The sequence below is a fragment of the Salvelinus fontinalis genome, chromosome 3 (genome assembly GCF_029448725.1).
Source record: "Salvelinus fontinalis isolate EN_2023a chromosome 3, ASM2944872v1, whole genome shotgun sequence".
Taxonomy (NCBI): Eukaryota; Metazoa; Chordata; class Actinopteri; order Salmoniformes; family Salmonidae; genus Salvelinus; species Salvelinus fontinalis.
The window spans coordinates 11132985-11196003 of record NC_074667.1 but is presented as its reverse complement, the minus strand read 5'-3'; the positions used below and the strand labels follow the sequence as shown (position 1 = coordinate 11196003).

The window sequence follows — 63019 nt, the reverse complement described above, 5'->3', positions numbered from 1 at the left end:
CGGGCCTTGATTTTAGGTGGCGAAAAGACGTGTCTTCAGAGTAGTGTTTATTATTAGTTACCGAATGGCTATCACGAGCTTGCCCCGCACTTAATATCTTGACACGAGCCAAATTCCTTAGACTTACTAATGAAAGATTAAAGCAGCGTCATCTTGAGTGCTGCATCTTCCATTCACATTGCACTATGTTGCATGCAAGTACTGCACCCTACTGTTTGGTATAAAAATAAACTGGGAAAAGAGGCAGAAAATGTCTCGGAAGCTGGGTTTGATTTCAAGCTAAAGGCCACTGGAAAACCATCGATGTAATAAGATACCCTTTATTTTACACAACACAAAATACCCATGGATGCGTGCATTCACACACACATTTCACCAGTAAACTAGATTCCCCTTCCCTCATAACATGTCACTGTTTCCTGGACAGTCCAAATTGAGCTCATGCAGAATGTGGCCAGTTGTGCCCGTCACTGCCAATTAAAAGTCCCATTTGTATTCCTCAGCCGAGCCACACATGGACCTCCGAAAGACTGCCATTCTCATGGAACCTGCTCATCTGTTTGTGATTTGAACTTTTAGCAAGTCCAGATTTATTTTTAAACAGCCCAACATGAAAGACCCAACTTCAAAAATGCCATTTTGGCCCCTCCAAATAATCTTGCCAAATGGCTGAACCCTACACAAATACAATTACGACCAATGTGTCGGGGGGAAATTATGGGGGGGCAAATTTCCCTTGATTTCAACAGGTCTTGTTTTTTTTGGGACAAGTGTGAAGTCGATTCCATTGCATGGTTCTTTTAGATGACGGATACAAGGAAAATGTACCTGAGACTATGAATAATGCATAGAAAGGTACCATAAATGCAGTTAACAGTTTGTTGGAACGTTTAAACATTTTGCATCTAAAAGCTTTCATTGAACATTCGACAAAGACCGTAGTTGTTAGTAAATCCCAGCAGTACTGACGGCCGTGGATAGATAACCTGTGGAAGAAGCGCCAACTGTTGCACCTTTATTCTCATGAAAGGAACCCGTACTCGATTTGAACCTCTGGTCGATCTTGAGGACCTTTTATACTGTAAGGAAAACCTCTGGGAGGCTTAGTAGCTCAGGTTACTGAAAATGCCCCCGTGTGAAAAGGGACAGCACAAGTTGGAATGAACTCCAGACATCCTACAGTTCCACTAACATAGGGGGGAAATCTGCCTCATTTGTACAGATGTCATAATCAATTTCTCTGAGGTGTGAATGACTAAACCAGAACTTCTAGACCAGAACCTATAGCTCAACCTGAAGCAAACTGTCGAGCAATAGAGAAAGTTAGTGTAGGTTGGCTTTGGAGAATATAGAAAGAGTTGTGAGTTGCTTGACAGGGTTGGGGTGGTCAATTATCATTTAAATGTGAAGTACAAATTGTTGATTGTAATGGAACTACACATCTTAGCCTTTGAGAAAAGTAGCTTGTCATTCTTGAATCGTGTGATGGAATTCCCTCCCAAAAGAGAATGTATAGCTTTCCAAAAACCCAACTCCCTTGGTGATAGATTCCCTGTTAATGAAAACCACTCTCTGACCGATCTCCCAGCGGAGCTTCATGTGGTTCTGATTACTCCGGGCTACTTAGTTCCACAAAATTTCATGCAGCCCACTAGTGTTTTCATGATTGTCAGTTTTCCAGCTCTTTTAATGAGGTTCGCTCGTAAGTAGCCTGTGCCCTATGCGTGTTCAAAAGCCATTTTCATCAAATTACCTGTATATTTGTTTGCTGTACAATAAAATAAGTTGTGTAATAAGAAATTACTGATTGAGCCTTCAAGGTTATTCACGTCGCATGGGAACCATGGTCGTTAATATCCAAAATGCTCATTTTGGATTAGCTGACTAAATTCAACTCCACAGTGAAGAAAGTTTCTGATGAACTCCAGCACCGTTGTTGAGCAGAGACCAGGTTTTGTGGGATTCAGCTCAGACTATATCGATTTGCCCAAGATCAATTATTTAACGCTTCCCTTGTACCTACGTTTGTCCTTTGTAGTTGCGTGCCTTTTTGTTTGCCTCAATCCATACTTTTTAAATGAACGTTAATCAAATACAACCACCGACTGTTTGCTAGTTTCTAGTTCTCGAAGATGGCAACAGTGCGAATGTGCATGTGCCAGTTGAATCTCCGATTACGCAGGTCTGTCTCCAAATACTCATAAAATCACAATCTACAGATGGTGTAAAATTGCCATCTTCGAGAAACAGCAACGAGCAAAGTCTGCTGATTACCTTTTAATAAAACAGTATGGATTTCAAAACATAGGTAGAAGGGAAGAGTTTCATAATTTTTTTATTTTTTATTTTTTTAAGTATTGACCTTGTGCGAATCAATATATTCTGAGCTGAATTCCACAAAGTCTGGTCTCTGCTCAACTCCGGTGGTGGAGTTGAGCTTAGTCAGCAAATGTTGTACCAAAAGTCTGTAGTTCCTTAACTATGCAGCGTTAAAGAAACCAAATACATTAATTACCATCTATCAAGAACAAACTTGGTCTCGGCATCCATCCTAATATTAATCCAGTGAGATAATAACACCGTGTATCAACATCCCATGTCAATAAGATTCGATTTTGCTCAAATGACTTGCAAGCTTTCAGGTTTCCCTGAGATGGGTGAACTGACTGATCAGTTGTTTCAGGCAAAGCAACAAAGAGTTATGTTACGAGGATGTGACTTGACAGAGATTACAGGATATCAAGACAGAGGACCCTAAAGTGAATATTCCCTCTCCTTCCTCGTGCCCGACCGTTGTCTGTCTGAGAGGGATATGGCCCCTGGCGGGATGCCCGGTACAATGTGCGGTAGGTCTGTCCCAAATGGTAGCTTACTCCCTATATACTGTACTACTGTTGACCAGAGCCCTCTGGGCCTTGGTCAAAAAGCAGTGCACTATATAGGGTGCCATTTGGGATGAAGGAAGCCTAGAAGTCTCAGTGTCCTGACTGATTGGGATGAGACTAATTAATAGAACACCGTGAGTTGGGGCAAAGAAGGGGTCATTGGGAGTTCAATGCAATTCTCAGCTAACGTAATTTCACCTGAAGCGAGTGTCAGGTGGCTGCAACAGGGAAACATTATCGGCAGTAAACACTTTCTAACACTTTTCACTTGTTCTAAGTGTCAGGTGGGCCATAAAACCACAAACTGTTCCCCTTTGGTGTGTCGTATAGGTGATATTACAAAACTCCTACCAGTTTTATTTAAAACATTTGCAATAGTGAACTGTGAAATATTATTTACATTTGGCAAGAGGGTCTAGTCAAATCCCTTTACAAACAGATACTTTAAAAAAAATGAAACAATAGCATTGTGAGTAAGTCCAGTAGGTAGGAGATTGGCATCTTGGTGCCACTGATTTGCAGCAACAATGCTGTGTACCCAGACTACCGGTACAGTTACACACCGGTCTGATGATAATGCGACTCTCCTTACATGTGCCCCAGCCCGGGTGGGTAGCAAGCCTCTCTATCAGACAGCTGCCAGCTTACTAATGAAGGGACCTGACGAGTCCATCCGGATGGGCTGACTGCATAGGCTGGGCTGCTGAGCAAGGTGCCTCGAATGAAACTGAAATGCACTGAGTGGTGTGTGTGTGCTGGGTTGAATGGTTTGCCAATCTTCATAGACTTAAAAGATGCCGTCCCGGATCTTAAGCACTTACAAATTCATAAAATTTCATACGAATTGCATTATTTTTTTTAAATGTTTAGCTCGTGAGCGAGCACTACCTTCAAAACTACTATGTGGAATTATACAAAAGCCCTGGAGCATCACTTTAACAGTAAGATTCCCTCAAGGTTTTGAGTGGTGTGTGTGTGTGTCTGCGCTGGATTGAAGGGTTTACCATAGACATTACATTAATATTCCTTTCTCTAATGTCTATGGTTTGTCCCATCAACATGGTGAGCAGAGCTTGCAGGCAGACCAATACAGCTCCTCGAATAACCGAGTGTAAAGGATCTATGTAATAAAGTGATACATGGTGTGGATGTGATTGAAGTGGGGCCAAATCCAAACGAGCGGACTGTTCAGTCAGGGCCAGATCCTGAGGCTCCCACGGTGCAAACTGATATTCGACTATGGCTGAAGGATTCATAAGATCCCAAGTTACAGGACGCTGAAAGGGTTCAGGTCTCTACTCACACGCTCTACCAGACTGCATGGTGTAGTCGAAGGCTAACCGCTTTCAAACCTTCCTAAAGCCCTGTTTATACCTGGTTCTAACAGGTATAATTAGTTATTTTCTTGTCAACATTCTGATTGTGCCCACATTTGTAGACAGGTGTAGACAACTAAGACACATTGTTATCAGATCATCCTGACCAACTCCGGAGGTAGTCGGGGACCCATTGTAGCTGGATATCAATCAAGTGTAAACAGATCTGAATGATGAAGCCATTGAAATCATCATTATACAGGTCTATAAATTAATTGTCTTAAAATTAATAGATTAACATTATTTTGAAAGAATACCTGTCAAAAAAATGTACATACAGGGTACATGTACATACCAGGATATCTGGTCACCGTGTGGACAGACAAGAGACATTTTACTTGCATGTGTAGATGCAACAGCTATGTGGGCACAATCAAAATGTGGATAAGATCAAGAAAGGATAGATGTTAGCACAAGGTATAAACGAGGCTTAAACCATGTGTGCATCTTAAACGGCACACCACTCACTATTTAGTTCCCCATGGGCCCTGGTCAAAAGTAGTGCACTATACAGGGAATAGGGTGCCATTTGGGACACAGCCCCATCTCTGTTGAAAGCACTACTCATTGCTATGTGTGCCGGTCCTAAAGGAACTCATTGTACTGTGTTGACTGTTGCATCATACTGGTTATTTTGTGCGTAGTGACAGTAGTTCTCTTACACTCAATTGTTGTATTCCACAAGAAGAAATTATGGTATGCTAAAGGAAGCAGGACATTCCATGACACAGAAACAAAAAGGACACTAGATGTCACTGCTGTACACAACATAGTATTGTCTGGAAAAGGGGGGGAATCCTTTTGCAACTTTAATATCTGTGTGCCATCTTTTGAGGCAGTTTCATTATTGTTTAAATGACAAACATATAAACAATGTAAAAACACAACAAAAAAAATGATAAAATATATAAAACATGATAGTTTTTCTGACTGAGCACAAGGCGACTCGTGTTTTATGTCAGAAAACTGCTCATGTTGTAATGCTATGTAATTTACACAACTGATATACAATATAATGAAAAAGCTTATTAGCCTATTCTGCAAACACAACTGATAACATACTCCCTGAAAAGAGGTTAGTTTATTTAAAATAAAGTTGATTTATTAACAGTTGTGTTAATACATTAATGTAAATAACATTTATATTACTACTATTAAAATCTCATTCAGGAATAGATTGACTGATGTAAATTGTGAGACAAAGGCACAGCAGCTCTAGCCTCGTACAACCATCCTGGACTAGCGAGCGTACGTTCTGTTTTGCTAAGAGATCATGATGGTAGTACGAGGCTACAACAACTCTATAGTAGGTTTACTTTCAAGAGATCTGTATGGTCAGTCTAGCACAAGTCAGCGTTTAGAGTAAGCCAACACTGTCCAACTATAACTCGGAATCTTCTTGTATATGTGCACTGTACCAGAAATCAGGTTGGAGCCCTTAGGTTGTGGGCCGTCTGCATCCGTTGCTGTCTCTTCTCCATGGCCTGCTGTTTCTTCAGTTCAATCTCCACCGCAGAACATTTCCCAGCTGCTTGGGTTGAAGCGAAAGCTGAAGAAAAAAAAAAGTGATAAGCAGATGAGTCAGAGGAGGGTTACGCCATCATTGACTCTCAGTGAAGTACAAGTCTAATGAATATTACTATTTTATCACAGCAATAGAAAGGTTCAGTATTCTGGGGCCAAATGAAAGTGAGCGAATGCTTTAATCCAACATCCACATTTCTTTTGTAATTTTAACCTTTATTTAACTAGGCAAGTCAGTTAAGAACAAATTCTTACTTATAATGACGGCCTAGGAACAGTGGGTTACCTGCCTTGTTCAGGGGCAGAACGACAGATTTTACCTTGTCAGCTCTGGGATTCGATCTAGCAACCTTTCGGTTACTGGCCCAATGCTCTAACCACTTGCTGCCCCAAATATCAAATAGCCCCAAATAGCATTAACCTCGTAAAATATGCATTGCTGTCAATACGCTTACACGTTTCAAGTTGAGATTCGTGCCTTTTTCATAGCTGCATAACACATTTCTTTGCCGTCTCAGACAACTCAAGGTAGCTTACCTTTGTTGGTCACAGGGATGACAGGGTTGGACGTGCAGCCAGACGGTCTCTTAAAGGTGAACCGAGTGGGGGTTTCAGTCACATTGACAGGTGACGGGAATGACGACAGCCGCGCTCCACTCCCAGTGCCTTGTTGATTAGATGTGCTCCCAGCTACACAAGTGCTTTTGACCCGAGTACTTTTGTATGGCCCTTCTCCTGCTGCAGGGTTCTGTGGCCTAAACGTGGAGTTAGCACTAGCATTTCCAGCTGAGGCATTGTAACTCGGTCTTTTACAACCAGAGACCACAGTAACAGGTACTTTGTTGTTATTGAGAGAGTGGGTGAAAGTGCTACCGTTCCCGGGGGCCGATTGTGAATAAACTGAAATGTTTGGATATTTGGATTGTGTGGTCTCGGTCGTTTGATTTACATTGTACCTGCTGCTATTCAAAGGTGTAGAGACAGGGACAAACGTCTGTCTTTCTGTCTGATTACTGGGCTGGGATTGGGTGCGTGTGATAACAGGGTCCTCCATGCTCTGTACCTGGCTTTCCAGGTTATCACATGCTTGGCACAATAGGTCATCGTCTTTGTCATCCCAGATGGAGTCAGAAGCAAAGAGAGAGTCCAAGTCGTCCTCTGGGATGACGCTGTGGCTAGCTGGGGCCTTGATGATACCTGTTCCCTTCATATTGTTGTTCTCTGTGGGCTTGTGGTAAGATCTATTATCAACCTGAAGGGGCCACGTTGAATAAGAGTTGGAGGTTTTTGTGCTTGAGCTGGTTGAGATTGATGTACTTTGAAAAAGAGGCACCTGCGGCCAAGCCTTTATTCCATTAGACTGGTGCTGCGTTTGCTGGCTAAGTTGGTAACTGGACTCCATAGACGGAGCTTTGTTGATTGGAAAGAGACTTGGTTGGTTTTGCTGTACGTTCCTATGTGATGCTGGTTTGACAGTGTCGTGGACATTCCCTGCTTTTGGTAATGCCTCTGAGAGGATACTTTTCGCTTGTACATTAGGATTTGCTTCAAGCGTGAAGGTTTTTCTGTTTTTCACAGTTTCATCCTGTCCTTTAGACACAGCTGGTTTTATGTCTCTACTTCCTTGAAGAGCATTTTTGGAAATGGCTGAGGAGTTGATGTTTCCATGTTTTGTTTCATTCGGCCCTCTTTGGGTCGAACAATGATTAGGAGCGGCAAAGAGGTCTGGGTTTTGGGTCATCTCAAAAACCAGAGAGTCATCCAGCAAATCGTCATTTTCCCAGTCGTCGTCAAAGTTATTATTTGCTGAGCTTCTTTTGACAGGATGCAATGAGGAGACGGTCGAAGTGTGGCCATGTATGGAATCTGGATATTTTCCAGGAATGACTTTGGAGGACACAGTGGGAGCAGTCTTCACCTCCAAAGACCGAGGCAATGAATTCTGACTTAAGTTACCACTTATGTGTTGAGTTGGTCCATCAAATAAAAAATCCATATCATCTTCCATCTCATGGTCAGGAGGTATCTGGTCTTTGGAGTTTCTCGTGCTGTTTGTTTTAAGGGCGGACTGTGTGCTTTCAGGTGTGACATTACTCAGTAAGGGCGGAGGCTGGTTCTCGTTGCCATCTAAATCCAATATGTCCTCCGAGTCTGACAGAAGCTCCAAACTCTGCTTGTGTATATCATTGACTCGTTCTTCGTCTTGCCTTAACAAGTTGAAATCAAACTGTTTCGCCAACTTTAAAAGGTCGTCCACTCCATTTGGCCTGTAAGGGGGGGGGGGGGGGGGGGGGGGGATGTAGATATTTGTAAGTGACAAGCTCTGTCCTAATAACTGTACAATGTAGGAGAGTATGTTATGTTGTCTTGGGGATTACCTTAGGGATTTCTTCTTGGCCCTGGGCTGCTGCATCTCTGGGGTGCAGGGAATAGCACTGTCTCCAATCCACTGGAGCAAGGATGACTCTGGAACTACAGGTCTCCCATGCTTAAATAAGATCAATTATACAAAATATTACTACAGAAAATATTTCAGAGCAACATAACATAGTATATGTGAGTATTGAACAGCACTATACTAAGAAAGGGCCCAAAGAAGAAGATTGGCTATATGATGAAGTATGAGGAAAAACCACATCACGGGGTCTAGTAATGAACATTGTTCTAGTTTGAACATTTTAAAACATTTCTTTGATGGCACACTTGTGGCTAGCTAGCCAGAGTGTTACCAACCTTGGGAGCTATCCTGTTGACGATTTCGGAAATGTCCACAATTCCAACATTTGCAGAGTACTTCTTGCCTCTTTTGTGAACTAAGGAACATGAAAAAAAAGTTACAACAGATAAGCTGAGGTAAACTTTAAAAATGTAACACTGCTTAGCCCGGCTACATGTATAGTTATATTGACATGTAAATATAATTACCTGTCCTAAGGGGTGAAGGGGAAGTGGCATCCCAAACGATATCCTGTTGAAGTTCTGATTCATTCATTGGTGACTCTCCTTTGTTGAATACATTGTTGTATCTTGATCTTGTCACACGAGTTGGCGTCTTGAAATCTGATGTTAGATATGTGAATGATTATGTAATTGTAATTGGCACACGTGGTAACAGTTAGCTAACTAACTAGCTAAACGTAGCTAGCTACATGCCATTAACTCCTAGCTAGTTAGCAAACTAAACTTCCTTCAACATGGAGTGGAGTTTACTCAGCTACTAGCTAGCTAACTTTGGGCACCATCTAGCTAGAACATAGCTAATGTTATATACGTTAACTAGCTAGCTAGCACAAGTAACGTTAGATCAACACTGTACATTAGGTAGGTACGGTACATTGCTAATACGCTGTTTTCATAGCTTACGGGCTACATGAATAGCTATTTAGATAACTACTTAGCTGAATCAGTGGCTGATCTTTTCAACACATCATTCGTTACTTGCAAGCTACTGACCTTGACAGGTTTTTGGAGAATCAATGAGAGATGGAGTTGCTTGCGTTTGTTTGGGGCTTCTTCTCAGTCTGTTTGTTTTCGGTTTCCCTCCACCTTGCTTGCTCTCGTCTGTCATATTGTTCGCAGGGATAGTAACTGGCATTTATAGTGAATCTTTATATAAAGATATGTAGGTACCAGGATGTATTTAAATACATCGTGTAATAGCGAAATGTAGACAAGTTGTTTTGGAACGTCATAGATTCAAACATTCCGCCATGTTGTTCCCATGATTCAGTTCGACTTCAGAACGTTTTTTTGTCCGAGGGCATCCAATTTGCGTTGTTGCTGCGCATCACATACAAGCATACATAGAGATACAACGATAACATACAACTAAAATAGCTACAGTTCCGAATTGGAAATGTTAGCTTTGTTATGAATTATTTTGTTACATTTGGTTAAATAAAGGATACATTAAATTAGTATTATTATTATTTATCTATATATTCAACAGCATAGTTCATGTGTATTTTGTGGTCTAGATCTTTATATGGCACAGCTTTCTCTGAAGCCATGGTGTCCGTTTATCATCAAGCCCATCTTCCCACCCGCCCCCTTTACTTACTACAGTTGGCCTACTGTTATTATGATATTTTTTTTATATATATATAACTTGAATGTAATGTAAATGGATAACGTATATTTTTTTACATTTCACCCAAGCAATGAATATCAGAATGGACATTTAACTTTTTTCCCTTTTTGTTCTTGAAAACAAAATCGCTTATGAGAAATTGTATGAATTGTATTTCCCTTTTGTCGGTGGTTCCTAAAATATATTTCATATGGGCCTCATCAGGCTCTTTCTCAGAAAAGACTGGAGGCAATGTCTGCTGCTGCTGCTGCTACAGCATGGTGAAAAGTCACAGTAACACCCTCTTTCACACCAAATGTGAACACTCCGCCCAAATGAAAGTGAGATGAAAGAGCAGGGGCCATAGGCCCGTCACTTCCAATTTAGGTATGAAGCGTCAAACACACAGCCAGGAGATGCCTTGGTGGCCTCTTTTGTTGGAAAATTCAAAACCAAAATGTCATTTGCCTTGGAGGGAATACCATAACGGTACAGAGCCCCACACCTCAACACATTGGTCGTACTTCATTTGTTTCTAGCCATATGGCACCTAATGGCGAAGCACTAATTGGTGAGTTCATTAGGGGAATGTCATTGGTGTGAATGAAGCATATTGCAGATCACAGTAACAGCTGTGGTAGTTTGGTGGAATTTCTGAGCGAACTCCAGCACTGTCTGCTCCTCTTGTGCCTGAGTGCTTTCCACTGGCAGTGTGGGGGTTCATCAGAAACCAGTGGGCATAAATTTGAACGGCAAGATATAAGCATACAGATAAATGTAATTCCTTGCAGGCTACAATGGGTAATAATCTGGACATATAGAATATGCCAAATATTTGCTGGCTCCTCTAGGCTACTTTTGTGTGTTTACACACTGTTGAACTTCCAATGAGGGTGGAGTTAGTTATGTATCCCTTGGTGATACCGGACTGTGACGAAACCCCTAGCATTCATCAACATCCCTTCACTTTGAAATGCCATACCACTGCAACTGGCTCCTGTCCAAGGACAGATATGCACGATATTTCATGGAGGGTGCCTCGGAATAGAATACCCTGCTGTGCTAAAGAAAACTTTGTGTTTCTATGCACTGAAAAATAATCCATCGCCGTGCTGTCAGAGGGAAAAAGGTACCTACCTGTTTTTTGCATTAGAGTGGGGTAGGCTTCTATGGGGCTAAATTACTTTTTCCCCAAAATATTTTAAATGTGAGCCGTGACAATGGCACAGGCTCTAATAAAAGAGCAGAGAGTATTCAGGTTAGTAGAGCTCTTTAGAGCCGTCTCAGATGATGTTTTGTAATCTCTACTCAATCAATGTCTACTTAGGCCTACACTCTTAGGAAAAATGGGTTCCAAAAGGGTTCTTTGCAGAGGGATAGGGTTCTACCAAGAACAGTTTTGATCAGAATAACCTTTTTTTGGAAGACAATGGTTCTTTGTAAGGCAAAGGGTTCTACCAAGAACCTTTATCATGCTAAGAACTGTTTTTGCAAGGAAGGGTTCTTTGGTGATTCTTTGGAAGGCAAGAATGGTTCTAGATAGAACCATATATAATATTTCCCAGCATGCTCTATTGCAGAGAGATTTTCCTAATTGTTTGTTTTACTGTAGTATCTGTGTTTTTGCATGTACATTGATTGGTTGATACATTTTATGCTACACAAAGATAAATAACATAGTTTTCTAAACAAATCCAATCAGTTGGATGTATTGCACACGTTACTGACATGGTTGTTCCAGTTTAGATGATTGAAGTAGTCTGTATTTAATCTTCCCTAACCTGGCAGTCATTCTGAATGCAGGTTGCGGGTGATTAAAAATTCCACTTGTTGGATATCCTAACTCTGGCTGGATTCCAATAGGAATTAAACATCACTTTGCAAGCCAGCATAATGTGACTTGCAGGCCTAGTGTGGCCTGTAAACCAGGAGATTCCTAACACCACTGTGTTAGGGTTTAACTAGGCCCCTCAAAGAAAGTCCTTATGATATATGTAATGTATTGTCATAAATAATCACATTTTAAAGGATAATAAAGCTTGTGGGAAACCGTTCATAGAGGGTTCTAGGAAGAACCCTCCAAAGATTAAAGGGTTCTTGGTAGAACCCTTCATAGACTGTTCTAGGAATAACCTTTAGATGATAAAACGGTTCTTTGTAGAACCCTTCATAGAGGGTTCTAGGTAGTACCATATGAATTCTTCGATGAACCCTGCATAGAGGGAAAAGCCCCCCTTTGAGCAAGGCCCCAACCACCCTATTGTTTAAAAAAAATAAAAATACAGACCATGAATGGTCTTGTTGCACTACATGTAATGAGGACATGAATACGGGGTCCTTGTGGTATAGTTGACCCTGCTCATTCCTTATTATATACTGAAGAAAAATATAAATGCAACATGCAACCATTTCAATGATTTTACTGAGTTACAGTTTATAAAGTAAATCAGTCAATTGAAATAAATTCATTAGGCCCTAATCTATGGATTTCACATGACTGGGCAGGGGCGCAGCCATGGGTGGGCCTTGGAGGTCATAGGCTCACCCACTTGGGAGCCAGGCCCAGTCAATTAGAATTAGTTTTTCCCTACAAAAGGGCTTTATTACAGACAGAAATATTCCTCAGTTTCATCAGCTGTCCAGGGGCTGGTCTCAGACGATCCCACAGGTGAAGAAGCCGGATGTGGAGGTCCTGGGCTGGCGTGGTTACACATGGACTGCAGTTGTGAGGCTGGTTGAACGTTCTGCCAAATTCTCTAAAACCGCGTTGGAGGAGGCTTATGGTAGAGAAATTAATATTACGTTCTCTGGCAACAGCTCAGGTGAACATTCCTGCAGTCAGCATACCAATTGCACGCTCCATAAAAACTCCAGTCATCTGTTTTGTGTTGCATTGTGTTGTATGACAAACCTGTACATTTTAGAGTGGTATTTTATTGTCCCCAGCACAAGGTGCACCTGTGTAATGATCATGCTGTTTAATCAACTTCTTGATATGCCACACCTGTCAGGTGTCAGGTGGATGGATTAATCTTGGCAAAGGAGAAATGCTCATTAACAGTGATGTAAACAAATTTGTGCATAGAATTTGAGAGAAATAAGCTTTTAGTGTGAGACATTTCTGGGATATTTTATTTCAGCTCATAAAACATGGGACCAACACTTTACATGTTGCGTTTATATTTTTGTTCAGTGTAATTTAGGGTTTTAGACAAATCTGACGGAGTTCACCAAATATCCGGCTACATCTTTTAGGAATCCAGGTTTTGATAGAAATATTCTTTAAAGTCACGGAGGGTTATTGCTAAAAACTATATAAGATAATTTGTCAGTTAATATCCATTATCATATCAAATCAAATCAAATTGTATTGGTCACATACACATGGTTAGCAGATTTTAATGCGAGTGTAGCGAAATGCTTGTGCTTCTAGTTCCGGCCGTGCAGTAATATCTAACAAGTAATCTAACAATTTCACAACAACTACCTTATACACACAAGTATAAAGGAATGAAAAAGAATATGTACATATAAATATATGGATGAGCGATGGCTGAACGGCATAGGCAAGATGCAGTAGATGGTGTAGAGTACAGTATATACAGTGGGGCAAAAAAGTATTTAGTCAGCCACCAATTGTGCAAGTTCTCCCACTTAAAAAGATGAGAGAGGCCTGTAATTTTCATCATAGGTACACTTCAACTATGACAGACAAAATGAGAAAAAAAAATCCAGAAAATCACATTGTAGGATTTTTAATGTATTTATTTGCAAATTATGGTGGAAAATAAGTATATTTCCTAATTCAAAACAGTGGAGTCATTGCTTTACTACTGAAAAACAAGGATATTTCTGGAAAGAATGTCACTTGAGAAAAGCATGAAGCACTTTTTAATAGAAAAACATTTAACTTAATGAAACATGGGGGTTGGCACTTGACTCAGAGAAGAAGCCAGATGAAGCTAAAAAAGAAAAACACAGAGCAGACACTATGTCACAACCGCATTGAATGTCTTCCTTTGACTCACTTTTAATCACTTTTAATAGTGGGAGATGTGCAGCTAAACCCTTGGCCACGCTTGAAACGGAACTTCATCGGTAAACACATTTGTTAAGTCTCCCCGAGCGTCGGCGTACCGTTTACCCACGCTGCACTTGAAATATAATGTTTCGAGAGCCCCCTTAGATTTCCACTTCAACACACACTTTAATGTTTGCAAATGACTCTCGACTACAGTTTCATTACCGGACCATAAATTATATAATAAGTGGTTCAGTCAGATCCAACTGAAAGCCCTCCAAAAAGTTACCCCTGAAAGTGCCCACTTATTCGCTTCATTGTCAAATATGCGTGTGTTTAGGTTGAGTTTAATACAGCATTTATTGCCACTGACTGGTCTGAGCTATTGTAATGTAATGCAATGCATGTCATATGGCTTTGAGTTCCTAGTATTGTGAGAAGTATGAATGGGAGACACAGAGGACAGCTCAATAAAGCTGTGTGTCCTGAGGGAAAAGGGGAGCATTTGTCAGTCATGTCAAGAGGTGCCAGTGAGATCTCCAGCCATCCTTAAACGATGCTTAAAGCAACAAACACTGCATGCACAGTGATTGCCTTATTGTGTTTGAGTTTGGCTAAAGCACTACTCCTCCACTGCAACCAGGAAGTGTCCAAACTTGACTCTTAACGGAGCACATAGGTCCTACGTGGGATGGATGATTGAGAACGTGGTTCGTTTAGGCTTTGTTTCATTTCCTAACATGGAAATCCTAGGATACGTTAAAGTACAGCAGCAGAACCCATTTCCATCAAATTAGCTTGTTAGGGCATACTTAAAAACAACACTGCAATAGCAAGGGTCTGCACTAAAGCATGTTCATGAAGCACCGTTATTATTCTACCTCCAGGCCACCTGTCGTGCGATGATCTTACACCTACCTGTATTCATAAAGCGTTTCAGAAAAGGAGTGCCTATCTAGCACCAGTTTTGCCTTTTAGATCATAATGTATGACATTACAGGGGAGACCTGAGTGTAGAACAGCACTCCTACTCTGCGTTGCTTTATTAATACAGACTCAGGTCTACTCTGAGAGGTTCCACTGAGCACTGTGTCTGTACAACAGCATAACTTGTTTCCCAGACTCATTTCATATCTGGTTCCCGGGACAGTTCCTTCGGAGGCAAAGTGAAGCCTGCTTGGCTGTTCCAGGACAAGGGCTGTTTCAATTTATGGAGAATCTTTACTGGACTATCGGGAACCGGCCTGCAATCACCGCACCGCAATGAAAAGCTGAGATGATCCCGTCTTTGGCAATAGTTCCTTTTATTTTGACTGTACAGCTTCGAGATATTACATTTCCCACAACTGTCATATTGGTCTTCATAAGACTGTTTCATCCATCTGTGCAACTTTTATGGACACTATTTCTCCACTTGCTTGCGCCCCTGAGAGATGAACGTAAAGTGCTCTACCATCAGAGAGATGTAAAAAGTTAATGGAGTTGAAGAGGACTTTTAGAACAGGGGTGTTGTCCTGCTATAGCCTACAAACATTTTGCAGCATAATGCTGTCGTAACAGGTTTAGGTTTCTAACGGTACACGTTGCGCCGGCTCATCCAGCAGCCGGATCTTTATCTGGAATAGCAATTAGCTTGGGGACAAGGTTACAAGTGATCCCATATCCATACATTAGTAAAAAAACAAAAAACAGGCAAAAAAATAAATGACAAGAAATACGATAAACTTAACATAGATAGTGCATCAAAAGCTGTTAAGATCTACCTTGAGATGCATAGAACTTTTGCTCAAACCATACATACTACATGCCTTTCCCCTGTTTGATGCAGTCAAAGGCTCCACAAGCGTTCCTTCTTTCAATATCACCTCTATATCGCAATCAGAGATTGCAGAACCCGCCACGGTGCTTCTATTTCCTGCAGGGGGTGCGGCGGCGGCTGGCAGTGACCAACTCCGACAGGGGTCATTATGACTGTTTATGTCTCTTCCATCCCGGGGCCGGCCCGGCTCCTGTGTCGCCATGCTTCGCCTGCGCCCACTCCCATGATGGATGACAAAGCGAGGCAGTCTTATTGGAAAAAGGCTTGATTTACAGCAAGGCTGGCTGCCACCGGGCTAATGGCTTAATTTCTCTCTCTACTCCGCTCGGCGGCACGTGATGTCATCAGCCCCAAGGTCGTTTGTTCGTTGAGCCCCGATATGACTCTTTGTTGTGGTGTCCAGAGGAGTAAGGGGGGAGGGGGTGATGTGCCTTTGATCAGTGGTACTTGCGAGACCATGTGTGTGTGTGTGTGTGTGCACTCTATGAGCTTTTAGCTTAATTACCTTGATTCTGGTGATTATTTATATATGCAGCGTTTTATTATATACACTCTGTATTGCACTTGTGTTACAGTCACCCCCCACCATTTCCCCCTTCTATTTGCCTCCACTCATTCACCCTTGTTGAGTGGCTATTTGAACTCACTGGCGGCATGTCGGCCTTCTACTCCCAGTCCCACCTACTTTAAATTAGTACCATCAAACAAGTGTAGTATATTCTCCGCATGTATGATAGCAAACCTCTCTTAACTCACATTACACTGGAGACGACAAAAGATTAATACTCTTCTGGGATATTTGGTTTCTATTGACAAAGCGACTTGCTTTTGAGCTAACTACCTTACCTAATTGAGCCATCTCTAAAGGTAAATGGACTAGCGTTGGGCCACGGCACTCAGTGTCATTAGTAAGATTAATTTGAGTTTCTCCGAATGCCAGTTTTCCTCTTAGCTATTGATTATTTGTCATTTGGTGTCATTAGGTGTATTGGTAAACAGGAAAAATGAATGGAGTCTAGACAGACTGGGAGTGCAAACAAAGGAGGAATCATTAACTGGAAGGGATGGTGATTTAGAAGTGCCAATGAATGGCGGCCATTTTGAACTGCACATTTCTTGTGAGCTCTTTAAACTTGTAATGCCTTTTTCCATAGGCATTACAAAATTGTAATGATGTATTTGAGAGACAACAAGTGCTGATTGTGCAAATGTATTTGTGTTTTCAATAAACATCTGGAGACTAAATCTAGTTTACATGTTGTCAACAATCTAATCCAACCCTGTCTGTTTTGCCCCGTAGTTGCACAGGTGTCGGTTTTGTTGCTAAACAACCAACCTGTCTATAAGCTTTATAACGTCTTCTTAATTTCAAACCACACTCTGCCACTGCAAGGACCCTCTAACGCTGTCCTCTGTATGCCCTACAGCAGGTATTCAATGTCGTCTGGGGTACGCCAAATAAAAACGTGATTCACATTTTTGTATTTTTTATTCTTTACATTTTCAAACAGTACATTCATATTTTCCAAAGGGGCTATACATTTGGGTGAGTTTTTTTCTCTCGCTAATAGCGGTAGCCTAGTTAAATAATTAACATCCAATCACATTAAGCATTACTCTCTCACGGGAAACCTTCACTCTTTCGCAGACTTTTAGAAACGAAACATGACAATTTGAAAAAATAAGCCATGGGAGTTTTATGAGCGAGAATAAAGAGGACTTTCGAGTAGTAAGACATGTATAAAAGCAACAGATACCATTAATAAGAAGGAGCTAGAAGCGTCTTATATTGTGAGTTACCGAGTGGCTAGGACAGGCAAGCTGTGCTATTGTGGAGGACTTAATTCTTCCCGCTGCCGTGGATATGGCTGGGACAATGCTGGGGGAAAAGGCCCAAAAAACTATACAGACAATTCCTTCATCGAACAACATTGTTTCACGATGCATCAGTGACATGGCAGGAGATGTTTTGAAACAATTACTGCTTCGCATACAAGCCAGTGAATTATATTCGTTACAGCTGGATGAGTCAACAGACGTGGTGGGCCTGGCACAGCTCCTGGTATATGTCCGTTACATTTATGGGGGGTCAATTAAGGAAGACATCCTCTTCTGCAAACCATTGGAAACCAGGACAACATGACACAATATTTTTAAAGTAAGGGACAGCTTTATGACATCAAATGGAGTTTGCTGGCCAAGATGTGTTGGTATCTGTACTGATGGCGCAAAAGCCATGACAGGAAGACATAGTGGAGTGGAACGTGCAAGCAGTTGCTCCCGATGCCACTTGGGTAGACTGCAGCATCCACCGAGAGGCTCTTGCTGCCAAGGGAATGCCTGACAGCTTGAAAGACATTTTGGACACTACAGTGAAAATTGTTAACTTTGTTAAAGCAAGGCCCCTGAACTTTTCTGCATTATGCAATGATATGGGCAGCGAACATTTAACGCTTTTACAACATACAGAAGTGTGCTGGTTATCAATTGGAAAAGTATTGACACGTTTTTTTTAAATTGAGAGACGAGCTTAAAGTTTTCTTTACTGACCATAATTTTCACTTGTCTGACCGCTTGCATGACGATGAGTTTCTCACATGACTGGCCTATCTGAGCGATATTTTTTCTCACCTGAATGATCTGAATCTAGGATTACAGGGACTCTCCATAACTATATTCAATGTGCGGGACAAAACTGAAGCTATGATTAAAAAGTTGGAGCTCTTTTCTGTCCGCATTAACAAGGACAACACACAGGTCTTTCCATCATTGCATGATTTTTTTGTGTGCAAATGAACAAGCTTACGGACAATGTCAAATGTGATATAGTGAAGCACCTGAGTGAGCTGGGTGCGCAATTACGCAGGTACCTTACCGAAACGGACGACACAAACAACTGGATTTGTTATCCCTTTCATGCCCTGCCTCCAGTCCACTTACCGATATCTGAACAAGAGAGCCTCATCAAAATTGCAACAAGTGGTTCTGTGAAAATATAATTTAATCAGAAGCCACTGCCAGATTTCTGGATAGGACTGTGCTCAGAGTTTCTTGCCTTGGCAAATCGCTCTGTTAAGACACTGATGCACTTTGCAACCACGTACCTATGTGAGAGTGGATTCTCGGCCCTCACACACAGGCACAGACTGTGTGTGGAAAATTATTTAAGACTGAGACTCCAATACAAACCAACATTGCAGAGTTATGAGCATCCTTTCTAGCATACCCTTTTCATTAACCTGTGGTGAGTTATTCAACATTTTTGATGAACAAGTAAGGTTTTATATGTAAGATGGCTAAATAAAGAGCAAAATTATTGATTATTATTATATCATTATTTGTGCCCTGGTCCTATAAGAGCTATTTGTCACTTCCCATGAGCTGGGTTGTGACAAAAACTCACACTCATTCTTATGTTTAATAAATGTATCGTATAGTGTGTGTGTGGCAGGCTTACAATGATGGCAAAAAAACAACATTTGAGAGTATGCTGACTCTGGTGCTAGAGGGGGTACGCGGCTGGAGGTTGAATGTTTGAAGGGGTACGGGACTATAAAAAGTTTGGGAACCACTTCCCTACAGGAAAAAATCGAATCAAATCAAATTGCATTAGTCACATGTGCCGTATACAACAGGTGTAGTAGACCTTACAGTAAAATGCTTACTTACTAGCCCCTAACCAATAATGCAGTTAAAACAAGTATGGATAAGAATAAGAAATAAAAGTAACAAGTAACTAAAGAGCAGCAGTAAAATAACAATAGCGAGACTATATACAGGGGGTACCGGTACAGAGTCAATGTTTGGGGGCACCGGTTAGTTGAGGTTATATGTATATGTCTATGAAGGTAGGAATGGCAGCCATTTTTGATATGTTTGCCTTTGGTGGGTAAATCATGGTAATTGTTCCTTTAAATGCAGCGCCTTCCTGCTCACTGGGTCAATGTCTCCCATTGGGGTAACCCGACCTCCCGCCTTCCTCTCCCGGGGGTAACCATGATCCATGCATCCCTGGATTCCTTGATCCTCTGTCCGTCACCCTATACCTTCCCCCCTCCACTGGCGCAAGGAGGTACAACATTTAATCCAATCTTAAATGAAGAATGTAATTAAGAGTAATAAATTGTCCCAACATTTTTTGAACGCACTTGGATTCTACAGGCGGCCGGGAAACGTCCTAGACTTTCGGAGAGACAAAGATGTTGGACGCTTTTCAAGAGTGGGAATGAGCTCATGGCGAGTGTTACTGTAAAGCAGACTATTGATGGGCTGGGTCATGCACCCAGACCAAGACCTGGAGGAGTGGAAGGGGAAAACCTTGCTCTTTAGATTGATGCCTTGCTGGAATTTGGGTATGTTCAGACTAATGTTGGTTATGGGAGTCCAAATTAGGAGCTGCTTTGTTTATATAAACCCCTTACCTCTCTCTGGGCTCTTCGCCTATAGCCTTGGAGGGGTCATCCCATGAGCACTCACTACTCCCATCATTTCGAAGGCATATATATCTCCGTCTGTATCTCTCGCATTCTTTCCTATTGAGCGAACGCACAATGCGGGGAGAAGGGCCTCAGAGCGTTGCTTCAAATCCAAAGTTCACCACACACACGCACGCACACACTGACATGTGCACATATGAACACACGTGCACATACACACCTCTCTCCCTCCCGCCACCCCAAAGCCTATTGAGTACGACGTACCTGTCAGACAAGAGGCCGCTGGGGGACTTGTGGAAGGAAAGTGCCTTATGGAGAGAAGTCTGGAATGCACTTGCCTTTAGCATAACCGGAAAAGCCGCCAAAAAGGAAAACACTGCACACCTATTAATTATCCGCCCCGTGACACTTTTTTCCAACACCGAGACTAGTAAAATATCTCCATACCTCCTGGGCCAGTGGTTACGTGTGCATTACCGATTGCGCTCTTGCGAAAAGGGTGACAAAATCTCATCATACACCCCATCAACTCTCAGTGACTAATTATCTGTAAGAGAGGACTATAGGTTTACAATGTACACACTGTGGTCTGTGTGCCAAATGGCACCCTATTCCCTATGCAGTGCACCACATTTGACCAGAGCCCATGGGGAAAAGGGTGCCATTTGGGAGGCACACTGCATGATGTTTTGACTGCATGATGTTTTGACTGCCTGTATCGACACGCCTCCATACCACGGCATTAGCAGAGGATTAGAAAACCAACTGGAAAAGTATGCTGAAGTAAGTGTAGCATGAGTATGGTTCATCCAAGTCAGTGGAAGACATGACGTTACACTGAAGCCATTCCATGGACACTATTCTAGAGTCACTAAGGTGTGTCTGAAATGGCACACCATTGTCTAGTGCGCTACTTTTCACCCGAGCCCTCTGGGCCCTAGTCAAATGTAGTGCACTACATAGGGCTCTGATCAAAAGAAGTAGAACAAAGGGGCTGAATAGCACCATATTTGTATTAGTGTTTGTATTTGTTATGGATCCCCATTAGCTGCTTCCTGAGGTCGAGCAAAATGAAGGCAGTTTATGCATAAAAACATTACAATACATTCACAGATTTCACAACACACTGTGTGCCCTGAGGCCCCTACTCCACCACTACCACATATCTACAGTACTAAATCCATGTGTACGTGTGTGTATAGTGCGTATATTATTGCGTGCGTGTGTGTGTATGCATATGTCTGTGCCTATGTTTGTGTTGCTTCAAAGTATTTTCATCTGTTTTTTAAATTTAATTTTACTGCTTGCATCAGTTAGTTTTACTGCTTGCATCATAGAGCCATGTAGTCATGGCTCTATGTAGTACTGTGCTCCTCCCATAGTCTGTTCTGGACTTGGGGACGGTGAAGAGACCTCTTGTGGCATGTCTTATGGGGTATGCATGGGTGTCCAAGCTGTGTACCAGTAGTTCAAACAGACAGCTTGGCGCATTCAACATGTCAGTACCTCTCATAAATACAAGTAGTGATGAAGTCAATCTTTCCTCCACTTTGAGCCAGGAGAGATTGACATGCATATTGGCTTGTCATTGTTGATAGACAACAATCATTTGTTCACCTCTTCCACACTCACTTTACGGAATTCAAAATTACAATGCTTGTCTTTCATAATTTGGCCAGATATACTTGGCTGTGTAGTGTCAGCGTTTGTTGCTGGCATGTCATGCCTAAGTTTGCTGATCTTGCCAATGAAGAAATCATTCAAGTAGTTGGCAATATCAGTTGGCTTTGTGATGAATGAGCCATCTGATTCAATGAACGATGGAGCTGTTTGCCTTTTTCCCAAAATGTCATTTAAGATGCTCCAAAGCTTTTACTATCAGTCATTTATCTTTGTTTCATAGTGTAGTTTCTTATTTTTATTCAGTTTCTTATTTTTATTCTCAATTTACGGCACGTTTTCCAATCGGTTGTGCAGCCACACTTATTTGCCATTCCTTTTGCCTCATCCCTCTCAGCCATACAATCCACTTGGATTCAACTGTTTTTACAGTCATTTTCTTAATAGGTGCATACTTATTAGTAATTGGATTAAGCAATTTCATAAATGTGTCAAGTGCAGTGTCTGTTTGCTCCTCATTACACACCACGGACCAACAGATATTATTTACATCAACAACATAGGAATCACTACAAAACTTATTGTATGACCTCTTATACACTACATTAGGCCCAGCCTTTGGAACTTTGGTTTTCCTATATATGGGTACTATATTGTGAGCACTACATCCGATGTATCTAGATACTGCTTTCAATCTAATTTCTGCAGCATTACTAAAGATGTGATCAATACATGTTGATGATTTAATTCCTGTGCTGTTTATAACTACCTTGGTAGGTTGACTGATAACCTGAATCAGGTTGCAGGCACTGGTCACAGTTTGAAGCTTTTTCTTGAGTGGGCAGCTTGATGTAAGCCAGTCAATATTTAAATCACCTAGAAAATATACATTTCTGTTGATATCATATACATTATCAAGCATTTTACACGTTATCCAGATACTGACTGTGAGCACTTGGTGGTCTATAGCAGCTTCCCACCAGAATGGGCTTTAGGGTGAAGCAGATGAACCTGTAGCCATATTACGTCAACAGTATTTAACATGAGATCCTCTGTAATCTTTACAGGAATGTGGTTCTGAATATTAACAGCAACACCTCCACCATTGGCATTTCTACCTTTTCAGTTGATGTGATAATCATGTATTGCTACCACTGTCTCATCAAAGGGATTATCTAAGTGAGATTCAGAGTCAGAATATGAATGTCATCTGTTACTAGCAAATTATTGATTTCATGAACCTATATACGTTAACGTGGGCTATTTTGAGCACTTTTCTTCTGTGATGCTTACTTGTTGTTATTGCTTTACTAGGAAGCTTAGCAGAAGTAGATATGCTCATGTTATTTATGTTAGTGCAGGGTGAGCTGCACACAGTGGACTTCCTCCTACGGCACACCAGCTCAGTGCTAACAGTATAAATCCATATAGGAAGTAGCAGACAAGAGAGACAGAAAATGCTATGTGTTCACTTATTGGTCATTATCAATTAGGTAGGTTGAGGGGCCCGGGCACATAGCATTCACTGTGTAAATACACTGGCAAAGTTCAGCCAGCAGAACCCTTGACAAATAAATGGCCCTGTCACCGACAGCCTTTCATTAATCTCAACTTGTCATCCTTGTTTATTCAGGTTGGGGGGTTGGAAATCCAAGTGTACTCAATCTTGAATCTGTAAGCATATACATGTTAGTCCGGAATCTTAAGCACAACAAATTCGTAACATATTGCACAAATTGGATTTGTAACATACTGTATCACATGAATTTCAAAATGAATATGATATCATACGAATTGCAACGTTTCTAAAAGGTGCACTATGCAGAAATCTCTCTGCTATTTCCCGGTTGCAAAAATACTTTGCCTAATTTCAGTTTATGTGACAAAACAAGCCGTCATTGTGTAGAGAATCATTGTACCATCTAAATCGCTGTGACATATCTTTTCCATAACCAGAAATATTGTATTTTCAGCTGTTTGAAACTGGTGTACAAAACCGAAAGTAAATATGCAAAAACGAAACTTAAGAACGGGAAGCATAGAAATAGCACACATAGAACAGATCTACCGCTTCTTAGAATTGCTTTTAATGAGAATGACAGATCTAGATCTCACATTTTTTCTGTGAATTTTGTCAGGTCGCCCAAAAAGTTACATATTGTAGCTTTAACACATCACACAAAATGAATGATGTAGTAAACAATTGGATGGCCTAGTACACAACAAAAAAAAACTGGGTCCGTTTTGGCTCGTGAGCACCACATTCAAAACTACTGTCTGAAATTATACAAACATTTGAGAGTCCATCATTAAGGAAAATGGTTTATTTAATACCTTTTATTTTTTGTATAAATATATAACAGTATATTCGCAGTAGCACCACATTCAACATAAATACCTCTTCTGACATTTTGCATTTTTCTTTTAGCCTTCCTTACATTTAATTTGAAACACAGGCCCTGTACACGAAACACAGACAAGAGTGATTGATTGCTTTTGTGCATGTTTGAAATAGCGACCTAATTATTTTCTTGAGGGCATCAAGGTAGTAGTTGCCTTGGGTGGCCAACCAGCACAGATATTAACCACTCTATCTGTCCTCACAGAGATAACATTGTCAGTCTAACTCACTCTATCACTCGGAACCCGATAACAACTTTAACCTAACCATCTCTCATTGTTTTGGAAGTTTCTGCTGCTTGTACCAGCATGCCATAGTTGCATGTCAGTCTGCAAGGAATTTTTATGCCAAAATCTTCTATACTTTTAACCCAATGTTCACTTCTGAACTTCACAACATTGGTAATGAGATATTGACATTACTAGTCAAGACTTGTGAAACACTATATGGAGAATTCAGAAGGAAAAACTAGTCATGTAGCTTTCAGTGGTTTGAAGTTGCTCTGAACTTGTGATATGTATTTGAATGGAATCTAATGGTATTTTATTGAATTGAAATTGAAATTAACAGAAATTAATTTAATACAATTTATCTGATCTGAGGTGAACTACATGAAATATTTCCCAGATAAAGTATTTCCATGGCCAGTGGAAATCTTCCTCTTCCTCCTCTTCCTCTCTCCTCTGGTAGGTCCAGGCTGAGGCGAGGTGGTGGCCATGCCTTGGCCCCTGCAGCACCCTGACACATAGAGACCCAGAGCAGTGACCCACCTCAGGAGACCAAGTCATCTGTCACTGCATGTCGGGCCCCCAGGGCCCCAGGGGTCGTGGCCTGCTGATTCCATCCATTGTTTCAGGGTGATTGCTTCTCCTAGTTGCGTCAAATACAAAGGCTATTTACACACTGGCTCTGAGATGTCTCCAGTCCTCATCTTGATTGCCATTAGCATTACTTGTGTGCATCTGATTTATTCTGTTTAATTCTGTGTTTCTTTGTTTTACGTTTTGTGACAAATGACTTTGTTAAAAGCTCTAAATTAAAATGAAACTTGATATAATTAATTGTGATAGATTAGATGGACTAGATACAGTGCTTTCAAAAACTATTTATACCCCTCGACTTATTCCACATTTTGTTGCGTTACAGCCTGAATTCAGAATTGATTAAATAGATTTTAATAATAACAAAGTGAAAACACGTTTTTCGAAATGTTTGCAAATGTATTGAAAATGAAATACAGAAATATCAAATTTACATAAGTATTCAATACATGTTAGAATTACCTTTGACAACGATTACAGGTAAGTCTCTAAGAGCTTTGCACACCTGGATTGTACAATATTTGCCCATTATTCTTTTCAAATTCTTCAAGCTCTGTCAAGTTGGTTGTTGATCATTTCTAGACAGTCATTTTCAAGTCTTGCCATAGATTTTCAAAACTGTAACTAGGCCACTCAAGAACATTCAATGTCATCTTGGTAAGCAACTCCAGTGTATATTTGGCCTTGTGTTTTAGGTTATTGTCCTGCTGAAAGGTGAATTTGTCTCCCAGTGTCTGTTGGAAATCAGACTGAACCAGGTCTTCCTCTAGGATTTTGCTTGTGCTTAGCTCTATTCCGTTTCTTTTTATTTAAAAAACTCCCTAGTTCTTGCCAATGACAAGCATACCCATAACATGATGCAGCCACCTCCATGCTTGAAAATATGAAGAGTGGTACTCAGTGATGTGTTGTGTTGGATTTGCTTTGTATTTAGGACATGAAGTTAATTTCTTTGCCACATTTTTCAGTTTTACTTTGGTGCCTTATTACAAACAGAATAGTTTAATTCTCTACAGACTTCCTTCTTTTCACTCTGTCAATTAGGTTAGTATTGTACAATGTTGTTGATCCATCCTCAGTTTTTTCCTGTCACAGCCATTAAACTCTATAATTGTTTTAAAGTGACAATTGGCCTCATGGTTAAATCCCTGAGTGGTTTCCTTCATCTCCGGCAACTGAGTTAGGAAGGACGCCTGTATCTTTGTAGTGACTGAGTGTCAGTGGTGTCTGTGAAACAGAATGGGTCAGCCGCACTACTTATTGACAAATGTTTAATTAATTTGAAAAAACTTCTAAAAACATAATTCTACTTTGACATTATGGGGTATTGTGTGTAGGCCAGTGACACAAAATCTTAATGTAATCAATTTAAAATGCAGGCTGTAAAATGTCAAGGGGTATGAATACTTTCGGAAGGCACTGTATATCACTACTTTGTTGATTGATTTTTAGCTTAGTTCTGCATTTATTACAGAGTAATAAATCAACACTGAAATTGCCACACACCATAATCCCTAAAGTGGCCCCACACAAACTTTATGTATTTTATATTTGTTGTTTACACAGCACTTTTAGCATATTTAATGAAGTTGGTACGAAGTGGCATGATGAATCCTCAGCTGGAGGAAATCTACTACTGATGTCTAATCACATATTTAGGGTGCGTCCTAAATGGCACCCTATTCTTTATACTGTGCCCAAGTTTTTACCAGAGCCCTATGGTCCCTGGTCAAAAATAGTGTACTATGTAGTGAATAGGGTGCCATCTGGAACGCCACCCTTAGCTGGGAAAAACAGTCAGATGAAGGCAGTTTCCAAAATCCCCTAAAGATGGCAGTCAAACATGGGACTTAGTTCACATTGGCTTTATCGGAATAGACAGCCATGTCACTCAGGAATGTGAGACTTGCAGTGGAATCATGAGGAGCAGAGAGATGAGGGGGAAATCTTGACAATAAAGAGTTACATTTTCTTAAACATTATGGTGTAATTTTTTTTTTTTTTAAATTACATTTGTGGCAAAAAATAAGATTTGAGGCAGTCTCATTCGCCAATAATTTCAATTTCTGATAAAAGTCGATTACCAACCAAAATTCCACAATATCCTTCTGTCCTCACACCAAATTGGTAATTGATTTTAAGAGGAAGATAAATGATTCCTTTTGTGTCTGTCGGCTTTGAAATTAGGTGTATCTAGGGAACTCCCAGAGGATTGGGAGAGCACATCTATTGAGAGGGAGAAGTAGAGCGTGAGCAGGAACTAATCCATTTAAGTGTTTGGGGGCAGATTTACGCAAATCCCTTTCCCCCCCCTCAAATTCCAGGGAAGACTCTCATTTGATCTAGCTAGGCCTTTCTCACTATTGAATATCTTGGTAGTGGATAGTGTATATAATTTGTCTCTGGAGAGTCTCACAAAAGGATACCATAGAAATAGTAGGCCTATGTCTATAGTAGAAGATCATGTTTAAGTAAGTGTCAACATATTTTCAGTCCCTCAAATTCCAAGGAAGACTCATTTGTATCGAGTCCTTCTCACTATTAAGCATATTTGGTTGTGGATAGTGTAGTGCATGCCATTTTTCTCATGCTGGAGGATGCCACAATAACAATGTGTCATATAAATAGTAGGCCTCTGTCTAAGACCAGGTTTTAGTAAGTGTCAGCATATTTTTTATCCCAGTTGCTGCAAGATTAAAAGTAGCCACAGTTTAGGGGGGCTGGATTTCAGTGAAGTGCATTTCAGCAGATATTTTATTAGAAGTGAGCGGGAGTTCTATACCACATTATGCTTCCCTAAATAACCTCGAATCATATTCTATTCTTCCAAAATAAAGAAAAATCCTCAAGTATCCTCAAACATTCTATTCCCCACAACAAAGCGTTCAGTTAAGTTGATTTTGGTTAAACATTTTTTTCCTCACATTGTCATTCAAACCTGAGAGACTATAGGTCTTAGGCAAGTTTATAATGTATTATTCCAAGATACTAATATTGACTCATTAAAGACAAGAACAAGAAGATTGAGCAATGTGCATTTAGTGGACCTTCAAAGCCCACCTGGTCTGTTCTCGTCGGGGTTCGGACGTGACAACAACGTCCGTCATTCAGAATAACCTTTTGGCCTTAACAGCCTGCTTCCTTCAGCCACACCGCATACAGCAGCTGAGAAGCCAAAGAGCGAGAGATAGCGACCCTTCTCTTTTCTTACCCCCACCACCAACACTGAGGACGCATCACAAATGGCACCACATTCCATGTAATATATGGCACCAGAGCCCTATGAGTCCTAGTCAAAAACAAGTGCACCATATAGGGGGTAGGGTGCCATTTGGGACACAGTCTGTGTCTGCATAAGCCCTTTCCACCACAGTCGGCGCGTCAAACAAAGTAATTAGTCAGTAAATGCAGAGCTACCCAGGCGAAGCAGGGAAGGGGGCAGCCGGTAGGCAGGAAATCGACTGTGTAATTCTTCCCATCACTGTACTGTACCAAGCTGTACCCTCCTACTAACTGTCCGGGTTACTAACTGGGTTTTTTCTAGCACTTTACATTGAGTTGCACTTATATCTGTGTAGTAAATCTGTAATTAGACTCCAGTTACTTAAGTGTTACAAAGCTCACACATACCGGTAATATAAATTGTGTGACAGGACCTCAAAGTATTGAAATGGTTCCTTTCTGTGTTCATACAGCAAACTGAGAGAAACTGGTCCTGTAAGTTCTTTTTATTTTCAAACGCAAAGAGATTCGTGGGGTTAGGAGATAAAAGGCTATGAAAAAAAGACTCACACACATAGTGTGAATTAGACAAGTCAAGTCCTTTTTTTTGAAAAACAGCAGAGTACGGCAAAGCAATACCAGAGCACTTGTAATAGCAATCGTTACTAGTCCGCAAGAGAGTTTGTGGGAAAACAGTAAACAGCACACTATTGCCTTACCTTATTGTCATTTTCCAGAATTACAACAATTTCATTATTTAAAAAAAATGGTTTCCAGGGTGTCTGTTGTTTTAAAAAGACCGTCCAGGAAATACAGACATCGGCTTCTTTTCTTGGTACAAGTCCACTGCCAAGACAAGAGTATCTTCACCCTCTATAACTGTCCATGCCATGCAGCAGAGGGGGGGGGGGGGGGGGGGGGGGTGAAGGACTAATTGTTTGTTTGTATTGGTTGAATTAACACAGTAACGAAGTATCCACTGGAGACCTCCAGTAATTGTAGACCCCAGAAGGGAAGTCCTCACAACGTAAGAAGTCCTCACAACGTAAGAAGTCCTCACAATGTAAGAAGTCCTCACAAGGCATGATGGGGTTTCCAAGGCCTCGCATAGTCAGGGTGGTGGTTCAGCAACAGTGGCTAGGCTACTCAGATTGAACCACTTTAAGGAAATGGGGGGGGGGGGGGGTTGAGAAGGGGGGGGGGGGGGGGGGTCACCAGCCCCACTGACAAACAGTCAGGCGATGGTGGTGAGTTTGGGCTGGGCACCAGCGCAATCAATATCGCTGGGTCACGGAAGTCACGGAGGGAGGGGCAGCACCGAGAGATCATGCCCCAGTGGCGGGGCTGGTTGGTGGGAGGGTAGAGGTGATGGTAGGGGCACCAGTGGAGGTCAGAGCGATGCCCATATCCGTGCTGATCGGACCACCATGAGACACGCCATCCTCGGGAATACCTGGCAGTTCTGCTGGGAAAACAAAAGAAAAACAAACAATGAGTAAAACTGAAAACAACACCAGTGTGTACAAGTTACTTTAGCAATAAAACTGTGTAGTGTGACTTTAAAACGACAGCACTCTGCACTGTTACTTTAGGTCATGTGAAGCAGTTGTGTTGTGTGCAGTGAAGCGGCACTACAATGGGGTGACATGTCGGGACAAATGGATTTCCCCTATCCCACTAACTCTTACATCAGTGTTCATGATTTAAGGAGAGTAGGAGGGAGGAAAAAGAGGCCATTGGTCGAGCATTTAGAGCCGTCTAGAGTGCAGCACTCTGCGGCTGAGCAAGAGAGCAGCGTGGCTGACCCATTCTGTTTCACTGACACCAGGGGACCCAATCAACAGGCGCTACTTCCCGATGGAGAGCAGAGGCTAAACGCCCCCGAAGCCTTATTTTTTAGTTTTCTTCCGTTCTCCTGAGTCCCTTTACCGGTCCTCCCCTCAAAAGATGGCAACCCTGACCCCTCGAAACGATGTTAGCAAACCTCGGCTGAATAATTGGCGGAGAGGCTCATTTAAACAATGGCCTCCAGCAGTGTTAGGGCGACGCACAGGGGTCAGTGAGGAAGTTCACCAAAGGATGCCTGAGGGGGTTTCTGGGTAGAGAGAAACATTTTGTACGGGGGGGGGCGGATAATCCTGTACTCTCGTTAATTTGTGGGCCCGTAACCGCCTATTGTCTGGGAAGGGAAAAAGACGATTTTGCCCAGCCTTGGCTAATTTTGCGGAATAAGAAGAAAGGAAAGAAGGGGGCCAAACGACCAGGGAACAGTCGTTTGGTCCGGGGCCTTCTGCATGGCTTGCTTTGGATACGAACTGACAGGTGCATTGTTTCCCAAGGACCCATAAGCTCGATAATCGCGAAGGGGAAGAAAGCGTAATGCTCCTCCTGAGGAGTCTTTAATTGACTTTGGTTCGAAGTAATGTTGAGTCCCGAGTCTCTCTCCAGTCTCTCTGCAGTCTCTCTTTCCAGTCTCTCTGCAGTCTCTCTCTCCAGTCTCTCTGCAGTCTCTCTGCAGTCTCTCTGCAGTCTCTCTCCAGTCTCTCTGCAGTCTCTCTGCAGTCTCTCTCTCCAGTCTCTCTCTCCAGTCTCTCTCTCCAGTCTCTCTCTCCAGTCTCTCTCTCCAGTCTCTCTGCAGTCTCTCTCTCCAGTCTCTCTCTCCAGTCTCTCTCTCCAGTCTCTCTCTCCAGTCTCTCTCTCCAGTCTCTCTCTCCAGTCTCTCTCCAGTCTCTCTGCAGTCTCTCTGCAGTCTCTGTCTCCAGTCTCTCTCTCCAGTCTCTCTCCAGTCTCTCTCTCCAGTCTCTCTCCAGTCTCGGCCGTAAACGGCTCGCTTAATCTTCCCCATTCGTCGAGCTTAATGAAAATATCTTATGACAGAACTGGAGTCCTTAATCAAATAAGAGGGGGGAAACGATTTATGTACCTCGTTAATGATTAATTCATTCAACGGGACGTAAAAGAACATCTCTTATGAGTAATTGACCCGGCAATCGTTGAGAACTTTACCTTAATTAGCCACTCTATATTTAGCCACTCTATCACTCAATAGACGGCAGAGGAAGGTTGACTCTTGGTCTATGTCTGCCTTCTGTTCCCATAGGATTTCAGATGCCACCTCCTACCCCATGAACAATTTTCACATGACAAATTCGTTAGCACTGTGGTTTTCCATCGAGCATCCCCTTTCGCTGTTCCTAAACAAACATCAAATATGCACATCTGGGAAGCAGAACTATGCTTTCTTTTTTTTCTTCGATGGTTGACCCTTTGAATGTGGACAGCCATAACGAGTTCTTTCCAACAGTGCATGTGAGAAGCGGGAGCAATGAAAGGTCGTTATTTCTGTCCACATGACCAGTCAAATAAATCAATTGGTCACGCCACTGGCGTATACATATTTAATTTAGACAAAGTCAATTAGCTTTTGCCAGACTTTTCACCCTGCTGCAATGTGGCAGTAATCTTTATGCTGCATTTATATACAGTACACGTTTTATTTGTGTGTCCGTGCTAGCATATCACTTAGTATGCATGCCTTGTACATACTTCATGATACAGTGAGCTCCAAAAGTATTGGGACACATCATTTGTGTTGTTGTTTTGGCTCTCCACTGCAGCACTTTGGATTTGAAATGATACAATAACTATGAGGTTAAAGTGCAGACTGTCAGATTTCATTTGAGGGTATTGTCATCCATATCGAGTGAACCGTTTAGAAATGACATCCCTTTTTGTACCTAGTCCTCTCATTTTAGGGACCCAAAAGTATTGGGACGAAGTCACTTATATGTATGTGTATTAAAGTAGTCAAAAGTTTAATATTTGGCCCCATATTCATCGTAGGCGATGATTACATCAAGCTTGTGACTCTACAAACTGGATGCATTTGCTGTTTTGTTTTGACCGTGTTCAAGATTATTTTGTGCCCAATAGAAATGAATGGTAAATCACGTGTTGCCATTTAGGAGTCACTTTTATTGTAAGTACGAATATAATATGTTTCTCAACACTTCTACATCAATGTGGATGCTTGATACTTACAGTGCGTCCCCTTGGGCTCTGTGCTAAGTCCGTTAGCAAGGGGTCACATGTAATGCCACTGTCCCTCCACACCCATACCCATCCCACCCATGGGCCCTACGGGGAGAGAAGAGGGACAAATTAGAGAGGGGTGAGTGAGGATGGTGGAAGAGAAGGGGGACAGAGATAAAGAGGACAAAGACATTATTTGGGTCAGTGAGGTGAGCTAATGCAAATATTGCAATGGGACCAGTCACACCTGGTCAACACTGTGTCTCTGCAAGGGGGGGGGGGGGGGGGGGGGGGGGGGGCATGGGAGATAGGGGAGGGGGAATGTGACAGGGGAGGGGGAATGTGAACCAGGCAGGTCCATGGTGTGTGTTTGAGGGACTCAAAGGTTTGTGTGTGTGTGTGTGTGTGTGTGTGTGTGTGTGTGTGTGTGTGTGTGTGTGTGTGTGTGTGTGTGTGTGTGTGTGTGTGTGTGTGGGACGTAGGAGTTAAGAGATAGGAGTCTTTACCAGGTGGTCTGATTCCCATGTGTGTCTGGCCGTCCATGACGAACCCTCCCATTGGTTGACCATCTGGGGTGTAGGGCCCTCCTCCAGTCACTGGCAAAAAAAACACAGGCCGAAACAGAAGGAAATGCTAATTAGAATTTTGCATAAGTTTTAATTACCGGTGCGCCCCCACCAAATGTCCCCCCTCCCTCTCCTGTTTTGGTCTGTTCTCGTTATTCTCTCACAATTATCCTCTAATTACAAGATTATTTCGTAGGTAATTTTCTTCATCAATAGGCTTAATTACTAACAAACGACTTCGTATGTATTGGTAAGAGTTGTCCTTATGGCCTATGCTGGGAAAGAGCAACTTGATATCAGAAAATAGATTACTGTTCTGGCAACTAGAACATAATTACCTCAAATTACACAGTAGCACTGTAAATGGGAAATAAGTCACTTATAACAACTCTTTGACTCATTAAACACGCGTTTAAGCAAACCGGCTAACCATAATTACAGTACGTAATTAAGGAACTACTTTTCCGCCAGGTTACTGGTGGAACGACAAGGCAGTTAACCCACTGTTCCTAGGCCATCATTGAAAATAAGAATTTGTTCTTAACTGACTTGCCTAGTTAAATAAAGGTAAAAAAATAAAACAATAATAATAAAATAAAAAAAATCTGTCCACTATCACATATGGGGCTCCCGAGTGGCGCAGCGTTCTAAGGCACTGCATCTGAGGGCTAGAGGTGTCACTACAGACACCCTGGTTCGAATCCAAGCTGGATCACAACCGGACGGGATTGGGAGTCCCATAGGGCGGCGCACAATTGGCCCAGTGTCGTCCGGGTTTGGCCGGTGTAGGCCGTCATTGTAAATAAGAATTTGTTCTTAACTGACCTTCCTGGTTAAATAAAAATGTCATTAAATAAATGGAACAATTAGTGGCGGAGGAAGGATAGGACAGAACGGACTGTGATTCGGCTTTCTGTCTCCATCATATCATAAAGTGTAGGCAGCCTCAGGTAGAGAAGCTGGTTCTGGTTACATGAGCCAGAGCAACAGTTCAAGCTCCTCGGTCCGTCTTTGAACTTTACAGAGTCCCCCTAATGCAACCCTAACCCCTAACCCTCATCACAGGTCATAAATTTTACAGCAGCTCCAAAACAAGGCATGTGCCAGGGGACTGCTCTGTCTTTAGCAGAGAGGGAGAGAGAGGAAGAGAGAGAGAGAGAGAGAGAGAGAGAGAGAGAGAGAGAGAGAGAGAGAGAGAGAGAGACAGAGAGAGACTAACAAAGTAAACCAAAGTCCTACTCCACAACTTTTTACAGTAGCCAATATGTGTTTTTTTTATCAAAAAGTTAAAATTCTGAAATTAAATTTCAATTTAAAAGCAAGCAAGGGTCATATTTTAGCTTCAGTTTCACTTGCTCCTTGTTTGTTTTTAATCCAAGGTTAAACTTTCAGTGGACTAGCCAGTCAAAGTGATTAGCGTCTTTGTCTGGGCTAATCCTCTGGGTTTTAGTGGCCCTTCACTCCCATAGTTAAATCCGTCCGTTCAGTTAAACACATTGAAGACCAGAAGGGGCAAGACTGGAGATGGTAGCAGGAGAAGTACACAGTTTTTGTTTAGTCAAAAACAGATTCATTTATGTTTTAATTATTGTTTTTATTTTATTAAATTCAAGATTTTTTGAATGTATGTTGAACCTGTTTTCTTGAAATAAATGTCTAGATGTTGACTTGAATTGAAACAACTTTACCACATGAATTGAAACCACTCAAATTTGACAGGAGACTTGCCTGCTCTATTGGACTGGTCGATCATGGGCTGTACTATTCTTCGTCTCGCGTTGATGAACCTGAAAGAGAGAGAATGAGGGAAGGCGGGAATGGGGGGAGGGCAGTAGAGGAGAGAGAAGACAGCAACACGTTATAAATGAGGCCTGGCGAGCAGCATATGATTTCAATGTACTGTTTTGGGACCACAGAGGAAAAGCATTCATTCGCTTTGGCGTTATGAGAAGAAAAAAATGCTTGCTGTCAGCGATGGTTGCCTGACGTTGTCCAGGCGTCTGGTCTACACTTCGCTAAAAGAACATGGAAACCTCAACCTCCTCTTAAACTGTGGCTTTCAAAGAAAAAAATGACTTCTTGGACAGTAACTGTGATTCTTACCAAACCAAACACCTGGAATATCTATGAGTTCATAGCAAACGGACGCTGCTGGTGGAAGCATACCCTTCTTTGATATCTACCAATACAGTAGACACTTGATATACTGTCTCTAAAAAGTCCAAAATATTTCATGTCACAGCAAAATTCTATTTAGCTTGTCATTACATAAAATACACCAAGCACTGATAAAGTAAAGTCCTCAAGTACTAGTATAGTTTTTTAGTGTACTATCCCTTAGCACACATCCAAACAAAGCTCATACAACTAAATCTCTCTGCAGTGGGATAGCTTAGGTGCATTACGGAATACCTATGTTTGCAGAGTGTTGTCCTACATTCATACACGTCCCCTCTAAGTATAATTGTGCTCTTGAAAGCCATCATTCTGGTATGCATGATCCCTAACCTTCGACCCTGGCGGCCCTGTGACCCGGCGCCCTCGGCAGAGGAGCACTCTGGTCTTGCTCAGCCTAAAGCTTTGTGAACCCGCCCCGTGACCCCTGCCGACCCGGGGAGTGAAAGCTCAGTGGTTCCAACTTGATTTATGTCCCTCTGCCTTTTTACCCCTGGTGGGATGGTTCCATTTCATCTTTTTCTTCTAAAAAAAAGAGAGAAGCGAAAAGGGGAGGAACAGGTTTCCTTTTCAGGAAAACAAAAGCCACAACACTCCTTTCAGCAGGGCCCAAAAAAAGGCAGAAACAGGGGGCGGGAGGGGGGAGGAGGAGTGGGGGGGCGAAGATGAGGGGGAGAGGAAGATACTAAGAGAGAAGTTCGGAGAAGAGGCCCAAACTGAACTAGAAAACCGGGTCATATGATGAAGCCTATCTAGAAGCCTATCTAGAGCCGCATGCTTTTTCAGTGTAATAACATACTGTGCATCTATCAGGCAATAAAAGGTGGCTATCAGGTGATGTTTTGGATGATAGAACCATAAAAATGAAGGGGAACCAATTACTTTCATTTCAACAAAGCTTTGACAAATGAGGCGCAAAGTCCCTGAGGCCAGAGTGCTTCCACAAAAACCACAAGAAGGACATATCCTTGATGATACCGTGACGAATCATGGTGGGGAGCACAGGCGGTGTATGTAGTGTTAGGGGTCTCAAAAGGAGAGAGAGAGACAGAGGGAGAGAGAGGGGTGGAGAGGCTGTGGGGCGCTCTGTTGTGTGGGAGACCGGCCGCCACCACACACCCCCTAGCTCCGCCTTTTAAGCAGCCAATGAAAGGGGGAACAGAACGCCATGCGGCGCGGCCAAGGCTACGTCCTCTGTTAGGGAGTTAAAAGTTTCACCCCTGCGCGAACCCTTCACACCATGGGACTGCATTTATGTCCTTGCTTTAGCCCTCTGCTTCCCACCGCACAATAAGTGTGACTATCCACCCCTCTCTGGCTCCCACTCTCACAATGGAGGCCTATTCTTCTGGCTAGACGTGTCGTAAAAACCCTCCACTTTTGAAAAACGTTGTTTTTCCGAAGAAAAACATTGTTTTACGACGGCTTTGTGTGATATGAACTTGTATGCTTAGCGTGTCGTGAAGTAAGCACCTATAGTAGGCACTTCTAGATACAGCCAGGGTATCCACAATAGGGTCGGGGTCAATTCCATTTCAATTCAATCATCTCAGGAACTATTGCATTGAAAAGCCTTCACTTTACTTTCACTTCCTGAATTGAATGAATTGAAATGGAATTGGCCCCAATCCTGATCCACAACTTTACAAAAACTACCTCACCACCAAGCACCATCAAATGTACACATAAAAACACAGCCCGAAAAGCATTTTTTGTTTAAAAGAATGCGCTCAAGAAAGAACAACCCCAACAACTGAAGTATCCTCCTTTAGCTAATTTGTTGCGGTGGCATCTGTTCTCGTCCACTGCAGGCTGCAGAGCTGGAGCCTCAGCACGGTGAAACGCCTCTCCTGTGAGGATTAAAATAAACGAGCGCTCCCCTCCAGTCTGGGCTCCCCTGGTCGTAAAATGGCCCCTAAACCCGCCTCCCGGGGTGTCATTCTCAGGTCAGCTTCCCCCTAACCCCCCCCTCCCCTCGCCCTCGGTCCCCCCAACTACCCCCTTGCACACCCACCCTTGGGTGTTTGAATAAACCAGTCCAGCTGTTTGCCATGAAAACGCCATTGACATCAATCCCCCCCTTCTCACCTGTTCCAATCAGCACATGGCCCTGTTATGAGGTGGGGGGGACTTAAACGCCTCGGCAACTTCTCCACAACCTCTCCGCAACCTACCCTACTGCACTTAGAATGTGACTGACAAACGAGCCCATGCATGTACAGTATCTCAAAGCACTAACAGCAATGTCAATTGAACGATGACTATGCAATGCACGTGTATGTCGAGGAAATGGACTGTGCTGCTGCTACATTTAGATCAGTGGTGTAAAGTACTTCAGTAAAAGTACTTGAAAGTACTACTTCGTTTTTTGTATTATCTGTACTTTACTTTTATATTTATATTTTTGACAACTTTTTATTTTACTTCACCACATTCCTAAAGCAAATAATGTACTTTTTACTCCATACATTCTTTTCCCTGACACCCAAAAGTACATGTTACAGTTTGAATGCTTAACAGCACAGGAAAATGGTCCAATTCACACAGTTATCAAGAGGCCATCCATGGTCATCCCTACTGCCACTGACCTGCGGACTCACTAAACACACATGCTTTGTTTGTAAATGATGTTGGAGTGTTGGAGTGTTGGATTGTGCCCCTGGCTATCCATAATAATAAAAAACAAGAAAATGGTGCCGCCTGGTTTGGTTAATACAGTATATGCAATTTGAAATGATTTATACTTAACTATATTTTTTACTCAAATACTATTTCCCTGGGTGACTTCCACTTTTACTTCAGTCATTTTCTATTAAGGTATCTTGACTTTAACTTTTTCCACCACCGATTTAGATTCATAATTTGCAGAGAGGACCGAAAAAAATGGGAGAAAAAACGTCAGTGCCAGCCGCTGAGTTGAGAGGCCAAACGGCTCTGAATTCCTTCACACACTCTGCTGGAATATCTGTAACATTCCACCGCAGCCGGCGATTCCAAGAACAGTACTTGTGTGTATGTATGTATGTGTGTGTGTGTGTGTGTGTGTGTGTGTGTGTGTGTGTGTGTGTGTGTGTGTGTGTGTGTGTGTGTGTGTGTGTGTGTGTGTGTGCCAGCGTGCTTGTACACATACATACATTTCACACGCGCACACATGCATGTGTCTGTGCACGTTTGTGTGCCTGTGTGTGATTCAAAGGTTGGTGCTTTTAACGAAGAGGACATACTTGGGGGTCGCTCACAATTCCCCACGGCAACATTAGGCTCTGTTGTTGAACAGTGGGAGGCCATTACCTCATTGCTAAACCCTACCTTCCCCCCTTACACCCCTCGGTGGGCACCTCTCGCCAAACTCAAAGGAGTGTTTCCATTAACTAAACTGTGAACCCGCCACCTCTCCACACACACACAGACAGACACACACACATACTGGTATATAGAAATACAGATATATGCGTGCACACACACACACATACGTGCGCACAAGTCCATTTAAAAGCATATATGGGAGAAACACCAAAAGCAAAGTTGGCTCAACTTGCGAATTCATTTGTATTTCTCAGCATAATACAAGAGAAAACCCTGGACTCCCTCTGAAAACCAGCTCGTCAGCCAAGTTACCACGGTAACAGACAAATAATAGTTGACACAATATTAGCATTGCTGCTACATTAATAGCAGGAGAAGTCATCAATCTCCATCAAATGAAACAACATTTCCCATACCTCACCACTCACCCCCCATCCAGAATGTGCATCCTATCTGCCCCTCTTTTTAGATTCTTCCTCTCCCTCCATTCCCCACCCCACCTCTCCCACACCCCTGATTCCCATGGGGCCCGTGTGGTACCACTACCTGCATACTAGGTTGAGCAGCTAAGCAACACCTCCGAGAGCCTATCCTGATTCCCTCCCTAATGGCACTATATAGTGCACGACCTTTGACCAGAGCCTATGGGGCGCTGGTCAAAAGTAGTGTATGGTGCACTGGTCAAAAGTAGTGCACTATAAAGGGAATAGGGTGCCATTTGGAACACACAAATGTTTCACGACCTCACTGTCCTTGAAAGAGGAAAGTGTGCAGCTGAGTGTGCACTAGCATCAAGCTGGGATCTCTTCTCTACCTGGCTACAGCACATGTCCGTTCTGTATGAGTTTTGAAACAGAGTGAAACGGGAAGGTACTACTGTGAACTGTGCAATAACAAAATTGAGCAGATTTTCGTTTTCCGTTGTAAGACATATTTCTACGGTGTGCCCAACTGAACAGGACCCAGGCAGGCAAAAGTGCTGATTGCAGCTGAGTGTGCAGGAACACGCTGGGTTCTCCTCTCTACCTGGCTACAGCACCTGGCCTCTCTGTGTGAGCCATTACCTTCCGCCCAATAACCATGGCAGGGTGGCACACCGCGGGCCATCTTCACTAGTTGTTAATAATATTACTGCACTATTCAGGGAAGAGCGAGTTTGAGATTTCAGATCTGATCTTTGTGGCACATGTATTTGTATTTATTTGGGATCCCCTCTCCCTGGGTTCCAGCAAAATTAAGGCAGTTATATACAATTAAAAACATGACATTACATTTCACTACAGATTTCACAACACATTAAGTGTGTGCCCTCGGGCCACTACTCTATTACCACACATCTACAACACAAAATCTATGTGTACGTGTGTGTATAGTGCGTATGTTATCATGTGTGTGTGTGTGTGTGTATGCGTGTGTCTGTGCCTGTGTGTGTCTCTTCACAGTCCCCGCTGTAACATAAGGTGTATTTTAATCTGTTTTTTAAATCAGATTTTACTGCTTGCACGAGTTACTTGATGTGGAATAGAGTTACATGTAGTCATGGCTCTATTTAGTACTGTGGGCCTCCAATAGTCTGTCCTGGACTTGGGGACTGTGAATAGACCTCTGGTTGCATGTCTTGTGGGGTATGCATGGGTGTCTGAGCTGTGTGCTAGTAGTTTTAAAAGACAGCTGCATTCAACATGTTAATACTTCTCACAAATACAAGTAATGATAAAGTCAATCTCTCCTCTACGTTGGTCCAGGAGAGATTGACATGCATATTATAAATGTTCTCTGTGGCTCTCTGTGTACATTTAAGGGCCAGTTGTGCTGCCCTGTTCTGGGCCAATTGTAAGTCCCTCTTTGTGGTATCTGACCACACAGCTGGACAGTGGTCCAGGTGCAACAAAACTAGGGCCTGTAGGACCTGCCATGTTGATAGCGTCTCCCCATCTTAGCTACTGTTGTATCAATATGTTTTGACCATGACAGTTTACAATCCAGGGTTACTCCAAGCAGTTTAGTATCCTCAACTTGCTCAATTTCCATATTAAGCATTACAAGATTTAATTGAGGTTTAGGGTTTAGTGAATGATTTGTACCAAATACAATGCTATTAGTTTTTGAAATAATTAGGACTAACTTACATATTTCTTGCCACACATTCTGAACTGACTGCAGTTCTTTGTTAAGTGTTGCAGTCATTTCAGTCACTGTAGTAGCTGACGTGTATAGTGTTGAGTCATCAGCATACATAGACACACAGGCTTTAGTCAGAGCCAGTGGCAGGTCATTAGTAAAGATTTTAAAAAGTAAGGGGCCTAGACAGCTGCCCTGCGGAATGCCTGACTTTACCTGGATTATGTTGGAGAGGGTTCCATTAAAGAACACCCTCTGTGTTCTGTTAGACAGGTAACTCTCGATACACAATATAGCAGGAGATGTAAATCCATAACACATAAATTTTTTCAGCAGACAGAATATGATTGATAATGTCAAAAGCTTCACTAAAGTCTTACAAAACAGCTCCCACAAAATGTATATTATACATTTCTCCCAGCCAATCATCAGTCATTTGTTTAAGTGCCGTACATGTCAAATGCCCTTCCCTATAAGCGTGCCGAAAATATGTTAATTTCTTTACTGTGAAATGGTAACAGATTGATTGGTCAGTTGTTTGAGCCAGTAAAGGGTGCTTTGGTATTATTCTTTATATAATTTATCTTTGATTCATGGTACAGTTTCTTCTTATTTTTGTTCAGTTTAGTCACATGATTTCTCAATTTACAGTTTGTTTGCCAATCGGCAGTGGAGCCAGACTTATTTGCCATTCCTTTAGCCTCATCCCTCTCAACCATACAATTTTTCAATTCCTCATCATTAACCGTTTTTACAGTCGTTTTCTTAATGGGTGCATACTTATTAGTAACTGGAATAAGCAATTTTATAAATGTGTCAAGTGCAGTGTCTGGTTGCTCCTCATTAAACAGCAAATATTCTTTACATATATGTATGACCTCTTATACACTATATTAGGCCCAGCCTTTGGAACTTTGGTTTTCCTAGATATGGCTACTATATTATGATCATTACATCTGATGGATTTGGATACTGCTTCAGAGCAGATTTCTGCAGCATTAGCAAAGATGTGATCAATACATGTGGATGATTTCATTCCTGTGAATTCCACTCGGGCTCCCGAGTGGCACAGCGGTCTAAGGCACTGCATCTTAGTGCTAGAGGTGTCACTACAGACACCCTGGTTGAATCCAGGCTGTATCACAACCGGCCGTGATTGGGAGTCCCATAGGGCGGCGCACAATTGGCCCAGCATCGTCCGGGTTTTCCTGGTGTAGGCAGTCATTGCAAATAAGAATTTGTTCTTAACTGACTTGCCTCGTTAAATAAAGGTTAAATAAAATAAAGAAATAACAAATGTTTGTAAATAACCTGGTAGGTTGACTGACAACCTGAACCAGGTTGCAGGCATTGGTTACAGTTTGAATATTTTTCTTGAGTGAACAGCTTGATGGAAGCCAGTCAATATTTACATCACACACAAAAATAGACCTCTCTGTTGATATCACATACATTATCAAGCATTTCTCACATATTATCCAGATACTGACTGTTAGCACTTGGTGGTCTATAGCAGCTTCCCACAAGAATGGGCTTTAGGTGAGGCAGGTGAACCTGTAGCCATATTACTTCAACAGCATTTGACATGAGATCCTCTCTAAGCTTTACAGGAATATGACTCTGAACATAAACGGTAACACCTCCACCATTGGCATTCCTGTCTCTTCTGACGATGTTGAAATCATGTATTGCTACCACTGTATAATTGAAGGTATTATCTAAGTGAGTTTCAGAGATAGTCAGTGTATGAATGTTATCTGTTACTAGCAAGTTATTGATTTCATGAACCTTGTTTCAGATTCAGATTCAGAGTGTTTAATAGTAATATGTACAGGGTTGCCGGTGTGATTGCAGGGTACAGTAAGAATCTTAGGCTTTGAGCTTCAACATGCAGGACTAAGTGAAATAAAATGATGAAAATGGTAATAAAAAACAACAATAGAATAGAAATAGCACTATATACATAATAACAACTGTGGCAGTGATGACTAAATAAATGTCCACTGGGGTGGAGGCAGAGTAAAGACTATTGAGGGGTTGTGGTGGGGTGGAATGACCATCGGGGAGCACCATGACTATTGACTCAAATAAAAACAACACAAATTGTCATGAAAAAAAGTAATAATATACATTAACAACTGCAATAGTGATGAATGCCGTTGGGATAGGCTATATGTTAATCTGGGCTGTTTTTAGCACTTTTCTGAGATTCGTGATTGTTTTTATTACTTTACTGGGAGGCTTATCAGAGGTAGACATGACAGTGATATTTATGTCTGAGCTGATAGTGCAGGCTGAGCTGCACACAGTGGACTTCCAACTAGGGCAACCCGCCTCAGTGCTAACAGTATAACTCCGGTTCATAGGCAAATGATTACTGCAGACAATAGCTGTAGGATTGACAGAGGATTGTTCTGTGGGTATTCATTTTGACAGATGCATATAGGGAAATACTGTGCATAGTGCATGCATATAAAGGCTAAACGGTAGTTGGAGTAGTGTTGAGTTATACCATAAACCATTGATTGCATTTTCTGTATTCTGTATTTGCTAATGTATATTGCTGTGTATATTTGCCTAGGCTAGGGTTCAATTGGATAGGATGTCTGTACATCTGTACATGTGAAGATTGAGATTTCTCGTAGAGTTGGTTGAATCATCATTCTTGTCTATGTTTTGCCTCCATAACCAGACAGAATTAAACACATTGCAGGCTATTACCTCATACTTCGTTAATAACTGTGGATATTTATTCATAAAAGAGATCAAAGTACAGTGAAATGTCCTAGTTTCTTCTTTCAGATGAGTAAATACTGTAGTAAATGCACGCCGCACCACTGGAACTATTCCACAGGTTTCCTCTCATTCCAATTAACTGAAGCCAACAGACTGTAAGGGGGATATTTTCAGTCGGGTGTTCACAGAAGAATGGATCATTCAAATCATTAGACCCAGGTTGCCTGGGTAAACTAACTAAGGTTGCATCCCAAACGGCATCCTATTCCCTATATAGTGCACTACTTTTGACCAGAGCCCTATGGGAAATAGGGTGCCATTTGGGCCGTGACCAAAGTATTACTGCCATGTAAACACACGCAGACACCAAATAACCCCAATCCAACTCACCAATTGTTGACTTGTAGGATCGTTAACCCCGTGTCCTGGGCCAGTTGTTTCTTCTGCTCTTCCGAAGGGTAAGGATGCTGTTTCAACGAGAAAAAGAGAAATAAAGAACGTATAAATATAAAGGAAATAGGAACTGAAAGAAAACAAAAACAAAAAACATATTTTGTGTTGTTTGTGTTGTTGTGCCTAAAAGCAGCGCCGGCTAATTAGCGTGAACAAACGGAGGTGTGGCTCCAAAGACTCATTAGGGCAATATGAAATGGAGCATAATTAATGGTGTGTGTGTGTGTGTGTGTGTGTGTGTGTGTGTGTGTGTGTGTGTGTGTGTGTGTGTGTGTGTGTGTGTGTGTGTGTGTGTGTGTGTGTGTGTGTGTGTGTGTGTGTGAGCCAATTAAAGAGTTTAGCCGAGTGGAGAAACAGCTACATTAATTATGGGTGCTACTGGTGCTTTGCACACTCACACACACACACACACACACACACACACACACACACACACACACACACACACACACACACACACACACACACACACACACACACACACACACACACACACACACACACACACACACACACACACACACACACACACACACAAAAGCTCCTGATACGCCCTAGAGTAGGTTGAGCTGGTTCTCTTAGCAGTGGGGGGATATAGATACAGGCGTGTGGAGAGTGTGTCTGTGTGTGTGTGTACTCGTGTGTAGAGATGGGAGTGTAAGTCACACGGGAAGAATCCCAATGCAATTAACAGCGCTCCCTTTTCTATTTACTTTCCCCTCCTACTCTCTAATCTGAAAGAACTGGATAGGCGAGCACTATGTCAGTAACTAAGCCAAGCCTATGGCTTTCAACCATCTCCAGACCTCTCAAGTCAGTGAGAATAAGGGAGCTAGGATATAGGAAATTAGGTCAAACTGTGGATTGACCATAAGAGGAAAAGGTCCAAACATCTACTGTCCCAACACTTCATAACATCTAATGCTATAGAACATTAGAAATCAGACCTCCACTGTGGACAGCTCAAACCATCTGAGATACCATATACCCGCAGGCCAATTCCACATAGGCACAAAGCTAGAAATGACACGCTTTACACCTGGAGAATATTTATCTACCACATCCTTTTTCTGTGGCGACAGGGAGAGGGTCTTTGATGTTACAGAGTTTTTTTCTTCGCCGCTGAATCAATTGGTAATGGTTGCCTCGCCCTCTTGTTTCCATGTGATTTGATTGTAGGTAATTGGCCTAAACGGAGTCTAATTCGCCACATAAAGTGATCATCTCGCTGTCGCCTCGTCAAATTGTCCCTCGCTGTCTGCCGGACATGTTCCATGTTCCTCCCAGTGGCCTTTGTTCCTGAATAACGTGGATAATTCTAGCCACTAACAGAGAGACAATTTGAAAAACTCGCCTTGAACCAATCTCTACAATGACATTCAGAAGGAAAAACAAGTTAAGATACCGTAACATCTTCCCAGAACACAAAAGTGAAAGCACAGTCACACGCGCACACACCCATGCACACGTGAGCGCGCACACACACACACACACACACACACACACACACACACACACACACACACACACACACACACACACACACACACACACACACACACACACACACACACACACACACACACACACACACACACACACACACACACACACACACACACACACACACACACACACACACACACAAGAAAGGCTGGTAACATCAGGCCTAATTTCAGTTTCCACTCCGGGACCTAATCCCGACCCACCCGCTCATTATGAATTATAATCCTGTTAGCAAGGACTAGCAGCTCTAACCGACCCAGAGTTAAGGCCGGGCCATCTCCAACCCTGTAATCAGCACTGAGGCCTGGGTCCTGTTCAGTAGGACACACTGTAGCAAAAGGCTTTGCAACCAAAAACGTAAAATATGTCTTCCTATTGGAGTTCAGTACCTCCCCTTTTTGCTCTGTTTTAAAAGTTTTCTCCCTACTGGACATGATGCTTGGCTCTGACACGAGGAAGATAAAGTTGCCTCTCGACGCTGATCCAAAGTCAGTTTGTGATGTTTCACTGTAACGGTTACCGTTAGGATTTATAGCATTTAAAGCTGATCCTAGATTTGTGCTTACATTATACTCGGAGCACTCTGATATGAGTGGCGACACAGATCTGCCACCAGCTAGCAGCCACTCCATGCTCAGGCAAGAACTGCGCGCTAGCATGCTGGGACAGATCGAAACCATGCCTTACGGGTGAATGGCTAACTCACACCAAATCTCCAATGAGACGGAGGACACATACAACAGCAACAAAGTAGTGCAGATCAACACAAATATCTGGGGGCAACAGAGCTGCGCTGAGGCTTAGCTGAAACAACTAACCTGAAAATGAATGGAACTAGGTTTAGCTTCGAAAGAACTTACCTGAAAATTAGCCTAACTTAGCTTAGAATTCCAAACAACTGACTCTACCTGAAACTGAAAGTACCTTGTCTTATCTTCCAAGCAACTGGCTTTTACAAACAACTAACTCTACCTGAAAATGAATATAACTTGGCCTAGTTCCAAAACAACTATCTCTACCTGAAAATGAATAGAACTTGGCCTAGTTTCCAAAACAACTGACTCCACCTGAAAATGTACGTAATTTGTCTTAGCTTCTAACACAATTGACTCTTCCTGAAAATGAATGTCACTTTATTTCAACTGTTAGCATGGAATACTGCAACTATCAACAGTCAACAGGCCTCTATGTCCCTCCCTCCCTCTCCCACTCCACTTCCAGCCAGCCTGGCCACTCTGAGGGGAACACCCCGTCGCCATGCCTTTCAGCACCACATTAACAGCAACAGAGGGAAGCATCGTCAACCAGGTCGATCCTAGCAGGCAGGTCTAAACACATCAAATGGAAATGGGGCTTTACTGTCAAACTAGCAAGAGAGTCAGTGTTGGAGGGGTGTTGGTTAGAGGAGGTAGTAAACACACACAAGCATATGTGCGAGAATACGCACATGCACGTACGCACTCACACATGCACACATGGACATACTATACACATACGCGCACACACACACACACGCGCGCGCACATCATACACTCTTCCACTCTCCTACAACACAATACCCTACAACTCATATAGTGGGCCCTGACTTGCCTGGTGTCGACCACTAAGTGGCTGCCGCTGGGCTGTGGGTTGTGAGGCAGCCTAGGTGGTGACAGGCCAGCTGAACCGGTCTCCCACCAGCCTCCCACCTAGCAGCCAGACAGCCAGCCATCCAGCTAGGCAGGCAGGCCAATGAAGGCCTTAAACAGGGCCCAAAGCCCCAGGCTACATTCCTCTGCTGCTAGCCCCAGCGATGGAGCGCGTCAACCAAACCCCCCCCTCACCCCCCAAACAAGGGCCTCTAATGAGTGGGAGTACCTACTACTGACCAATCTCATTAGTAAACGGCAGTAACAGAATACGTGGCATTTCACGGTTATGGGGTAAGAGGGGAGGCAGGAGGGCTTGCCACTCTGTTCCACACCTGCTGGTTGGAGGGAAGGGTTGCTGTGAGCCAATGGGGGGTTGAGCTGCGAGCTCTTTGAGTTCACGACTGAACGATCAGCCCGGGCCAATTCAGGAGAAGTTTTGGGAGGGTGATTATGTTGTTTACTGGACCAGTAAACCTGTTAGGAGGTTGTAATTACTCCTCATTTGGAGTGAGGAGCTGCTCAGAGGGTGGTCGGTCCGGCACACCCACAACCTGACACAGCTGAGTAGGACGGGGCGAGAGGTGAGAGGTGAGAGGTGAGAGTTGAGAGGAGCGGCTAAATAGCGGAGGATAAACGTACTGTATCTGAACCAAACTTAAGCAACTATTCCGGGAAAATTACCCATTTTTGAAACTTTATTTTTGTCATCTCGATCTGCAGAGTTCACCCACCTTTATTTAACACTACATCCCTAGAGGGATCCCTAGCTTTAGATGGGATGTAATTGAACTACAGCAAGGCTGAATACTAAACTTCAAAAAGCATCCAATGTGTGTCCGGCTGCTATAGGGAAAAGCAATCAAGACAGAACATGAATTGCAGAGCGACACCACACAGCACCAACGGGTCAGGTTTAACTGCTGAACTCATCTCCAGCGCACCCCCAATCAAACTAAAGCTTCCCCCATTCACTGTGTACTGCCATCTGCCAATCTCCCCCAATCTCCTCTGTCCATCAGCCCACTTCTCCTCACTTCATTATTTGTTCGGATCTAAACACTGCCCATTTACCTTGTCAGAGAAAAAGGCCCCGGCCAGTGATGTATGTGACCACATGCTGGATTTCTGGGGAGGTCAATAAAAGCGACCCCCGCTGGGCGCTGAGTCCCAAGCCCCTGGAGGTCCCTGGGGGCCTGTCAAAAAGGTAATGGATGATGTTTTCACTGCAGGGTGAGGGACCCAGAGAAAGAGCGAAGACCATGCCCTGACACAATGGGGCGCCAGCATTGGATAAATGAACTCAGATGCCCCACAGGTCTCCTAAAAATACCATGTTTGGCTGCCCCTTCTTTCTGCTCCTCCCTTCTTTGTATGTGTCTCAAATTCCCTACATAGTGCACTACTTTTGGCCAAAGCCCTATGGGCTTGTAGTGCACTATGTAGGGAATTGGATTGCCACTGACTCCAATAATCGTCTTCTCATTACTTCCGAATATTTCCCTGGAACTCAAATAACTCAAATGGGCATTGAGAACAGAGGAACTAAAAGAAAGGTTTAAAAACAGTGGCAAGAAGAACTTCAGATATTGCTACCCCAACAAAGGGGCACATTCAGCTAAAAAGGGAGGGACATATTTTTAGTCTGAGAGGCCGAGACGCGATTATACACCATGTGTAATGTTCTTTATTCTTTAATTGGGTGGCGCCAACGATTCTGAGTGCTTGCTTGGATAGAATTAAGGAATAATCAGGAACCGTAAGCCCCGGGACTAAATTGAATTTACAAATATGAATATGGATGGATTGATTCGTCACACGTACATGAGTGGCGCTAGTCGGGGTGGTTTGGGGGTGGGGGGGAGGACAGTAAATACACAGTGTGTATAGGGGCAAGCTTGGGAAGTCCAGGGATTTTTTGGGTGGGCAGTAGAGACCAGTCAGGCCATAGTAAATTTGTAATTTGTATCATTTCATGTCCCAGATCTAATGACATCAGGGCAAGACCGCATTCTAAATGTGCCTTTGGGTAGACGGGGGGAGGGGGAACGTAGAGGAGGATGGGGTTGGCTGGCTACCGTTGGCATGGGACAGGGATTCCCTGCCAGGGTATAGGCTGCTGTGTGGCACACCACAGTTTGCCATGGGTGATTGGCACGTCAACATCCAAGGTGGCTCTGGCAACAAACAACCAATGACAAATGGGTTCAAATGACCTGTCGAACTTTGACCTTTGATGATCCCGGGACGAGAGGGGATGAGGTCATTTCAGGGGCTTCCTGTGAAACGCTAGCCATACTTTTTTTTTCTGCTTAGGAGGGCATTCTTTTTTTTCAGAGGACAGGAAAGCAGGAGAAAATGTTTCTGCATTGCATGGGTTATGTGTGCACTCTAAGGTTCAGGAATTAGGCCATCTCCAACCTACTTGTCTAACTGAGCAGTTTGCCAGTTCAGAAGTTCTCTTCACCTCTGTGTGACCAAAGCATTCCGTAAACTCACAGATTTGGGTGTTTTTTAAATTACAGGTAACTTGTCATTTATTCAAACCCAATTTCAATAAACAAAGTTACAGTACGCTTAGCGACCCAGTACAACTTCTTTCCCACCTGTTTCTGCTCAGGTTTGGGTAGAATGTGCTTGCAGGGTTGAAGCACACGTTGTCATTACAGCACATCTGTGAGCAAGAGGGTGGCAAATTAGCCTCTAATTGCATTAACAGGGATTATGCCTTCCAGTTGGTTTTTGCTTTTTACATGAAACACTTTGTAAAAAGAGAAGCGAAAACATGTGAAGAAAACAGCACGTTCTGCTGTGGTTTCTCTTTTACAAGCTGTGGCTCCCCTCTCACTCGTAGGCTTAAATATTCTGTGCACAACTAAGAGAAGAAAAAAAAGAGAAAATGGAAAAAACCGAATTATTAATAAAGAATGAGGGAGGGAGGGTGCTTGCTAAGCCCTCCCTCACTCCTCACTCCGCCTCCTACACCCCTCACCATGGTAACGACCCGCCAATTTAAGTAGAACCTCCCACAATGTAGTGGGCATGGCAACAATCTGAACGCCTGGGTTTCGTCCCATTACCCTATCACATAATTACCTTTTCTTTGGGGAGCTGGGGGGATGAAAAGAGGAAGAAAAGGCCTGTGGTTCCCTGCTGGAGGGGCAAGAGTGCGCCCCCATTTCTCACCAGGATTCCCGGTACACACATACGCACACACACATCCGCCGCCAGCTTGCTAGACCACATGCATGAACCTTTACCAAGTCCTTGAGAATCGATACGGTGGAAATGAAAGATACTGTGCTCATAGTTCTAAATACCACTTAACTGGCAATACACACAAACACACACACACACACAAACACCAACATTTTACTCTTCAGAGAAATTGGGAATGTCTATGGTCAACGCTCTCTCTCTCCCTCCCTCTCTTCCTCCCTCTCTCTACCTGGGTTATCTCTCCTCCCTCTCTCCAACATCCCATCTGCTGCAGGCTGCAGCCACCCCCAGGTTCAGTGGTAGGTCCTGGCAGCCACCTTGACCCCCATCGAGACATCCCGATTTAGCCTCTCCTTGTATGGAGCCCAGACAGAAAAAGGGGGGAAAATGCCTGCATAGCAAAGTCCTCTCAGTGTTTCTCTCTCAGTGCCTGCTGGCCAATTGACTAGCTTGCTAGCTTTGGCCAAAGCTGTAAATAAGATATGTCTGTGTCTGTCAGATATGTCTCCCTTTAACAGTCTGTATCCGTGAGACTATGGACACAGAAAATATGGCCTCTCTTTTTACTGCTACTTCCTTCCAGCTCTATTGGATGGTGTGAATGTTAACCAAAGTCTTTTCTCACAACTCACTGCACTCGGAGCGACTGACAGGAGAGTTAGGGAGAAGTTGTCTACAAAATAATTATCCATATAGCTTTGACATGACTAGTCAAAAAAAACACACGCGTACACACCCGCATGTATGGTTCAGTTTGACAACTTCGGTGGAGTCATTTCAAAAGTAATTTCAACAGCCAAATCCTCCTAAACCTGCTAGGCAGCAGGGGGAAAGTCCCCTCCCTCATCGCTACATTTCAGACTTGTCACAACAACCCTAAACACCCATAAAGTGTAACTGAGGCTAAAGGGCATGACATGGAGCTCAAAATGGCCGCCGGTATTGAGGTATCACTGCTTGGCTTCTAAGAAGTGTAATGGTGATCCACCACTCTACTCACTGTCAAGTGCTGGAAAAGCCACGCCCTCATGATGTTGGTGGCCACTTTAGGGAAGATTCCTCGCTTCTTGTTGTGACGATCCCTCTTTTCCTTGTCAGGGTCATCATCGTCCCCAGTGCTGGGAGAGGCCACCCCGTTGTCCATGCAGTCACCTGTCCAAACAAAGGCAACAGTTAGTGTGGGTGGGTGGTTCCACGGGGAACTAATGAGTGGGGTTTAGGACATTTCGGCTCCAACCTGGCAACCGATTATCTCCTCTTGGACAAACAGACAATAGCTGCTCGTTTAACTTCAGAAATTGTCTTTTTTTTTACTCTATTTCCCCGGGTTGTGGGGGGAATAAGGATAGACCATTCTGCTACAACCTGGGAACCGACTATCTTCTCTTGGACAACAGTCAACAACTGCACATTTTGCTTCAGGAATTCTAACCTTTGAACATAGCTTCTCTGGGTTGTTGAAGTAATCATTTGACATTTTACATGATTAGCCAGCGATCGTGCTTTCCTGGCCTTGTTTAGCTGAATGTGTTTAGTTGGTGCATTAAAACAGAAACGTTTTCAACCAAAAGGAGAGAATTCTGCTACAGCATCTTGGCCAAAAGACAGCAACTGATCATTTTTTCTCTTTTACACAGTTTTATCACTGCTCTGATTATATTTATCAAACTGCAGGATGCTGTAATAGAGTTACTGCTACACAGTCTTTCAGAATGCGAGGAGATAGCTCTAAAGCTGAAATACAGATGGATCTGGTGAAAAATCCATTTCTCTCTACATTTCAAACGATTGACTCATCAACATCTTCATCCAAGAAACCTTCACAAATTCATCAAAAGAGAGCATCTGAACGAATAGGTTGAGTGTTCAATGTTCCATACAAAACACTCCATGTACCGTACACGTGATGCACCAAACCTCCCCAGAACATATACGTATACTGTATATATATTTTTGAAAAGATTTATGAATATACATACATCTCAGAAAGCTTTTAATTAAGCCAGGGGTTGAACTCTCTGACTGTACTGTGGATTTGATATGACCCACCCAGAGCGCCATCTGCCCTCCCCCAAAATCCATACAGTACATCTCCAAGATATCACAGAACTAGGGTGCGTCCCAAATGGCACCCTATTCCCTACATGGTGCACTACTTTTGACCAGGGTCCATAGTACTGCACTATGTAAGGAACCGGATGCCATTTGGGAAGCAGGCGTAGTCCAAAACCAGCCAATGATTTAATACCCAGTTTATTCCTCTCGCTGTTTTTTCCGCTAAAGTTCGTCTCTTATGTTTACTTAGCTCCCATCTGGCCTGGGAGAGCTACACTGCTGGCCATGGGTTCGTAATCCAAGATGTCTCATTGGAAGTGAATGCTCCTTCGATCTAGCCTGGTCTCAGATCGGTCTCTGCTGCCTTGCCAACTCATATGGTCATTGTCTGGGGCACAGCGGGGGCTATGCTAAAGAGGAACTGGATGAAATGCTGGATTGAAGGTAGCCTGACCATAGATCTCTCTGTACTGTCTTGACAACTCTATCATAGGAGTTGGCAAGACAGCACAACATATCTAGGACCAGGCTTCATTTGATCCAACATTAAGTCTATTTCATCTTTACCAAAGCCCCCGCTAACTTCTAACCTCTCCTCCACCAAATACAATTACAAATCATGCCGTACGCAGTGTTTTCGTCAAGTGCCATGTAAGGAGGTTCATTTTATTTTATTTCCGCCACTTTTAACAGCAACAGGCAAGGTTAGAGACAGTCAGTTAAAGCAGAGCAGGCATATGGCAGCAACTACCGACCACATTAGTATAATACCAGCGGTGACTTCACTAGCTGGGAGGTTGACTTCGCTTAGGCTTCTCCTGCCATTACCTCTGCCGCCAAAACAGAGGTGAGATTCTACTGGGAACGACAAGAGTCTGAGAAGGTGGAAATAATCATAAAAATGATGCTGAAGTCCATAAACAAGTTCTCGGCCTCATTAGGGGGGCGACGGCGGGCTCCCTCAGGCTGATTTACACTCCGCAATGCGCCGTGTCACGGCAGCATTCTCTAGCCCAACACTACGAGGAGAGATACGTCGCCGCCGTGGTGACTTTGGACCCAACCTGCTAATGGTTTGTGACAGCTCCAAGTTTCACAGCGCCAACCTGTGTACCGGGTGGAGACGGGGACAGGGACAGGGGGACAGGCTCTTCAGCGACTAGAGCTGCAGATGTCAAATCCTCCTCTACATCCAGCTATGCGCGACTGTGAAGGGGGGTTGTGTTAAAAGACGAAGGAAGGAGTAAAGCGATGCAGTGACTCTGGGAGGTCCGGAGAAAGTGGTGGTTGCACGGGAAGTCGCTGCTACTCTCGGCTTTCCTGTCTGGCTTCCAGTGAAAGAGTGAGGCCATACAAAGGAATTTGTTTCCCCGAAAAAAAACTCTGAACTTGAAGTTAGCTCAGCTGTGGTTATGCAGCATTGACCATGCCCACGCCAAACCAAAGGATTCATTGCTCATCCTCACTCTCTTTCACTCTCTCTCCCTCTTCTTTCTTTTATTTCCTTTGCCCTCATTCCATTCTCACCCTTTTTTTCTTCTACTAACGTTCAATATCGCTGCTTGCTCCTTTTTCTTCCAGCATCAAGATTCAGAGGCACAAAAATCCACTTGCACTTTTCACGCAAACATTATAAGTCAAGCTGTCATAGCTCGGCGCTCGCAGCAGCTGCTGGCCTGCTCAATTGCTGAGCTTTTCAGAAGTGTTTGCACAAAATGTTATTGGCCATGGTCTGGTGCAAGGGGCCTGGGAGGAGAGAGGACCTTTTATTTTGCACCAGGCTTCCACCATTGGTCCTTTCTTACAAGACGCACTTCCCTATAGGAACAAGGCAGCCATGTGACCATTGTCGGCCAATCCAAGGGTCTGTGAAGAATGGCCTCGACGCTCAGGTCAGGCTTGTGATAAGTTCAAGCAACCATGGACAACAAAACACGGACAATGCACAAAGAAAAGATTTAGATGAATTGACTACTTGTCTTGGATGGACTTTCTCTATCGGCTACCAGCAAGTTCAAATGAACAGAAGCTAAATGTTTTTCCAAACTGTAGACATCACCATAGCGATGAACTAAGTCGTTGAAACTGTTTGCCTTCTTTGGGACATTATTTACCAGATTTCCCTTTGTTTTCTTTCTTCCTCCTCTTTTTCCGGGCACTGACACCTCCCCTCCCTACAGGTGAGAGATAGTTTTTCTTTCAGTTAAAGTGGGAGCTAACAAATCTCTCCTCAGGTATGTATCAGGTTTTTCCTGAAAAGTCGGAAAACCATGACTATCCAATGGTAGCTTCTCTGGTCCTCTAGGCCTATCGACGTGATGCAAGGAACCAGTGTTAAGGTATCACTGGACTACATACCCCAATATGGATCAACCAAGAATCCACTTTCCAACAGAAGCTCAACCAATACATTTCTGTGAAATACTTCCATTGAAGGAGCCACAATTCCCCAACCATCCAAATGGGGAATAAAAAGGGCATTAGGAGTGTTTGTGTCCTGGGCCTTGTGTTCTGTCTGTGTGACTGTATTTGTGTTTGGGAGTTAAAACACACAGATATTCCCGAAGCAGTCCACCCGTGGCGGTGCTAAACTGAAAATGTATTCTGGAGATAACAAAACCCCTGAACGCTTGTTGCACTTGGCACACAAACAGCACTTTGCAAATGGCCCTGGTAATAGCTGATACACATCTGACTGAAACTATTTGGAGAGTGTGGCGGAAGTCCACAAACCCAAAGCCCTGCTTATAAAGACGGCCAATAACAGAGGAGAGAGCATCCCTTTTAGTCTTCTTCTCTGCCTCAACCATTAGGAGCTATCCTAGCATTTAATGTGTGCGTATGTGTGTGTGTGTGTGTGTGTGTGTGTGTGTGTGTGTGTGTGTGTGTGTGTGTGTGTGTGTGTGTGTGTGTGTGTGTGTGTGTGTGTGTGTGTGTGTGTGTGTGTGTGTGTGTGTGTGTTGCTCTCTGTTATTACTCTTTCCCCCTGTCCAAATAAAAGAGGCGCAGAGGCTGGTATATAAATCGTCGCTCGGTCGACTAGAACATAATGCGCCCTTTCTTCCAGATCCAGTCGCAGGCTGAGCTCCGCATTCACATTTCTCTGTCAACCCTCATCATTCACTCGTTCTTTCTCTCTGCTGTCTGTCTTTCTATTCCACGTCACATCCAATCCAAACTCGACAACACGTGACACTCACTCATTGGCTTGACATGGGATCAGTCCCAACACTGTCTCACTAATCTGAAAGTACTTGATAGGCGAAAGCGATAATGGTGGACACCTTTCTAGTATTTCCACCTGTAAGTGAATCTGATCTGTCCCAAAACTCTAAAATAGCTTCCTCGTTCCTCCCACTGATATGAAAGTATACTTTAAAGACAAAAGCAATAATGATGGACACCTAACCTATCCAGTTATCTTACCTATCAGTGAGTCCTTACCTTCTTCACTGTTGTTGTCCCCACTGTGTGACGTGTGTCCCCCACTGGAGGGCCCGGGTGTCCCCGCCGAGCGAACTGACGCCGTGTCATCGTGGTCTCTGCTCCACGAGATCTGATTGGATGACATGACACTGACAATCAGCCAAGGAACTACAGTATGAATACGATTTACCAGAGAACGTGTCAATGGTCTATTCGTCATGTAGAAACCAAGGGCTTTAAGTGAAGTTATCCATAGAGAATAATCCACAGGCGACTGATTAAAAGAGATGTGGATGGAGACCCAAGGTATGTCGGCACGAAAGCCGCATTCTTAGTTTCCTTAAAATATCATATCCATATCATACGCAGTACATATCATGTGGGGGGAAAAGGAGAAATAGCCTGTAGACATTTCAAACACACAGCCCTGTACACACTGGCTAGCTACTCCCCTCAGTTGGCGGTGCATCGTGGCTAACTCATTGCTAACTCCAGGTCAGAATGCAAAACCTATCATTCATAATTGTTTTTGACCAGCAAATGAATAATAATAAGTCCTCTTTGGGAAGGAAAAAAAATGAAAAATATATATCATGTATTACGCTGCATACCAGGAGAATGCTGTCAGGCTGTGGTAATCTGGAACATATGCTCAGAACACAAATGGTTAAAGCAGCAATGGCCAACTCCAACAAGAGGAGTTCCCAACGAAACGAGCAAGAGGGATGGAAGAGGGGGAGTGAGTATAGGGCTGAAGAGATTTGTTCAATCAGAATGGAACCGCTCCCGAGAGACCAAGGGTGGCAAGTACCGAGACACACACACACACACACACACATGCACTTGAACATGTACACAAACACACACACACACATGCATATACACTCACACACCGCCACCACCTCCCAATATCCACCCATAACCAGTAGGTACTCCCTAAGCAGCCCCACTTGAGAAGAGAAATGAAGTGTGGAATTAAGTGTGAAAATGGTACACTATTGGGCTAGAGGTGTGGGGACAAAGTGCCTGCAAGGTCGGGTGGGTGTCGGGCGTGCGGGTGCTGTACCATTCATGGACTTATGGGTGGGAGAGTGAAGGCTGGTGGGACAGGTTATTGGGTCGACCACATCCAGGGGCCACACTTTAGTGTGCTGCTTCATAATATATTCCATTCAGCAGACGCTTCAATCCACAGCGGCTTACATTTTAGTATATGTAACCCCAGCGGGAATCGAGCCTACGACAGGCGTGGCTAGCGCCACGCTCTTACCAACTGAGCCACACAATTTGTTCAATCAAAAGCATAAATGACGAGCGCTTATAAGACTCAGGGGACCTGCGCTCATCATTGATCATGTCGATTGATCGATAATAATAAAAAAACACTCTGGCAGGTGACAGCGCAATCAAAGATGACCATCAAAGTGCAAATCAGCAGATGTGATCGAAGTACTACTGGAGGGAAGTCTCACTACCTGATGGAGGTGAGAGGACTGAAGGGGATGCATATGAATTTGTGGATATATAGTAGTGTGATTCATACTAGAATACAGCATAGACTTGGATAGAGGGTTATTTTATAATACAGAGCTTGGAACCCTGTAGTAAAGTGAATGGGACACTCAGAACATTTTAACAACAGACTAATATAGACTTGGGAGGGTGTTTGAAACTCAACACCGAGACATTTGAGTTGTGCGCATTTGACACTCCACTAAACTGCCTGGATTTGTGCTCGTTGCTTTGGTAAATAAAGGGTTAAATGGTTAACAAGTCGCTGTGTGGCTGACATGGCACTCGGAGGAATGGATTCCATATTCCTAAAACCTTGCTCAAGGGGTGGGTGCGACGGGACTTCAAAACGTGCTTGGTTGCATTCACACGAAGAAAAGAGCAGATTTGACTCCACACCTCTCGTCCCATTTCTGATCAATGATATCTTTTTCGAGCACACGCAGCACAATGAACATAATTAACACACAAAAACACCATAAAATAGCATAATAACAATTACTATGTTTACCATAGTCCCTCAAAGCATTTATTCAAGAAGTAATATAATAAAAGCCAAGCAATTGTTTACCGGGATCCTTACTTCAAACAAGTTTTTTCCAAATGTCCGGAAGAAAACGATTTATTATGCTTTGAAATGAAATGGAACAGAAACTTTGTTCTCATTGTCATTTTGTCAAATGTTAGGCCTACATTTAATATTTGATTTATTTTAAAGTCATTTATCAATCTATATCACCAAGAGGAGGCCAACAATTTCCTAAATTATATTTTTTCCATAGGCCTCTCTATTTTGATAAAACGATCTAGACAGCATAAAATACATGCGAAGTGTTCTCGGTATAGGCCTACAATTCAAATGCACTTAATAGACGACAATTGTATTAATACGCACGTAATAGGCAAGAGCTTACCTGATCAAGAGGCCCAGACGATCTTGTAAAATCTTCACTGTCAGATTTATTTCCAACGTCCCTGTCGTCTATGACCAAATCAATGGGCATTTTTCCTTTCAAGCAACTGATGTATCGATGACAGAAATTATCGCATAGCTCGTGTACCTGCAAACACAGAGGACAACCAAACATGTATCAAAACTGAATGAACACTATACCCTACGGGAAAGCCCTAAAAAAAATAATGTAGATGGTGGTAATCAGTGGTATTATAAGGAATAGCCTATCCCTCGCCTTGTGACAGGCCTAAATTACTATTCAAGCAAATTGGCTTCAAAAAATAGCAGAACTATATTACATTACAGACATTTTACATTACTTGTAGAAAAACGAATGATGACTTTATTTTTCTTACATTTTTTATATAATTGAGCGAGAACTGTAGGCTACTTTGGCAACTTTATCTCCTCCCTAATATAGGCTCAACATGAGCAATATGGCAATTACTATATAAAAGCCCTCGACTAATATTCTGCAAGCGCATCCATCAATGACAACATTATCAACTCCATAACATACAAATGTTATTTGGGCAACCAGATATACTACTACCACTATTACACCTCTATTACGGAGTTATAGCCTAATGCTATGCGTCATCGCGATCTTTACAGCAGCAGGCCTATCAGTCACATGATATGGTTATGAGTAAATATACCTTCTCCAGCTCGAGCAGATGAAACCGTAATACTTGAATTGCTTGTATCATCTAGGAGGAAAAAAGTTGGCATTAAAACATTTTTATTCACATTTTGGATCATTACATTATTATTATAATTATGGGTGCGTGTGCGTGCATGTGTGCGTGCGTGCGTGTGTGTTTGCACGCGTACGGCCATTAAAAACGTGTAGGCAATGGATCAGGAACAACAGGATTAAAATAATTAGCATGAAAGCAAACCAACTTTATGACAAGAAAACCTTTTGACAGATTACGATTACACAAACATGTATCTGTTAGGACACCATTAATAACAAGGACTGTGATAAAGTCAAATTCACACTAAAGTGTCGGCTATTGGAGACAATGAATATTCATATTCATTCATTGTCTACAATAGCCGACACTTAAGTGTGAATTTGACTTTATCACAACTGTATTCATAGGCCGATACTGTTCTTGTGAATGGCCTAAGGCAAGTGAGTTCTTACCAAATTATCAATTTCTGGATTTGATGAAAATATAGGCTTCTCTGATCGAATCTGAAACAAAAGTGTTACAAGTTCACTGTTCACTGAGCGTCATACATAATTCATAACCATGGGTGTTCACATGCATGGGACAGCTTGCTGCTTACAAAGTTTTCACAATGCAGAATTACAAAACATGTACCAATGCACAACGGTTATTTACCCTAAAATATACGAATTTGAACGAATTTGAACTTCAACAAAACAAGTAAATAGATATGTCAAACCTGTTTTGAAAATACTGCTATATCCTCATTGAAAGACTCCGAGGAACACACGTCGCCTCCAGCGACCCCAGTTTCTCTCGGCGTGCAAGTTGCTAATTCACATTTTTCAAAAATCAGTGCTAGAAGTGGGAAAAGGGGATGCCTAAAATTGAAGAGAGGGGACATTAACGCTGTACGCCGCCTTGGAAAGTGTGCGTGTCGGTACAGGCCCAAACTAAGAAAGTAGGTTACATCGACTTTCAATCACATTGCCTACTGTTTTCAGTTGCAAACTGAATAGATATTGCACTAATAAAACATTCAGAAATGTAACAGCACAATAATGACATAAAAGTAGGCCTAGTCTTACTGCATGAAATGAGTTGGTTATACAGGCATAACTGGTCGTATGGCATCCTCAGCCCTCGAGTGGCTTATTTAGAACGCGATTCAACATTTTAGGACAACGAAATAACACCACATTCTTCAGTGAGATTATTAACTCAGGCAAAAAAAAAAATACACGATGAAGTTTTCAATAGAGTTTAAGACTATTAAACTTGGCCTGAAAATATGCTTATATTATGGCACACAAATATAAACAACACTGCCTACACATTTGTTGAAGTAGGCAGGGTAGTTTGAGAATGTGTCTGATGTACAATTGTTTCATTCTGAGAGTTGGATTTACAAACATTTGGGGAGTTAGGTTATCTAACTCAACCACTGGCTCCTTGTACACAATAGAATACATCCATGTCATGAGTTGTGTGAATGCAAAATAACATTATATTTGGACTGAAAGCCAGATGCAAACGAAGCCTATGGATCTTTTTCGAAAACTCAGGGGACAATGTCACAATGTAACATTTCAAAACAGATATACAACGTTTAAATAAGCCTATATAGCACCGTGCATAATGACCCGAACACAGAAGAGGTTATAATTCGCGAGAATTTCCCAAAGCCTCCCTCTCTCTTAAACTTTCATCGCTCACATTTGTGGTGCTTGATATCCCCAATGGCTATACACTTTACGTTGGCAGTAAAATAAACGTACCCGTAAATGGCATCTTTGTCTCTTTTTATAGCGTCGTTGACAGAGGAGCCCATACTGGGCGGTATGGCACTGGCGTGTGTTGAGTGCGGGTACTGGTGCGAGTGGAACTGGGGCCCGTGGTTCAGGTGAACCGCCTGCATGGAGCGCGCTGCATGAGGGTCCCCGTACATAGCCGAGGGCAGCCCTACTCCGTCCATTCCATAGTGGGGAAGGTCTTCATACTGTCAAAAGTGAAAGATAGAGAATATTCTAAAAGAATAACCATTGACACCGTTGTGATACCTCTCCTGCTGTTGAATGAAGGCCTGTGTTGATAATAACTATACTAAATGCAATAATGTAATATTAGTGACAATAAAAACGGAATATAAAGACTAATAACAAGAAAAGTATATTAACAACAATAGTAAAATAGCTTAAATTATGTTGTTGGCAGTCTATATTAATAATAGCAAATAAGGCTAGGCCTACTAAATTAGTATAGAAAATAAGTGCTAATGTGTTAGGTATATGGTGCTAATAGTAGCCTATCGTATGTTTAGTGGTACGAAGTATATTAGTGGCAATAAAAGCCTATGTTGATCACCTAATTGAAAATCAATGGAAAATGTTCATTGTTTGTGGATTACGTTGAATCATTAACATTTTAAAACGTTGTGAAAAAGCAGTTCACTTTTATGTGTCTAAAACTTTCAAACGTTTTGGGTATGCTTAATTCTTTCAGGCGATTAGAACTACAGGGTCTTGCTTAGACAAAACAATATCACAAATGTCTACAATTTTCTGTCTGTATTCTTGCTGATATTTCAAAGAAATCAAATATTGTTTTGTTTATCTTGACAAAACTAATAGCTTAAAGAAACAACAAAAAATAACAGACGCATTTTAGATAAGCTAATTGTTCATGCATGGCTACGTGGCCTATCTAAACAATTTCGAGTATATTTTGAGAACGTAATCACATATTTTTTTATTCTAAATGTTGAATTGATTTATTTTTATGTCATATATCAGATAAGAATGTGTACATATTATGAAATGTTGAAAAGGACAGACATCAACAAACTAAACCCAAAGCGTACATACTACATACTTCTCATATCTGTACAGACTGAAATTGAATACACACAAAATATTTGTGAAATGTCGTCCATTTTCTTATTACCAAACTCACATCATGTTTTTTGTAAATCGTTTAAGTTGATGTGCAACAACTTGGTTATAGCCTACATTAAACACTGGACCCCCAAAGACTGATGCGGCGTTTATGAAACGCAGAATATCAAAACACATGTCATAATAGTGGGGTAAAATTAATTATGTGATGAAGTTTGCAGTCTTTAGACAATATGAAAATGCAATTGTTTATTCTACTCACACACGCTCAAACGCCGAATAGTAGGCTAGCATGTAGCATAAGTATATTTGACAACTTATAGCTCTACCAAACACCCTCTTATTGCATAGCTGTCTGCTTGTTGTGCAATACAAATGAAAAATTGCGCACAGTAATCAGCCACGTCTCAATTGTAGCTTTATTGCCATTGCTAAAAGTTCTGTCAATACGCACCCGTTGCGCCATCGGCCTGTCACTCTAGCCGATTCCAATCGGACTCTAAACGTCTTCTACGAGGCCAGGGCTGAGGAAAAACAAAGACCTAACTCCAAATGCAAGATTAGGAATACTGTGGTCGTCTCTCCAGAGAGGATGGTTGCCAGACCGTCAGCATAAGTCCAGCTGAAGACAAAAACACCACAATCCAGTATAACGCTCCTTCGCTTTCTCCTGGAGACCGTTCATAAACAAGCAACACTGGCTACGACTTCACGCTTGAGACTGGTGTAAAATGCCCCTTACGGGAAAAAAAACATTGAGACTCTAGTCTCGCTCAACAAGCAAGCTGTCAATCAATATCGAGGTTGTCAAGTTGCTTAATTAATGATGACTCGTCGCGCTCTTCCCTCACTTTGAATGCTTCAGATATTCATGTAGAGATGTTCAAAAACAGTCCCCATCGTCTCCTCGATCACTTGCAACTCCAGTGAAGGTTTTCTTTGATGCAATACCATCCAAGTGGAGATCTGAAGGAGGAGGGGTGATATTTTCTGACTTAGTTTTTCTTAAAGGAGCCGCCCCCTGTCCGTCCGTATGTTGGTGGATCCCGATGTGCAATGTGAATGCCGTGCTTGGTTCTCCAAATGCGCGCGTGTGTGTGTGCTGTTGCAGGTCGCATAACGCAGAGAGGGTAGCTTTGATCAATTTGTGCAAACCCGGAAGTAGTGGTGGCCATAACTGGTCACGTATTGGAATGGGCCACATCAAGTGGAGAACCCGGTGGGGGCGTTTGAGAACTGTAAAAATAGCAGATATTCAATCGCATATAGAGGTTGCATTATCTGGTGCTCAGCTGGAAGTTTTGTTGTGGAAATGACTAGCATGCCTTAGGTTTATTTAAAGAATACATATAAATATTAACAAAAGATAGGCTATAAATAAGTAAATAACTGACCATGAATAGAAACAGCTGTCCATTTTCCACCCAAATAAAAGTAGTCTAACAATTAAGCTATTCACTTTTTTTTAGGTTCATAATAGAACTCTAAAACATGTATTTTCTTGGAGGTTGTGTGTCAGAATATGGCACTCCTTTGCAGAATTGATTGACAGACCTTTTGT

At 42.6% G+C, this 63019-nt stretch overlaps 2 protein-coding genes across 3 annotated transcripts; both read right to left on the bottom strand.

Moving 5' to 3' along the window:
* Positions 1 to 5034: 5034 nt before the first annotated feature.
* LOC129838668 (ewing's tumor-associated antigen 1 homolog) lies at positions 5035 to 9535 on the bottom strand. The gene is made up of 6 exons (XM_055905795.1): positions 9239 to 9535; positions 8711 to 8845; positions 8519 to 8598; positions 8164 to 8273; positions 6323 to 8052; positions 5035 to 5810 (listed from the first exon to the last, which is right to left on the bottom strand). Exons 1-6 carry the CDS (start codon positions 9378 to 9380, stop codon positions 5686 to 5688), a joined length of 2322 nt encoding a protein of 773 aa, XP_055761770.1. The 5' UTR covers positions 9381 to 9535; the 3' UTR covers positions 5035 to 5685.
* Positions 9536 to 29393: 19858 nt separating this feature from the next.
* On the bottom strand, positions 29394 to 62582 carry LOC129838654 (homeobox protein Meis1-like). Of its 2 annotated transcripts, none has more exons than XM_055905778.1 (13): positions 61913 to 62582; positions 60343 to 60563; positions 59304 to 59445; positions 59038 to 59088; positions 58544 to 58594; positions 57844 to 57990; positions 55436 to 55547; positions 50937 to 51088; positions 43521 to 43597; positions 34521 to 34579; positions 32733 to 32822; positions 32236 to 32331; positions 29394 to 29659 (listed from the first exon to the last, which is right to left on the bottom strand). In XM_055905778.1, exons 1-12 carry the CDS (start codon positions 61922 to 61924, stop codon positions 32279 to 32281), a joined length of 1167 nt encoding a protein of 388 aa, XP_055761753.1. In that variant the 5' UTR covers positions 61925 to 62582; the 3' UTR covers positions 29394 to 29659; positions 32236 to 32278. The 2 variants fall into 2 exon arrangements, with proteins under 2 accessions (XP_055761753.1, XP_055761757.1); XM_055905782.1 differs by having other exon boundaries at positions 29394 to 29656.
* Positions 62583 to 63019: the final 437 nt, after the last annotated feature.

Coding starts and splice junctions, on each gene's coding strand:
- LOC129838668 (XM_055905795.1), bottom strand. CDS start 9,380: ATGCCAGTTACTATCCCTGCGAACAATATGACAGACGAGAGCAAGCAA. Junction 8,053..8,163: donor GCCAAGAAGAAATCCCTAAG/GTAATCCCCAAG, acceptor CCCCCCTTACAG/GCCAAATGGAGTGGACGACC. Junction 5,811..6,322: donor CATCCCTGTGACCAACAAAG/GTAAGCTACCTT, acceptor TTTTTTCTTCAG/CTTTCGCTTCAACCCAAGCA.
- LOC129838654 (XM_055905778.1), bottom strand. Junction 58,595..59,037: donor ATCCAGAAATTGATAATTTG/GTAAGAACTCAC, acceptor TTTTCCTCCTAG/ATGATACAAGCAATTCAAGT. Junction 57,991..58,543: donor ATCTGCTCGAGCTGGAGAAG/GTATATTTACTC, acceptor CTGTGTTTGCAG/GTACACGAGCTATGCGATAA.